General features: G+C 37.3%; 3 protein-coding genes across 3 annotated transcripts; 1 reads left to right on the plus strand and 2 right to left on the minus strand.

The window, feature by feature from the left end:
* Positions 1 to 10,259: 10,259 nt before the first annotated feature.
* On the minus strand, positions 10,260 to 10,832 carry LOC128736464 (cuticle protein 12.5-like). The gene has a single exon (XM_053830948.1). It carries the CDS (start codon positions 10,830 to 10,832, stop codon positions 10,260 to 10,262), a length of 573 nt encoding a protein of 190 aa, XP_053686923.1.
* A 12,506-nt stretch (positions 10,833 to 23,338) lies between these two features.
* LOC128737538 (cuticle protein-like) lies at positions 23,339 to 24,039 on the plus strand. The gene is made up of 2 exons (XM_053832206.1): positions 23,339 to 23,350; positions 23,467 to 24,039. Exons 1-2 carry the CDS (start codon positions 23,339 to 23,341, stop codon positions 24,037 to 24,039), a joined length of 585 nt encoding a protein of 194 aa, XP_053688181.1.
* Positions 24,040 to 48,725: 24,686 nt separating this feature from the next.
* Positions 48,726 to 49,514, minus strand: LOC128737251 (retinin-like). The gene is made up of 2 exons (XM_053831856.1): positions 49,453 to 49,514; positions 48,726 to 49,389 (listed from the first exon to the last, which is right to left on the minus strand). Exons 1-2 carry the CDS (start codon positions 49,462 to 49,464, stop codon positions 49,039 to 49,041), a joined length of 363 nt encoding a protein of 120 aa, XP_053687831.1. The 5' UTR covers positions 49,465 to 49,514; the 3' UTR covers positions 48,726 to 49,038.
* Positions 49,515 to 72,089: the final 22,575 nt, after the last annotated feature.

Below are 72,089 nucleotides of genomic sequence, written 5' to 3' on the forward strand. Positions count from 1 at the left end.
ACTTGTTGCGACCGCAGCAGCAGCAGCAGCAGCAGCAGCAGCAGCAGCAGCAGCAGAGATGCGGGTGGATAAGCGACGAACCCAATTTGTGACAGGGAGCGGAAGAGCGCTTGCGGTGATCCAGGTTAGGTGATGGCAGCGTAGCAGTAATTGTAATCGTGCTCACTGCCCGTGACCGCACAGCAGCGGTCGGACGAGAAATCCGCAATTGATGCAGGGCAGGGTATTAAGCTATGTATGAATGAATTAAGCAAGGAGTAATGAGTTAGCGGATTTTGCGGAATTCGATTGAGTGGCGAGTGGCGTATTAACGTACGTGTTATTGTGAAATATGACGGAACTGATCGATGTTTCTGTTGTGGGTAGGATATTTGCAGACAATTTTAAGTGTGGCAAAAATGTTGCTAAATCGAAATTGAGGCAAGAAACTGTTTGGCGGAAGTAATTCAAAATGTTCTTTCAGTTCTTTTTCTGCATTGAAAGAGATTGCAAAACAATCTTCGTATTTTAAGAGAAGCAAAATTTAATATAAAAAATATTAGTGATACTCTATAATCAATCAATCATATTGATTGTGATTCATTGTATAATTATAGTAATTAACATACAGCGACCAGTGCCCTGAAGGGATTTTTAAAGCCTGCTTCACAGTGCTTACATAACTCACTGAACGTATGTGATCAGAAACAAATCAAGGGTCCACCCATCGTTGGTAAAATTGGGTTATTTATAATTACAGTAGAACGCGGAAGAAACTTGCCTTCTGGCGGTTGTGGTGTGAATATTCCTTTTACCGCATTCCTATTTGCTATTTGTTGTGTAATAGAAAACCTGTTCTCACAAATTTTTTACACCAGATTGACAGGTGACAGGTATCATACGAAAGAGGCAGGAAAACTAACGATGAGTTTTTTTTTGCATGGTTCTACTATTAAAATTCTGTTTCTTCTATAAGTGTATGTCTAAAGTGAAGGTCATTTAAATGGTGTACTGGGCAGGTTGCAAAAATCAAACTAGATCAGACTGAATTTGAGAGTCTAGTTTGATCAAATGGACATAAGAAGAAGGTGTGACTCTAATTTTGCACATCATGTTCATGGTTGGATAAATATCGCTGCATGTAACTACGCAGTGAAAAATATTATTATTTTTTGAAAACCTCTGCAGGGGGCGTAGTTCTGCCAATATGAATGTGTATAAACATAGTCGATGGTTGCTAACCATTTTCTCCGCGCTTTTCTGCCCTGAAAACTTCCAAAACTAATATCACCTGGTTTTCACTCATCTTGGTCGTAATGACGCAGCACCATCATGATTGGAAGAGCATCGCTGAAAATGACAGTATAGGCACCGCCTTCATGGCGAAGTGTCAAATGTGTTGACCGGATTACCAATAATAGTTTGCGGGGGCAACAATAGGTGATGCTATTGACGCACGCTAAGTTTTCATGCAGTAAGCAATCCTTAAAATCCCTTCTTTTCTTCTAGCAGTATAGAATTCTGGTTGTTCTTGTTGTATCATGACTTTCTCTACGTTGTACTAGGTCCACAGGATTTCTTAAACTCCCGCGATAGACAGTGCTTTTAAAACTTCATCCATACTACCAAATGTCATGCATCCATGTAAACAACCACACGCACGAATAATGATTTAATGATTCAGCAACTTTACAATTGGATGATTGGAATTTTTATGGCATTTATGGTTTTGTACGCGATTTTACTGAATTATTTATCTCATTATTTATTAATGTTGTTTTACGACTTAATTTTATATGTAGGTTTCAAGCCGTAGTTGGCATGAAATATTAAAGCAATGGTGTGAACAAAGTAATATGAAACATTGCTTCCTGGTCCATATTGCATACCCGAAAAAAGTATTACGATATAGGGTACATGGGTATAACGTGCGCCCGTCAACCAATGTTTCCGCCATATAAAAGTTTTATTGTTGGGGTTTGTCACCGTGAAATTCTATATGTTACTTTTGTTGACTTTTTCGGTGAGAAATAAGAACTAAAATGTTTTCAGCGGACGTTTCGACTTACTATGTCGAGCTTCAGTCATTTACTACGCCTAAAACATGATCACATTTATTCAAATATTTACACAATTTACTATTGTCAAGACTTACGTTGAACATCTATTCTCACTGCCTCATCCTTTATAACTATTACTAACTGAGCTATCGTTTCTTCTTCTCTACTAGTTGTCGTAGTTTGGTCATTAGTCCGTTGTATGTGTCGTTGAAATTCCCGCATTTTCGTTGTAAATTAACCGTCCGTTCTTGTCCTCTCAATTTAATATGGAACATCTCTGCTGTAAGTCTAGTATCTTTATTTTTAATTTTCTCAAGAATGCGCGTTTTTTCGAAGTCAAAAATATGTCCTTCTTGAATTGTATGTAGTGCTAAACCTGTTCTAGCTTCTGATTTTTTAGCGTCATTTTTGTGTTCCGCTACTCGTGTATCTAACCTGCCTGCCTGCCCTATGTATTCCCTGTTATCTCCTGCTCCACACGGTATAGAGTATATAACTTTTTTTGTTTTGTAGCTGGAATCGGATCTTTTAGCTTACTGAAGATTTCGTTTTTTATTTTGTCCCTAGTTTTTGTAGCAACTAGGGTAGATGTTCTATTAGTTGCGCCACTAAGCACAATATAACTTCATTTTGCTTGTTTATTGAGGTATATGCTTCAATTAATGCTTGAGGGATATAAATTTATCAAATACAAGGTATTTCTCACAAGGCAAGACAATTGCTTTCGTTGTACGAGAAGTTTTATAAAGAAAAAATGAATTTTCCAATTCAATTATATTGTACCAACAGTTGCGCTAATGTTTCCTTAATTAAGTTTGGTGTTCCTTTAATTGTGTTATTCCATATACATTGCTAGGTTGCTAAGTGAAAAAACATCGTAGCAAAACTATAGAAATGAGCGCCTATAGTTGTGCCCTCCAACTGCGCGTATAGTTGCGTTAGATTTTGGAAAATTGGCATTTTAGCAAATAATGCTTTAACCCTTTATAAGGCCGTGGCAATAAAATTTCCACCAACGAAAAATATTTGTTTTGCGTCTATAATGACATCAATATAATTATAGAAGCAAAATAAAAAATTTTTGTTGGTGGCAATATAGTTGCCACTGCCTTATAAAGGGTTAATGTTAAATGGTGTGGTCTAACTACCAATACTTCTAAGAACCTGTTTTATATAATGAACGTAATTGTTTTATCTAAAATGCTACGGTGACGACAATATGCACTAATAATGAACAGTAGCGCAACTATTGGTACTACCACAACTATTGGATCAACTACCCTATTAAATTATTCTTTCTTAACGTTTTTGATGTTTTTGCTATGATTTCTACTAAATATAACTCTAACGTTATGTAACTTGATGAGAAAATTTGTCACTATCAACTGTGGCGCTTTAAACCAGGGCACTAACATCTGTACTTGGTTGTAAGACGAATATGGCTATGTTTGTAATTACAATTTCTTTTTCGGGACCACAGCAGATCATGCCCTAATATAACGGGCGGTAGTAGTTTAGTGAGTAAAACATTCGGGCACCAACCGAGATAGCGTGGGTACGAGCCCTACTTTTCAAACTTTCAGACAATAAAATATAACCCATTAGTAAGCTTTTGGCATATTTATTTCATTCAACTTCAATACTATAACCGTATGCTCGCACCTTACGCTTAACTCCACTCAAAAAGTTTTGTACTACATCTGACTGCAGCACCTTCTGTACGGAAACGCACTTCTTCTGTATGTCTTCCTCAGATTTGACTTTCTTGGGATGCTTCCGTAGTGCCTGCTTCATAATAGCTCAGTATTTTTCAACGGGCCCTAGATCCGGTGCATTGGAGGGGTTTATGTCCTTGGGTACGAAAGTAACACCCCGTTGGCTCCGTACCACTCCAAAGATCGTAGGGCCCTCGTGTTGCTTCAACAGAGGAAGCAGACGCTTCTTTACGTACTCCGGTAGATCTGCCTGTTTACAGTCCCGGTAGTCACGAAAGGAGCACTCTATTTGCCACATGAGCAGATCGCTTGCAGAATCATGTATTTCTTGGCAAATTTTGAAAGTTTCTGTATTCTTACTTTCTCCGTCAAACTTATGTTGGGCGGTGAAGTACAGTAGCCCCGGAAGCTGTCGAAAGTCAGCATTGACGTCCCGAGCAGGAGCGTAGAGCAAAATGATATCAAAATGTGTTATTGGAAATCGAATAACTCGTATCAAAATTTGGTCTTGTTTTGGCTGACATAGTTGGTAAAATAACAAAAAATAATATCAAAATTTTGCTCCTTGAAGGCCAAAAGAATAACTACTTGTGTTATTTGAATAACAAAGCAATAACATGATTGTATTCAGAGTTTACCGTCATATTTTAGTATTATTAAGGTATTGAATAACAAATGCAGTGGCATACGAGATATTAAAAAATCATTTTATAAAATATTTATAATCTAAAATCTCTTTAATCAATAAAAACATTTTTATGAAATATATCGAATGTCATTTTAAGGTCAAAATAAGATACGATAACAAAATCAGTTATTAAACTCATCTTACAACCACTGTTTCAAATATCTACTCAATAACAAAATGTAAATGTATCTCTATATATATTCAATAACAAAATATAGCATTATAACACAGTTTGATATTGTTTTTATATTATTTTACCCTTCGCTCCTGCTCGGGGTAAGTCTCATCATCCTTGATGAGAGTTTGAGCATTTTTCAGGTGTTTGCGCAAAATAAATTCGCGACGTTGCTTTTCGGGTGACGCCATTTTCTCCAATTTTTGAACTGAACTGACCGCGATAAAAATACAGTGTAAACAATACACTCTAAACTACTTCTACCCAAATGTTCAAGAGAAAATACTCAATGGGTAATTTTCTACAGTGTTTCTCCGTGGTGCAATTTGATGTGGGACACCCTTTATCATACATACAACAGAGTCGAGTGCGAACAACCATGGTAGAAAGGTACGCTAGAGCGAGTGATAAGTGTACGTTTCGGGGACACTCTAGAGTCCTTTCGAATCGCGCAGAGGGTTGTGGCAAAGGACTGCAAAGGAATGCATAGATTTTGGGTTAATAGGTGATTTGCATAGGGTGTCCAAATTCCCCTACGAAGTGCCAGTCGGAAGTTGCGTCGTTCATCAAGAAATACTATAAGGGCGAAAACGCGGTGTTGTGGCCGGATCTGGCGTCGGTCCACTACTCGAAGCGAACGTTGGAGGAGATGGAGCTGCTGAATATCGAACCCATCCAACGTCCCCCAGCTTCCTTCGAGTTCAAGTTCTGTGCAGTTCTGTGCGAAATAAAAACAATTTTTTATTCGAGCAAAAAAAAAATGGATTTTAGGCATTTTTAGTTAAAGTTTAAACGTGAAAACCAAATCTATTCTTGCTTTTAATAAATATGTTGTTATTTTTCATGCAAAAATCTACGAACAAAACCCGAATTAATCCACCTAGCGGCGTGACCTAGCCTTTCTACTGCCACAATAATCATTATTTAATTTCTCAGAAACATCTGAACAGAAAAATAATGTTAACACAAAAGATAATTTTTGCAGACTTGAATGAATATATATAGAAAATTATAAATTAATCCTCTAACGGGTCTACAGACGGCCTTAACTTTCGGGCTTCAGAGCCACATACGAAACTTGTTTTGAATTGATAAAAAAGAAGAAAAACAAAAAGTTATTTATATCCTTTAATTCTACTACTGTGTTTTATTGATAAATACGTATTTCGGTCTTGACGTGTGACCTTCATCAGTATCTAACTAACTTACACTGGTTTGTTTTGAATTGACAATATGAAATATGTGTTCACAGCAGATGTTTTGATATTTTGATATTAATACCATGCGTTCAAAAGTTAGCATCTTTGAAAAACAAGAATTCAGAAAAATTATTATTATACTTCACTTTTGAAGAAATAGGATATGTACAACAAAATGATTAATCTGAAAATTTTACTATTAGTTTGTTTGGCTTCAATTTTGCAACATATCTGAATTAGAAAAAATAACTTATTAGAGCATTAGATATGAAAAAGAGAAATTTCTTAGCTGGTGCTCATTCAGATAATTATTTTTGCATACAAATCAAAACTTGAGCCTCTTTTGAATGTACTTTCATGAAAAGATAGTCATTAGCCTGATCGCATCGTTTTTACAATGTTAGAGGGTTAGGAAAACAAGAAGAAGTCGACAAATAGTGCAAAAGCTGCGCCATAAACATGCTTGAGAATGAAAAATATGATCGACATGATTTCCAGCGCTTTTGGATTTATTTATTAAAACACGATACCTGACATAAGACATCTGTCCTTTAAAATGTCACTAACGAAAACAAATCTTACAAAATTACTACCGTGCACCGTTTACTTCCTATTTTTCAAATAACATTTCTAAGCTCTAATATCTAATGATTGAAAAGAACATCTATTGAAGCGCAAAATTTGTTTGAAATTTGTATAAATTTATTTGGAAAAATCAACTCACTAGTATTTTTAATCCTATACACCACTTTACCGACATGCTTAAATTAACTGCTTTTTTCGCTTTTTGCTTTTCTTGTACAATTGTGAGTAACAGCAAGTGAAGAAAATGACAATTGAAATCTGAAATCAAAGAAAGAAAAATCTTTTCGATTGAATCCCACTATTTAATATTTATTTGCAACAGATACGTAGTTCGCCTACGACGTGCAGGCTTCATCAGTGTCTTATTTCAAAGCGTATACGTATCTGTCGCGAATGAATATTAAATAGTGGAATTTAGTCGGTAAAAGTTTTTTTCTTTTCTTTAATTTCAGAGATCGTATTCCACTAAGAGGCTTCAAAAACTTCTGACAATTGAAATGTTTCTCACTTTTCTTGAATTTCAATGCAAATTAGAAAATTGCAAATTGTCATCACATACACACGTACATACATACATACATACATACATACATACATACATACATACATACATACATACATACATACATACATACATACATACATACATACATACATACATACATACATACATACATACATACATACATACATACATACATACATACATACATACATACATACATACATACATACATACATACATACATACATACATACATACATACATACATACATACATACATACATACATACATACATACATACATACATACATACATACATACATACATACATACATACATACATACATACATACATACATTCATTCATACATACATACATACATACATACATTGAATACAATCAACATTTGGTTGATATGTTTTGATTTCACACGTTTTAACGGTTTAATATACGGTGCTCAAGTGTTAAAGTTTGAATAAATTTTGAATGAACCGTCCGATTTTAAATAACTCGGTTTCGTTTGATAGATCTCAGCAGTAATTTTCAAATAATAATAAAATGTGTGATGTTTTTCATTGAATTAATGTTTATATGTTTCAAAAATATGTTTTAAATACTATTTTTTCACATTTCTTTATGTAACTTTCAAACTACAAGGCCAATCGTCATGAAATTTGGAAGTTAAGGGTTTGCAAGACTCCTCTTTCATATGCAATCAATTTTGTTCAAATCGGTTAAGGGACCTGTGAGATAATGAAGTCCCATATTTTTCGTATTTTTATACATAACTTTTGAACTAAAAGTCCGATCAAAATGAAATTCAATAGCAACCTATGGGACGCCTAGACCTTTCATTTGACACTAAGAACATTAAAATCGGTCCAGCCATCTCCGAGAAAAGTGAGTGAGATTGAAAGCGTTACATACCCACACACACACATACACACGCACACACACACACACACATACATACACACACACAGAAAATGCTCAGTTTTCGAAACTGAGTCGAATGGTATATGACATTCGGTCCGCAGGACCTTCTTTCCATTTCCGGTTTTCCAAGTGATTTCTATACCTTTATACTATATATTTATATAGTAGAAAGGCAAAAAGACAAAAACGAAAGAAAATTTTTTTGGCCTAATTTCGGAAATTCCACTGTTTGAACTTCCATTTTTATTTTGTGCTACAAGCGCTAACTCAACTCGTACACTCATTTTTCGAGTTTTTCAGGCTATAGGTAGAGCCCACAGACAATTGATTTTATAAAAAAAATTAACTCGAGCCCTACAAATTATTTTTTTACCCCTCGATTTTTCAAGCCAATTTCCCAGGGCGGGGGGGGGGTGTTGACAAAAACTTTGAAAATGATTTGCAATGGCCTTAGCTGTGTTAAGTTTTTTAATCACTATCCGAAAAAAGTTCATTTTTGTAATGCATACTCACTTAAAATAAAGCACCGAGGTCGGCAAAATTTTGCCGAGATTTGGACAGCCGAGCGTCGCACAGTGGCGCTCCTCCATACAAAGCTTGGCCAAAGGTCAAAAGTTACTTCAAATCGGCTGAAAACAATTTTGGGTCAGTGATTTAAAATTTGGGATCGAAAAGAAAAAAAGCGCTCATTAGTGTGGTTCACAAAATTTAAAAAAAATGTTTCTCTTTTAACTAGTTTTTTTTGTTTGTTGATTTTTGGGATGGCAAATTTTGTATTTGTCTTTGAAAACATAAAAAACTTGTATCGTGAAGCATTAGGGTGGTTCACAAACCATAAAAAAAACTTTATTCCAAAAAAAGTGAAAACTTTAGTAAATTATAAGCCGCTAATGGAAATAAATGAAAACTTTTCAATTGAATTTGTTTGTCAAATTGTTTTAGTTGATTCTGCTAAAAAGAATTTATTGAGGCTGAACGAAATTTAAAAATGTTTATTTTTAATCTCAATAAAGGCTTTTCTGGCAAATTTAGCAAGCGCCTAAGGAAATTGGCATGAAAAAGACTTTTATAAATACCTTTTTACTTTTATTATAATGTGCATATTGATTTCAAATCACTTTAAATGCCTCTGTGATAATATCTTTACGTTTTAATTTGTTCTTGAAGTACCTCCAGAACCTGTGCAAGGGTAGGCCTACTAGGCAGATTCTGCTTTTAATGACGTTCCTGTGACGATATTTACGATAATTTTCGTACATAAAAAGACGAGTTAGTGCAGTTATGAACTTTTAAAGAAAGAAAATTTGACAAAAATTATGATTTTTGGAACCACCACCTTTACGTGCCCGACATCAAAAATGATGGTACTTGCAGTTACACTTTTGGCTCTATCTCCACTTATTTTCATTTGATTTTTATGCAATTAGTCTTAAAAGAACCACAATAGACTAGCCTCTAATGCAAAAATAAAGTAATAAATTTTGGTTCTCTTTTCCCGGAGATATTCCAGATCGCAGTGGGATTTTTTTGACGTTATAAGTAGCATGTGAAATAATACTATAATCTGCTTAACAGAGGGCGCAAAAGTTATCCATTTCATTTGTGGTCATTAAGAATGAATCTTACATTATCCTGTAGAGCGCAAGTTCATGTCCCACACTCTGGAACATCCGGTATGGGTTCTACCGGAACTGAAAATTGACCGTTTTGAATTCTCTTCAGTAATATGGCAAATGGGATATCAAATCAAAGGATTTTTCAACGCGAGTTCTTGGGTGGACCTTAGGGTGCATTTTGAGCTGATCTGGAGATTCCGGAATATCCGTTGTTGGTTCTACCGGAACTCTGCTTGACTTAGACGGTACTGTCAAATTAATGTTAATTAAGTCAAGGTGATTGTGCCATCTCTGGCAAGAGGTCCCGTTTTACGATACATTTGGTTAGTGAGAAACATTTAGTAGTATTTATCAGATTTGTTGATTATTTTCGGTGAACTAAACATATCTGATAAATAGTTAATTTACGGTGACTAAACCCCCAAAAGATGACACTACTTTCTTGCTGGCATGAAGTTGTCGGCTCTTACACCTTAAGTGACGAAAACCTTCACTCACAAGTAGGATACAAGTCTTTCGCTGGCCCATTTTTCTCGAATGGCAATTAGTACCTATCTATTTTGTTTATTTCGTAAAAGGAAAAATTTACGGATTTCGTTATTTTGAAAGAACACTTCTGCACTGAGATGGACTTATTTCTTTCGCAGTTATCAATAAATATTCATACAAAATCGTTACATGTACAATACTATCCAGTCGTTTTGTATTTTTCTCATCTTTCACAGAAACAATCGAAAAAGCGAACAAAAGAAAAATAACTATACTCAGGTGATGATTCGGAATTTCGTTTGACAGTCAACTACTGCTCAGTGCTTGGCGTACACGGGTATCCGCTGTAGATGGATGGATAACTGGCCGCGTAAGTGTAGGGAGCAGCGGCATAGCCGTAGGCCGGACCGGCAGCGTATGCGGTGTATGCTGGAGCGGCAGCGTAGGTCAGAGCTGGAGCGGCTTCAACGTAGGCAGCCTTCGCGATGGGAGCAGCGGCGTAGGCCACAGCCGGGGCTGGCTGGACATAAGTGGTGTGGAGGGCCGGGGTGTTTACGGTGTGGTAGGTGGTCTTCTCCACTGGAGTTTCGACGATGGTTTTCTTGACGGCTGGGGCGAAAACTTCCTCGGCGACCTGCTTGTTGTGGTACTGGGTGAAGCTCTGGTGCGAGAATCCGGTCGGGATTTTCTTCTCAATGTTACCGACGTGAGCAATAGCTGGCTCCTCAATGATGCTCTTCTGATAGGCGATTTCCTTCTGCGCGACAACAGCTGGAACAGCGGCATACGAGGTGTAGGCCAGTGGTGCCGAAGCAATCACGGTAGCGGAAGGAGCAGCAGCGGCAACGGCCAGGACAACGGACAACACCACCAATCTGAACATTTTGACTGATTGTTTTTTGAGAGGTCTGTGTTGTAGACGTTGGATAATAAGCTCGTTGAAACTAGTTGTTTGCTGGACGATTAAACGTTGACTGTACCTTCCCGCTCGCATGATCAATCTTTTATAGTACTTCCCAAATCGTCCATCGGGTCCACCGGCGAGACGGATCTAGCTCTCGAAATCGGTGGCGCGCGACAGTAGCCGGCAGCGGTGGGTTGTGTATGCGTCGAAAAAATTGCCCTCTCGGGCGCGTGTGTGTGTATGTAAGTCAACTCTCCTCCTAAGCTAATCTCACAGCCGAAGTTCGGTGACTCAGTGACGCATATTGCTCTAGCAGGCAGTTGGTCCTGGTTGGCATTTTCAGTCGCTTTTATGATGGGCATTATTTAACATGATTTTTATTGTCTGTCATTTAAAGGGTTGTTTCTCTGACAGATCCTGATTCTAGTTCGGGATATTGATGGGGGAATATAAGAATACGATCACTGAATGTCGCAAGGAAGAACTATAGAACTTCTGAAGCATTTTGATCTTTATTCACGGATTATACGTGATTAAAATCGTGTATATGAAACGTTTTCCAATTGATAATTAGTATTAAAACGATCTACCTAAGAATATTGGGCTGCTAGACATTGGCGGAACTAGGGGGGGGGGGGGCTAGGGGGGGCTAAGCCCTCCCTAGAAAAGATTTAGCCCCCCCTAGAAAAGTTGACTAAGTTTTTTAATTTTTGAAAAACCAATAGTTAGATAACTATAGGTACGAAAAACTTCAGAGTAACGTTTATTTGCATGACTGTTATAAGATTCCAGGCATTAATGTGCATTAAATTTTAATATGCCGACGAAATAAAACGGTTGAAAAGAATTCCGGGGCTATAGCCCCCCCTAGAAATGAGCCCTAGTTCCGCCAATGCTGCTAGATATTAAAAATTTCTAGTTTAATTTATCATTTACTGCGATGCACATATGAACCGCCACGAAAAAGTGATCTAGAATCAAAAGTGTTTTTTGCACGTGTGTAAGTCTTGAATATCTTGAGATATTTTTTCAAACTTTATAATTGTAATTTAAAAAAGAAATATGTTCGAAACATAAAATTTACAGAAGCAACCAGCTTTACTTTCTAATATTGCTCTTATTATTAGAAATTGTGTCTTTATTTAAATAATAAAAACTTTTCCGATCTCTTTCGGTTTTGTCCAGAACATTAAATTTTCTTTCATTTTGAAATATTTGTTCATAAACCAGCAAAAGTATAAAAGTATGCCTTTTCCCTAATTAGTTTTCGCGATAGGGCAATTTCATACCATGCTATGATCTACTGCATTTCATAAAACTAATTGTCACCAAATATTCAAACATTATGATGCCCAAACCTTGCAAAGCAAAACTTAGATTATTGACTTGCGACACTGAAGAAAATACTTGCAAGAATTTAAAAGGTTCAATTGCAACATATCATAGGGTCTCCTGCATCATCGCTCATGCCGTCACGGCTTAATGGAAGTAAAAAAATCATCGAATTCCATCTGACCACAGAGACAGCGTGTATTGAAGCGAAACAAGAAGTGACAGCATTGTGATGGCCTTGCACTTCTAAAAGTTCAGATTCGGTGTGTACACAGCCAAGTTAATCACCGTTGGTTAATAAACTGGAAACCTTACCCGAGACACATAAAAACCAGCCCAACAACGGTCGTTGGGTCGGTCCGGCGCGGTCGGTCGAGATTCAGGAAATGAACTACTTTTTTTTTCGCTGATGGGTGTAACGAACGATCCTGTTCGTTGTTAACCGAACAAGCCCGCTGCCGATCGAGAAACTGCAACGCGCTACTGGAATCATGTAGGTAAGGTAACCCATTCAAGTCGAATCTTGACGGCTCTCAACTGTACCTATGATGCCCAATCCCCGGTTGCATATCAGTTGCAAGCATATTTTCGGCATTCCTTTCAATGTCAAGAGCTGATGACGAATTTTTTTGACCAGCAGTTTGGTACACGTCACGACTTTAATTGTAATTTGGTGATAGTTTTACGACATTGGCTTATTGAGAACAGTAAAAAATGACGGTATTGGGCATTCATTTCAGTTGTACATGGACGAACACATAAAGCGTAAATTACTATATTCGATTAATCATTTACGTCTGAACAAGACTGTCATGTGAAGTTTTATGACAGTGGAGGTTAATTATTTTTTGGCATTGACTAAAAATAAACTAAACCTATATGATCATTCTATGACACTCCAAAACTGTACATATCAGCTAACCTAACTAACGTCCCAATTTATTATTTTGTAAATTAGAATCATACTAACGGTAGTTTAATTCTATACAGACTTTAACGATGGTTTTAGAAAATATGTCACACACAAATATGTGTGCTCCTATTTTGTTCAAATCTTGTGCATTTGTTTCTTTCTGGAAAATTTTAAGCACCCCTTTCTGAGTTGGTGCTCAACAAAATCATCATTTTTGCCAACCTTTATTTCTTTAAACATTCATTACCTTTGAACCACTGAACCGATTTTAAAATTTCCTAAATTTGACTGACGTTCAAATTTTTATAATCGCAAAAGTATTATAAGTTATGAATTAACTTGTGTTTTTTGTGTTTTCATCATGTACAAACTACAGAGACTCCTATTTTCATATGTTATTGAAAAGCTGATTTTTTTACGCAGCTTACCAAAGATTCAGCAACGTATAGTTTTTAGTTTTTGTGAATCCAATCTTCCAAACAAAGTTGCTAGAATGTAATGGAAACGCATGATGCTTTGTATTTACTTGCAATGAAACGGATATTTGTGGCAAAAACGAACTCAAAATACCCATTTATATGCCAAAAATATCCATCTCAAAGTAAAACAAAGCAGAGACTAGGTCCGACATTCCGTTTTCAAAACTGAACTTCCGGTTTTTTTGTTCATCAGATTTCACAGCCACTCTGTTAGAGCAAAGGACCATTGCGGGGCTAGTGCTACGATCTTTAACCGCCCAGTTAGCTTCGAGGTATGATGCTGGTCTAACAAGTGAGTCGTCGTATGTCCGAATCTCGATTAGGCGGTGCTGCTAGATAGAGTCAGTAGGACTGTTACACTAGCCCCGTAAGGGTCCTGTACTCAAACAGCCGGCTGGGAAGTATGTCGATAAAGAAGGATCAAGTCTTACGAAGCCGTTTAAGCCCAAGGCTTTGCTTTTATAATACGATCTTATTGTCTCTAGCAGCCTCTCCCACCCGAGATTTGAACATACGACGACTGGCATGTTAGACCAGCCAGCGTCGTACCTCGAGGCCAACTGAAAGGCCATACCCAGCTAGCAATTTCATTTGTATGTAAAAAATAATCTATACCTATAAAGAAGGATTTCTGTCTGTCTGTCTGTCTGTCTGTCTGTCTGTCTGTCTGTCTGTCTGTCTGTCCGTATGTTCCTTATAGAATCGAAAACTACTGAACCAATCGGCATGAAAATATGCATGTAGAGGTTTTTTGGGGCCAGGAAAGGTTTTAGTGATGGTTAGAAACCCCTCCCCCCACTAAGAGGGGGGGCTCCCATACAAATGAAACACAAATTTCTGCATAACTCGACAACTAATCAAGCAAATAGAACAAAATTTGGCATGTGGGTGTTTTCGGTGACCAGAATTTATTCTATGGTAAATTGAGACCCCTCCCCTCTTTATAAGGGGAATTATAACTCCGCTCCTCTTTAAAAGGGGGGGCTTCCATACAAATTTCCTCACAACTCGAGAACTAATCAAGCAAATGGAACCAAATTGGCATGTGAAGGTTTTCGAGGGCAAGAATATTTTCTATAGTAAATTAGGACTCCTCCCCACTTTAAGAGCGGGGGCTCCTGTACCAAAGAAACACAATTTTCCTCATAACTCGAGAAGTGATTAAGCAAATGGAACCAAATTTGGCATGTGGGTGTTTTTGTAGACAAAAATTTTTTCTATGATGAATTGGGCCCCTACCCGTTTTAGGAGGGGGGGATCCTATACACATGAAATACAAATTTCCTCATAACTGAAGAACTAATCAAGCAAATGGAACAAAATTTGGTATGTGAAAGTTTTCGAGGGCAAGAATATTTTCTATGGTAAATAAAGACCCCTTCCCACTTTGAGAGGGGGGGCTCCTATACAAACGAAATACAAATTTCCTCTTAACTCGAGAACTAATCAAGCAAATGGAACAAAATTTGGCACGTGGGTGTTTTTGGAGACAAAATTTTTTTCTATGATGAATTGGGACCCTTTCCCACTTTAGGAAGGGGGGCTCCTATACAAATGAAATGCAAATTTCCTCATAACTCGAGAATTAATCAAGCAAATGGAACCAAATTTGGCATGTGAAAGTTTCCTAGGGCATGAATATTTTCTATGGTGAATAAGAACCCCTACCCACTTTAAGAGGGGGGGCTCCTATACAAACGAAATACAAATTTCCTCATAACTCGAGAACTAATCAAGCAAATGGAACCAAATTTGACATGTAAGTGGTTTTGGACGCAAGATTTTTTTTATGGTGAATTGAGACCCCTCTCTTCTTTAGAAAGCGAGTTATGGCCCATCTCCCCTTTAAGAGGGTGGGCTTCCATACAAATGAAATGCAAATTTCTTCTTATCACGAGAACTAACCAAGCAAATGGAACCAAATTTGGCATGTGGGAGATTTTGGAGTCTTGAATTTATTTTACGATAGTTAGAAATCTCCCACCCCTGTGGTAGGGGGATATGGACTCTCATACAAATAAAACAGAAATTTTTGCGAAACTCAAAAACTAATCGAACTCGAGAAATTCGAGACTCTTCCATAAAACATTAGTCAATACAAGACCACAAAAACTATCTATAGTAACACTAGATCATTCAGGACGAGACGATCGCGAGTGTTGCCGGTGACCCGCCGTCGGAAGCGCCGCCCACTGGGGGGCTTGCAAAACTCGAGATTGTGATAAAGATCATCCGAGATTCATGATTTATTTACAACACAGGTTAATTTGTGGCAATACGAAGTTTGTCGGGTCAGCTAGTAATAAATAAATAAGGCCATTACAAATATTTTATAAAGTTTTTGTCCTTCCGGTGTTCGGCCACTGAAGGGGGGGGGGGGGGCGAAAAAAAACAAAGTGAATTTTTTAATCGAGCAAAAAAAACTTGGGTTTAAGCATTTTTATTTAAAGTTTAAACGTGAAAACCGAATCTATTCTTGCTTATAATATATACGTTATTATTTTCTATGCAAAAATCTACGAAAACGAGACAAAAACGAAGGAAAATTATTTGGACGATTTTCGTAAATTCCATTGTTAGAATTTCCATTTTTGTTTCGTGCTAGAAGCGTTTTTCAAGCCAATTTCCAAGGGGGGGGGGGTGACAACAACTTTAAAAATGATTTGCAATGGCCTAAATAAAAATGTAAAAAATAAAAAATAAAAATAAATAAAAAATAAAAAAACATATTATTTATACATTTGATTGAACAATTTGTTGATAGAAAAAAATAAGCGCCGCCATCTTTGGAACACTGAAAAAAATGCTCTTGAAAACTTTTTCGATTTTTTTACTGTGATATTCGAATCGGAAAATTCCGAAAAACAATGGAAATGTGTCCTGTAGTGAGAATAACTTCTGCGATTTTTTTCAGATTTTTGTGATGATTGGTTTCGGAGTAAACTGCGAAATATGAAATTCACTCTAGCCGCCATTACTGATTCAAGATGGCGTCTAATGATCTGAAAATTTGCCAAAATGTGATTTTAGACTTTGACTTTTGAATTTTGACTTTTGTCTTTCGACTTTTGACTTTTGACTTTTGAGACTTTTGACTTTTGACTTTGAGTTTTGACTTTTGATTTATGACTTTTGACTTTTGACTTTTGACTTTTGACTTTTGACTTTTGACTTTTGACTTTTGACTTTTGACTTTTGACTTTTGACTTTTGACTTTTGACTTTTGACTTTTGACTTTTGACTTTTGACTTTTGACTTTTGACTTTTGACTTTTGACTTTTGACTTTTGACTTTTGACTTTTGACTTTTGACTTTTGACTTTTAAGTTTGGACCTTTGGCTTCTGATTTTTAACTCTTGTTTTCCGATTTTTGATTTTTGGTTTCTGACTTTTGATATTCACATTTCACTTTTGATTTTTAAGTTTTGACTTGCGATGGGATTTGGAATTTGGGATTTGGGACTAAGGGTTTGGGACTTGTGATTTAGAACTTGTGACTTAGGATTTGGGACAAAGGACGTGGAACTTGAGACTTGGGACTTAGGACTTGGGATTTGGGACTTGGGACTTGGAACTTGGAACTTCGGACTCGGGACGTGGGGTTTGAAACTTGGGACTTGGGACTTAGGGTTTGGGACTTGGGACTTGTGACTTGCAACTTGGGATTTGGGACTTAGGACTTGGGACTTTGAACTTGGGACTTGGGGCTTAGGAATTGTGACTAGGGACTTGAAACTTGGCACTTGGGACATGGAACTTGGGACTTGGGAATTGGGACTTTGAACTTGGGATTTAGGACTTAGGACTTGGGACTTGAGAATTGGAATTTGGGACTTGGGACTTATGACTTAGGCCATGTGACTTGTGACTTGGGAATTGGGACTTACGACTTGGGGCTTGGGACTTAGGACTTGTGATTTAGGACTTAGAACTTGTGACTTAGGGCCTAGGACTTGGGACTTGAGATTTGGATCTTGGGTCTCGGGACTTAGGACTTTGGACTTGCGACTTAGAACTTGGGACTTGGAACTTCGGACTTGGGACTTTTGACTTTTGACTTTCGAATTTTGACTTTGAACTTAGTTTTTGCATCTCTGTTTTCCAGTCATGACTTTTGACTCTTGAATGTCAAAATTTGCAAAATAAAAGAAAATTCGAAACTATTTTCACAATTAAATTTCACTATAAACTTCATTCCTAAAATCAAAGCAAAGCAAAGCCTAGGTGCTACATTCCGTTATCGAAACTTGCCCTTCTGTTTGTATTCGACAGACTTCGCAGCCAGCTGTGTACAAAGTACAGGACAATTGCAGGGCCAGTTGCTACGATCCTATTGACTCTAATAACCTTCCTGGCGACTGGCTTATTAGACCAGCATCATAGCTCGAGGCCAACTGGGAGGCTAAAGCCTGTTGTTGTTGTCTGTTTTTGAACTAATGAAGCCTGCAAGTCGTAGGCGAAATACGTATCTGTTGGAGTAAAATTTATAATGCAATTTAAAATAGTTTCGAATTTTCCTTCATTCAACTTTCGTATTCTATTAGGTCGCTCAAAAGCAAATGTGAGTTTTGAATCTTATTTTATGATATTTGACTTTTGCTTTTTGACTTTTACCGTTTGTTTTTCGGGGTTTGAGTTATATCTTTTATTTTTGAATTTTACAGTTTGATTTTTGACTTCCGATTTTTAACTTTTACCTTTTGCCTTTCGGGGTTCGGCCTTTGAATTTTGATTAGTATTTTAACTGTCGAGTTTTGATTTTTAACTTTTGGCTTTTGATTTTTAGTATTCAATTTTTGACTTGCACCTTTTGATGTTTGAGATTTGAATAAAATTTTGACTTGAATTTTCACTTTTTACTTTATTCTTGGGTTGACCTTCAACTTCAACAATTTCAAAATAACGGCAAGTTCAATATTATGTCGAGTTGTTTAATTTCAAATCTACTTATAAGCCCCAGATAGGAATTATACCCCATTCATCTCACCCATTTAATGTAAAAATTTTCGTGGCATAAATTGCAAGTCCGGAAGACTGTATAAAAATGGATCGTTGAATTTTCCAGACCAAAATGCAACGGTGGTTGTATTTATGATGAGATAAAAATATATGAAAAGCTAAAAAAAGACAAAACTTGGGTCAAGTGGGAACAAAAGCAGGACGAAAATTTAAAAAAAATTGTCATCCTAACATGAAAATAAAAAATATTCCAAAAACAGCTAGACGGAATGTAGAAAAATTTAAATCAAATTTAACGAAATTTGCGCAAACTCTACTAGATGAGAGACTTAGATCAATTTTAACGGTTGGACAAATCAGAGTCGAAGTGAAACTAGATTATAACAAAATTTACATATAAGACCATTGTGAATTATTCTTGAAATTTTTCTCAACCAGAGCCTCCCCCTTTGAAATTGATTTTATAAATTGGTAAGTAAAAAAAATTAAAATGAGTCAAATTTTTTTGGGTAAAATCAGTTTTTTATTTTTGAAACGATGATTCTACAATTGATGAAGGGACGGTAAGGGAAAGTAATGAAGAAGGATTTTTTCCGGGAATGAAGGGGAAGGGTGGAAAGGAAGGGGGGGGGGGGGGTAATAGGTAGCTATGGTTAACAAGTTGTCGCTGTGACTCCTATCTTTTGTCCAATGCTGGAAGGTGCATGGGTCGAACCAAGCTGTAATCAGAGATTATAACCGGATTTGAACCCACCACACCTGCCAGGGCGTGTCGCTCACTGGTACCCGTGTACCTTTGAACCACAGAGGCGCTGGACAAAAGAAGTCTGCACAACCCCCCTTATTAATCATAGCGCGACATGGGTTGTTCTATTTTTAGACACACAATGTGCCTCTTCCTACACCTACTGTAGAAACCACCGACCGAGAAGTTTTTAGTCTAACGTCTTTTTACTTTCAGGACGACGACACTATGCAGGCCCTTACGACTTGCAAGGTACTGCGTGTGACGCTGTTCGTCCGAAAGCGTGTTAGTCCGTTCAAAGGTACACGGGTACCAGTGAGCGACACGCCCTGGCAGGTGTGCACTATGGGCCAGAAATAAAAATTTCGGAACAAAAATATTTGCGGTTAAACAGCATGTCTCAGCTCAATGTGGTCTTCGGCAACTTTTTGAAAAAAAATGGATGCATATTTTGAAGGGGTCGTCCAATATTTAAGCGTTACTTAAACAACAATTTAAGTAATAACTTTTTGAGTAAACTTTTTTTTACCTTTTTGGTTTCAAAATATTAAAGATAAACCAATTTCAAGTAATTTTTCTGAAGATATCAAACTTCTACCTTTTACCCATTTTCAGCAATAGACCTTTGTTTATAAACGACCCCTCAAATCACATTTCTTCTTGCAACATGTTTATTTCAACAGACAGCTCAATGTGATGTTCTAGAAAATATTTTGCACATAAAAGAGGAATATTTTTGCTGAAGACTATTTTGCTTTATATGCATTAATTAATAAGATATAACTGGTTTTAGGTTAAAAATCGTTTGATGAAAAATCTGAATATCTTAGCCATCTGCAAGTATCTGCAATTAGTTTGCATACCAATTTGTAGGGGATTATTAAAGCTATCTGCCCAAATGTATATTTCAGAGAATACCTGGGAATACCATGACTGGGAATACCTGGAAATAGTGCGGATTTTTTTTTTTCATACATTTTATAACTTAATAAATATGCGTCCTAGCGTCAAACAGTCTTTACAGAAAAAGTGTATTTCAACATACTAAATAACTTTGTAGAACATTTGTAAGCAATAAAATAATCGTGTGCAAAGTTATTGAGTGTAATTGATTTGTAAATGCTCTTTTTTAACACATCATTATATTTCATAACCGGTAAGAGATAGATAGTTACTTCATTCAGCAAAGTTCCTTTTTTTAGTATTTTCTGCAACCTTTGGAGAAAAAAACTTTTTTTTTAATTATTTAAGAAAACAAAAGTTTGTATCACCCTAGTAGGTGAATTCATGGTCACCCTAATAGTTCAGGAAGATGCGCTATATTTTATTATTTTACTTCTCCGAAGACACCACCCTTGAAATAATACACATTTTTCATCAAACGGTTTTTAGCCTAAAAACAGTAATATCTTATTAATTAATGCAGAAAAAGCGAAACAGTCTCCAGCAAAAATATTCCTCTTTAATGTGCAAAATGTTGTCTAGAACATCACATTGAGCTGGCTGTTGAAATAAACATGTTACAAGAAGAAATGTGATTTGAGGGGTCGTTTATAAACAAAGGTCTATTGCTGAAAATGGGTAAGGGTAGAAGTTTCATTTCTTCATAAAAAATACTTGAAATTAGTTTATCTTTAATATTTTGAAACCAAAAAGGTGAAAAAAAATTTACTCAAAAAGTTATTACTTAAATTGTTGTTAAAGTAACACGTAAATATTGGCCGACCCCTTTAAAAGATGCATAATTTTTTCATTCAAAAAGTTGCCGAAGACTACATTGAGCTGAGACACGCCGTGTAACCGCAAATATATTTGTCCCGAAATTTCAATTTCTGGCCCATAGTGGTGTGGTGGGTTCAAATCCGGTTATAATCTCTGATTACAGCTTGGTTCGACCCATGCACCTTCCAGCATTGGACAAAAGATAGGAGTCACAGCGACAACTTGTTAACCATAGCTACCTATTACCCCCCCCCCCCCCTTCCTTTCCACCCTTCCCCTTCATTCCCGGAAAAAATCCTTCTTCATTACTTTCCCTTACCGTCCCTTCATCAATTGTAGAATCATCGTTTCAAAAATAAATATTTATATATGCCTGACCTCATTTCAAGGTCATGACTAAAGTCACGAGTTTGGTCAATTTTTAAAATCAGTTGTCTGTGGGCTCTATAGCCTTAATAACTCGATAAATGAATGTTATCAAAAATAATACATTTTTCTTTCAATTTTGTCTTTCGTTTGGTGGGTTTTCGCATGAAAAATAATAATGTATATATGAAAAGCAAGAATAGATTTGGTTTCTACGATAAAAATTTAAGCAAAAACGCATAAATCGCTTAATTTTTGTGTTTAAAAAAAATCTCATTTCACACCATATTTTGCAAACATGCAAACTTAAAAATGCGTTGCTCTTAATATTAACAACTCAACAAAAACCGGGGTCAAAAACAAATTTCACTACGTTGGTTGGTGTATGGAAAGCACAATAAAATAGATTTTATGCGTCGCTTGACAGCTAAGGATAACGCTTGTATCTACTAGCTTAATCCTAAACTGAAACAAGACCGTTTACAGTGGGCTGATACTGGTGGTTATTAAATAGGTGAAGTCAGAGCAGTCGGCAACAGAGATGCCAGAAGTGAAGACATGTCTTCATTTTGAAGACATTCTGGTTACAAAAAAGTGAAATGTCTTCGCTTGAAGACATGTGAAGACATGTCTTCACCATGCAATTTAAATGAGCGGAAAGCCGAAAGAAGACAAATGAAGACATTTTTCCTTGATTCGTGAAGACTTTTCAAAAAATCACCTGGCATCCCTGGTCGGCAATAAAGATTATGGCATCAGTTTATTGGGACGTAAACGGAATTTCGTTGGTTGGTTATATTGAGAAAGGTGAAAGAATAAATTCTGAATATCATTACAATCTTTTGAAATAGCTGAACAAAAAAAACTCAAGAAAAGACGCAGAAAATTTGTTTTCATCAAGATAATCTTTGCCTCTGCATTATAAAAGCGTAGGAATGAACGATATTTGCTAAATTGTTCCGGCTCTCAAAATATGATGCTAATCAGTCTTATCCTTTGTAGTCACGAATGACCCAAAACTGGTTAAAATAACTATAATCTAAGCAAAAAAAAAATCTTATCCAAATTGTTGCTACTGTTTAGTATATTTAAAATTACTTTTTATTCGAATTAAATGGACGACTTTTCCGTATTCCATTGAACATGTTTCAAATAATTTTTGAAACGAATATTTGCTAATTTGCTAATAATGGATAAGGAGACAATAACTTAAGAATAACTGCAAATGATGATGATTTCTATTCAGTGACGTGCTCTACATTTTGCTGTTGGTTCGAATGTTGTTTTTCCACAAAAGCTTACACGCAAGCCCCCAAACGAAAACTATTATCGGGGCTTACAAATATCAAATCACCTGTAGGTATTTTATGTTCGGTTGACATTTTAATTTTATCTGCAGTCCTATTCCACACAACCGATTACTCCGCAAACAGTGTTTCCCGGTTCTTATACAGTTAAATTCGCCTTCATCCGGTTCCCAAGGCATCGGTCATAAAATAATATGCCCCCAACACAAGAGGAACGTTCCTCAAAATCAAACAAACGGGATTTGCTAGCCTTTAAGTCCGCTGGACTACGGCTTACTACGTCACGTTCTTTATGTGATCTAGTTATACTAAGTAACCAGTATGGGCGGATACATTTTTTTTCGATTCGAAAAAAGAGTTGTTGCGATCAAATTCTGTTGAGGTAGGAAAAACGAGAGAAGGTGTACCGAAGCGCAAGCCGCAAAAACTTCGGCCGCTCACCCGCGTGTGCCGTCGTCGTTGTTCATACGATGCGAAGGGTCCTCCTCCCGAGAAGCACTGACGCGGACACGCGCTTACGAAGTCCGGAATCGGCGAGTGCTCTCGGGCTGTTCTATTTGAGTGATATAAAAGGTGTAGTCCGGTCGTCGAATCAGTACAGTCAAACAATAAAGCTTCAATCAATCAGCTCAACACAGACCTCTGTGAAACAATCATCCAAAATGTTTAAATTGGTAAATAGCCTTGAATGTGATTTTTCCTATATGCTGGTTAATCCTATTTGTGACAATGAAAAATTATGTTAGTTCAGTGAATTTACTAATTTTGTTGTTGTGCTTTGCTTGTTTAGGTGGTGTTGTCTGCTCTGCTTGCCGTCGCCGTCGCCGCTCCAAGTGCGACTCTCGTTGCACCAGCCCCGCTGGCGTACACATCTTTGGTTCATCAACCCACCGTCTATGCTCAGAAGGAAATCTCCTACCAGAAGAACATCATTGAAGAGCCAACCATTGCCCATGTGGGAACCGTCTTGAAGCATGTTCCAACTGGAGTTACCCACACCAGCTCGGCGGTGGTGCACCACGATGCCAAGATTTCCGAACCAATCTTCGCTCCAACTGTGAAGAAGACTGTCGTTGAGACTCCGATTGAGAAGACCACTTACCATCAGACTTACGCTGCCGCTCCAGCCATCACCTATGCTGCCCCAGCCGTGACCTACGCTCATGCTGCTCCAGCCGTAACCTATGCTGCCGCTCCAATTGCCAAAGCTGCCTATGTCGAAGCTGCCCCAGCTCTGACTTACGCTGCCGGTCCAGCTTACGGTTACGCTGCTGCCCCTGCTCTGACCTACGCCGCGGCACCAGTTGCCTACGGCAGCGGTAGCTACTACCACGGAGTCCCCGCTGTGTACGCCAAGCACTAGAATATGAATGTGACCTGATGAAGACGACTGACGGAATCCTTTTCCTTTTGTTCACGCTTTGATTGTTTCTTGTGAAAGATGAGGAAGATGATGCTAATATTCGAATAAATTATTTGAACGGAATTAATTTGTTTTGGATTTTTCAATTAAACCAACTTTTTGCCTTATCCCTATATGTTGTTGGCCTGTACTAAATCTGTAAGGAATTGAACAGGAAATGACCTCATTTGAGGCAAAAATAAATGCAGAGGATATTGAATAATAATATAATATTACTACCCATAATAAACAAATAGAATGTCATCTTTTTGTTTTTGCTCGATCATCATGTTTTATAACTTTTTTGAAACCTTGTGTGAATGAAGCTTTGGCACAGTATTCCAGATTTTTTCAAAGAATATAGTGTGCCTCATTACAGCTTCATAGCTGCTAAACTTATTTATTGAGTTGTATATGAAAAGAAACCGGTAGTTATACAGTATAACTTATACTCATTACAAAGCTTCGTAAAGGGCCAGTTGTAGTTATACTTGGAGGTAGACTTGTTTTGTCATCATTTTCTATAAATACCGTGCAATTTTATGCATTATGTTTCTACCATCATTCCAAGTTACATTTATTTAAACCTACATTGCATCATGTGTTGTATCCAATCGAGCTAAGTTATTAGAAGTATTGGTATAGTTTAAAAATAAATAATTTCTTCGGCTATGATGCAATTTATTGAAAGTAGTGGACGATGATAATTTAACCCTCAATTGATCAACCGGGTACACCTGTACACCTGACGAGATTTTCGAGTTCCAGTTTCGAACTGTTCCTTTTGAAATATGGTCAGAAGGCTCCAGTTACTTGTTGTGTACATAGTTTTACGTACATTGAAACGTTTAAATAACATTTTTTATATTTATAACCGGGTGCTCCGACCACTCGAATTTTGTCGGATTTTCGGTCAGTCAATTTAGGGTTAAGTTAGGGTTAATCACTAAAACTTTTGAAAATTTCATTTTTTTTTAAATTTCAGATTTTGGTTTTGCGGTCTTTTCTGCTACTAATTTTGTAATGATCCGATCACGGGAAGTGGCCGAAAAACGATCATACACATAAGCATTCCAGTGCGGCGTGGAACAACCTCGCCGGAATAAAATGCCGCTCCTGAGAAACCACGGTTTTCAAACTTTATGTACCTTCTTCTCAAAAACTACACAACGTATTGGAACAAACTTTTTATTATTTTGTTGGTAAGAGTTCGGCAAAGACTTTCATAACTTTTGAGTTTTGTAAACGAAATACAGCTTGAGGAAAAAGAAAAGTTATAAAAGTCTTTGCCGAGCTCTTACCAACAAAACAAAAAAAGTTTGTTCCAATACGTTGTTTATTTTCTGAGAAAAAGGTACATAAAGTTTGTAAATTGTGGTTTTTCAGGAGCGACGTTTTATTCCGATGAGATTGTTCCACGCCGCACTGGAACGCTTATGTGTATGATCGTTTCTCGGCCACTTCCCGTGGTCGGATCATTACAAAATTAGTATCAAAATAAGCGGAAAAGACTGCAGAATCAAAATATGAAATAAAAAATAATGAGTTTTTCAAAATTTTGAGTCGTTTATGTCCCCTCAAGTTGATTTTGTATATAAAGCACGCGTATTTCATGAATATTTCTTGTAGCATTTTTTCTCAGCTTTCAGCTGAGACCATGGTGGTTCTTGAATGCCTTTGGACACTTTACTTTTTGTTCTTACAAAGTATAAAAATTACCTTTTTGCCGACCGGTTTCGGGTAAGTAGTTACCCATCTACGGGGCCGAGTCCAACTAATTATGTTGATGAGAGCAGCTACAGACTTAACTTTGTTAAGCCGAAGAGCGGCGATACTATTGTAGCATCATCCTCGTTCATCAGTGGCCGCTCAGCTGTGAGGATGTGTAATGACTCCCACGCAGTCAAATGTGATGATTTTCGTACATTTTTAAAAGTTTAACATTATTCCAGTTTATCACATGTTCACTGTTAATGGCATGCATTGCCACACTGGAGTCATTAGTACGTTTATTTCCGGTTGCTGCTTTATGTTCTTTCACGCGGACTTTAATTTTTCGACGAGTTTGGCCAAAATATATCGCCGGGCAATCTTGACACTCGATTTGATAAATTCCCGATTTTCCTTCGACGGGGACTTTATCTTTCGTGTTACAAAGTAAATCCCGTAGTGTATTATTGCTTTTGTACACTACGTGATACCCATGTCGTTTAAGGCGTTGCCTAATCGGATTGGTGGCTTTCGGGTTTTAAAAAAAGAAGTATTTCATAACAACAACAATGACAACCAAAACAGTAGTTGAATAATTGATAGCCACAAAATAACCCCAAACTGATAAAAATAATGACAGAAAAACGACTCAAAACCTCCTAAAAATGATGCAATACGATATAAAAATAATACAAAAATAAAATAAACGTAATAATAAAAGAAATACTGAAAGAATTCCAATTCGAATTTCAATATTGACGCACAAGAGATTCGAAATCGACAGCAAAATAACAAATAACGGCAAAAGAGAAACAAAAAAATGATTCAAAATTTATATAAAATGATGCAAAAAATGTCATGAAACATAATGACAAATTACCAAAATGTACCGAGGAGGGATATATGAAGAAAAGCGTTGTTTTTCTTCCGTTTTACGGATTTTTAGAAAGCGAACAGATGTATAATTGGCTACATGTTAGAAGGGGAAGCTGACTGGGAGGAAACTAAGAGGAGGGAGATGCGAGGAGCGTGTGAATGAATGTATGTACCGCCATAACTTTGGAACTCGGCACACATGTTCTTTGACGTAAAGGAATCAGCGCAGGGGGTTTGACAAAAGGGATGACGGGGCGGTCTCTTATATGAGGGAAGAAGGTTCAAATGGGTGCGTTTCTCTTGCATTCAGATAAGCAGTTGATAGCAGTTGTACAAGTGGCTGGATGTCAAGAGGGGCTTTCTAAAAGGTAGCGATAGGCCGGGCGTTGACAAGGGGAAGTTCAAATGCGTAAAAAAAGCATTGTCTCGTTTTATAGGGATTTCCGTAAAGAAGAAAGATTTGCAAGTCGCTGGGGGACATCAGAGGGGGGAGTAGGTACATTCCAATGAAGAAAAAGAGTTTTGTTTCTTCTACGAGAATTTTCATTACAATAACAGATGTACAAGTGGCTGAAAGACAAAGGGGATCCAAGTAGAATCAGGTGATCAGCTAGTATAAGATACAAACGTGATACAAAAATGATACAAAAATCATACAAATGCATACAAATGACATATAAAGACTTCGCCATAAAAAATAAATTATGAAAATGACACCAAATTAATGCAAAACTGACACTACTAAAATAGAACAAAAGAGATATAAATAAAGCGAAAATAAAAAAACGCAAAACAATATAAAAATCGTATAGGAACTAAACAAAAATAACACAGAAGGCTAAAATTGCACCCAGTCAATACAAAAATGACATAAATGATGCAAATGATTCAATAACGTTACAAAAATAATAGAAAAATGACACAAACAATGACTTAAACGATATCAGAAAAATGACTCAAATATGGCATAAATATGAATTGAATGTGATTCAAAAACTACCTAAAAATAACTCAAAAATTACACAAAAAATGCTTAAAAATGATACGAAAAGTTATTCAAAGAATAAACAAATAAGCAAAGAGCAAAGAATATACAAAACTGAAGTAAAAAATCACAGAAAAATGAAACCTTCGGCATACTAACATAAAACAAATCAAGTGATACAAAATGCTGCAAAAATAATACTAAAATTGTTTGTCTTTTATTGTCTAGTAGCGTAAGGTTTATCCTTTTAAAAAATGCTACTTCGGATTTGTCGATAAGTATAATAAAGTCTTACATTTCTACACAATTATTTAAATACATTTGTACTAAATGTTTCTCTGTATGTATGTAAATCAACATAAAAATAACGCAAAGATGGCATTTAATCCAGACAAAACATTTTTCGTTTTTCAATGCCCTTTTACTCTTTCATGACTTTTACTCAGAAAAGTTAATATTTCCTATAAAAGTAAGGTTGATCGACCCATATCCCAGTTAACTTTTTAGAGATTCCACTGACGACATGAAAATAATCTGAAATTAAATAATAGAAAATTTTTTCCAAATTAAATTCTTCTATTTATATTTATTTGCGACAGATACGTAATTCGCTTACGACTTGTAGGCTTCATCACTGTCTGTTTTCGAACTAAAACTAAACTAAAACTAAAAGTTCGAAAAGAGACTGAAGACTTAATGATGACTTAAAGACTTAGATTGATTATAACTTAAAAATCAAATAAAATATTACAAGAAAAGAGACCCTAAATTAACATAAAAATCCAAATACAATGGTATAAAAATCATTAATCCAAATAATATCATAAAAATAAAACAAAAATATCTAAAAACGATTGGAAAATAAAACGAAAGTTATACTAAATATTCCAAAAATGACAAAAAAGATACAAAAATAAATATAAAAATGATATAAAAATATTACTCTCATTTGTAAGTATTATTGTTGCCTTAATTTGTCACTGGATTTTGTTTGTTTTATTAAACACTTGCAATCGATTCATTCGTTAGCATTCACGCCTCTCACGCCGAGGACCCGGGTTCGAATCCCAACCCCGCAGAAGTCACGAATGACCTAAGCTGTTAAAGTGACTATAATCAAACAAAACAAAAGTTTTACTTAGTTGATCAGTTGGTGTATTTCTTATTAATTTAAAATATATCTTTACTAAACACAACTTTAAATATTATTTTTTCAACAGTAGTGCTGCTAAATACTTTTTAATCAGATTTCAAAACAAATTTCTCTCTGAATGAGCACAATTTGATCTCAAAAATTCCAACCCCATGATGTTTCCCAGTTTCCATCGATAGCTCTTCGCCAGAATTTAGACCATGTTTTTTTATTCTTTTTTTATTTATTTATTTGAAGCAGGGAAAAACCCATTTGAGTGAACCGAGCCATTATTTGCCTTAAAATCAAAGACATCTGAATAATGATTAATAAAACGATACATGCTAGTTACTGGCTCATTATATGCATAATTTGTTCTTGCTGCTGGGAGGCGAAAAAATGGATGAAAACGGATATTGTGACATATACGTCGTTGAGACAATGTAACAAAACGGTACAATCAATATGGGATTGAAGAATATCTGAAATAAACGTTAATCTGACGACATCACGACGAAGAGATAAAGATTATAATTCTAGCAGCTTACAACGATCCGAGTAACTTGGGAGGTTCAGAGGATCTCTCCACGGTGAGTGGCGTAGGGTAGGGTTGTGCTATGTTTAAAAAGAAATAAGGCAAATCTGCGGGGACATATGCGAAAATTTACATGTTCTGATATACCATTATTTGGCAAAAATTCTTTCAGTGCAATTTTTTTCTGAAATTACACTAAATTTTCTACACCTTTACCTTTGACGTCCTTTTGATCAAGTAAGTAGTGTAGGAGATAAGATTCTTTGAAAAAAATAAACTTATTTCCAAGTACGTCCTTTTCTAAAGTTCTAAAAAAATATGTTTTATATGAAAGTGCAGCGTTGCGTGGTATATGAAATATCAATAAATTTCATTTCATTCAGTCAATTGGCTTTTTCTTCAGCGTTTTGAGCTAGAATTGCGCTATAGGTGGTTTCGATCATGTCCCAAGATGACCACAAAACAGATGTTACTGGCATTAATTTCATGGTATGTCCATATTGCTGTTGTTTCGGAACGAATAAATTTTCATACAATAGAAAAATGAAAAAAGTCAGCTTTTGACATATCCGATAATCCGAAAGATCTCGGGTTTTCTTTAGTCGCCGCAAATCTCCAAATATTGAAAAAAGCCAAAAAAATCTTCGTCGAATGTAACTAGCTGAATTTAAATATATCTATTTTTAGGGAAGTTATGGTTAACTGAATTCTGTCAAAATTTTGCCTGTTTCGATTTTTCACGCCCGAGTAGAGATGGGCGAAAGGCTGACCATATTGTTGGCGTTAGTCAGCGTGCGATCTTAAATTTTCTATTTTTGTCGATGCTTGAATTGTAGATTTGTTGGAAAATCAACAAAAATAGAATATATAGAATGAAAGGCTGATGAGCCTTTCATATGATCCGGTTCACAGGAGAGAGGATTCAGAGGAATGGGTCTTGAAAAGAACCACGACTCTTCGAACGTACCTGAAGGTAATGCGAAGTTTGGTTTGGTGCATCGTAATTTACCTAACTGTCAACTTAACCAACAAACGAAGCATGAAAGTCACTCATTTGAATCGGTTCGCAGCAGAAAAAGAGCAGGGCAAGATACCGCCTGTCTTTAGAGGCTTTTTGCTACACTCAAGTCCCAAAGTGTAGGTTGTTCTATGCGTACAGATTTACTTTTAACTGGGCTTTAATAGTGAACGTGAGTACGTATGTATGCATGCTTGAATGTTCCGCCATAACTCTAGAATGCCTTGACTGTTCTTCGCCAAATTTGACAAACATATTCCTTGACATACGACAATTAGCACTGAGGGGTGTGACAAAAAGGGAGTGGGCCCCAACAAGGGGGAGGAGGTCTAAATAAGTAAAACGGGTTGTGTTTCTTTTGCTTTTGGACCAATATGAAATATGAAACGCCTGGATGCTCCTAATCGAACTTGATACACATGTTTTTTGACATAAAATAATCAGCGCAGCAGGGTTGTCAAAAGGAGGGCGGTCTCATACAAAGAGGAAGGTCCAAATAAGCGAAGGAGTGCGTTTCTCTTGCATGTGGACCTATAGGAATTATATAAGCGGTTAGACGACAAGAGGGGGCAGGGTGACCGCTAATAAAAGGTTGGTATAAAAACGAAGTAGAGGATTTGTCTCCTTTTATACAGATTACCGAAAACAACAAATTTACAAGGGGTTGGTAAACAACAAGGGGGGAGGTGAGCTGACAAAGGCAACAAAGACGTTCAAATGAAGAAAAAGGATTTTGATTCGTGCATTATGAGAATTTTCGTTGCATTGTAACGATATACAAGTGGCGATATACAAGATATACAAGTGGCTGGGAGACAAAGGGTCATCGATTAAGATCGAGCACTCAGCTAGTCTCTATATATAAAACCCGACTTAATCCACCTAGTGGTGAAAGGAACCTTTGTTATACGGTCTTACTTGCTATTTGAGATAGAAATCGACACGTTTTCGGAACATAATTCATCTATTGGTTAACGTTGCGTAATGCGTTGGTTTACATAAAATTTTTGAAAATTGAATACGTTTACAAAATTTGAACAAAATAGGAACACTTTTAAATTTTGATAGATCCTTTTTTCATGAAATTGCTGAGTAAGGATAAGTAAGTTGTTATTAATCTGAGAAGTGAAAATAAAAGTAACATTGCCTTGTAAAGGTCTAGTGTATAGCTTTTTGAACTATAAATAATTTCCTGTAATGCCATTCTATTTGATTCACATCAATAGAGTTTTCTTGAATAATTTTCGTCAATTTTTATTAACCTTCGGTTACTCACGCTGTTGTATTTTGTACAACACGTGTAGGTTTTCCAACGCCATATTGCTATAAGATTACAAATCGTTGTTTAACTAACGTATATTGTTCAATAAACTTATTCTGAGCAAAATATCATAATTATTCAATGCATTATTAATTTAAATTGTTGGGAAAATAGATCAGCATAAACCGACATCACAGAATCGAAGCAGAATCAGCATGCGAGGTGTACCGCAATTGACCCCAACTGGAATTTTCTCTCGTTTCTTCATACGGAAAAATGGTGTCTGTATGCAGCAAAACTAGCCAATGTAAAATGTTTAAAATGTATCCGTCTGCTGGTAGTCGAGTAATTCGTAGTCAAAATTAAGGTATTTTTTATAATCAAAGTTCTACAGTTCCTAAACAAGAAAACATAGAGGTATACTATATTCAGCAAAGTTGTTTATTTTTATCATTTGTACAACTTTGTAATACATGAAAAAGTCATACAACAATTACAAAAAGAGCAAAAATATAAAAACTGATTTTACATATTCATATACAATAAATAAGATTTTTCTATCTTCACTGCAGAGATAGAAGGTTACAGTCTTTAGTAAAATTTCTTGTAATAATATGCTCTATAACTTTGCAGAACACTTCAATGTGTTATATTGACAGTGAAGAAAAATAAATTTATTTATTTCACTTTTAGGGGGATTAATCAAGATTTAGATTCCACCAGACGATAGAGCTTTTAATTTCAAGAAACTCTTCTAAAGGTTGGATAAACCTAAAACCAAGTTTTCCCAGTCAAAACTCTAGTGCGCACGTTTTCTTTGGTTTTAGGTTATTGTGCGCGCGAGTAACTGTGTTACAAAAGTTGGCGCGAGTGTTCGAGGGTTAATATCTTTTGACCGGTACCACCAATTCTTATGAAATTTTGCATATATATTCGTAGTGTCAAAACCTCTCGTTTGATATTAAAATAATTGAAATTAGGTAAATTATCTTGGTTAAAATCATTATAAATTATTGTTAATTTTGGTGTGGTGTATACGGTTGCTCATAACTTTCAAATTAAACGTCCAATCAAAAAATCATTCAATAGTGATCTATTAGGATATATTATCTTTCAAATGAGACTAATAGCGCATAAATCGGTTTAGCCATCTCTGAGAAACAGGCGATAATTATTACCTTGTCAAAACAGATTTTTTAAGCATAACTTTTAAACTACTTGTTTGTTTTCAATTAAAAAATCCTGAATAATTTAGCTTTAATAAGGGCTTTCATTTGATGCTAAGATCGTTGTAATCGGTCGTGTAATTCTGGAGAAACCCGTGTCACGTATTTTTCACATTTTTGTCTATAACTTTTAAACGAAACGTCGTGTCACGAAACAACTCAATAGTGATCTACTAGACAATAATACCTTTCAAACAAAAGTAATAGCGAACGATTCGGTTCAGCCATCTCTGAGAAACAGGCGATAGAAAAAATCATTACATACATACACACACACACACACACACACACACACACACACACACACACACACACACACACACAGACATTGCTCAAATCGTCGAACCCTATCGATTGGTATATGTGACTTGGCCCTCCGGGCCTCGGATCCATTTCGTGTTTTTCGACCAATTTTTAAACCTTTGTTATAGTATAACAAAGGTAAAAATGTATTTCTGGCTGTTTGTCTGTCGAATTTCCTTATTCTAAAACTACCTTGGGAGCGGGGAACGTCTTATGATGTTTCAAGATCGCTCCCCCTCTGGAAGGGGGGCTCCCATGCCAATGAAACACAAATTGCTACATAACTCGAGAACTAATCAAGCAAATATAAAACGGTGGGGGTTTTTGAAGGCAGAATTATTTCTAAAGCGGTTCTAAAAGGCACAAATAATGGTACTATTTTTTACCATATTGTGAGGTAATTTTTATGTAATTTTTATCCAACTTTTGTGTCATTTTTGCATTTTATTCGTAAGATGCTTTTTCGTATCATTTTTGTATCATTCTTCTGTTCTACTTGTGTTTTGGGTCATTTGCTCTATTTTTGTGTCGTCATTTCTATGTCATTCTGAGTAATTTTATATTATTTTAAAATAATGTTTGTTATACTGTTGTTGTTGTTTTGTTTTTTTTGGTTTTACCTTTGTTATACTATAACAAAGCTTTAGGAATTGGTCGAAAAACACGAAATTGATCCGAGCCACATATACCAATCGACAGGGTTCGACGAACTGAGCAATGTCTGTGTGTGTGTATGTGTGTATGTATGTGCGGGGCGCCACTTTTCTATCGCCTGTTTCTCGGATATGGCTGAACCGATTTGTTCGCTATTACTTTTGTTTGAAAGGTATTATTGCTTAGTATATCACTATTGAATTAGTTCGAGGTCCGACATTTCGTTTAAAAGTTATAAGTAAAAACGTGAAAATTACGTGACACGATTTTCTCCGGAACCAAGTGGCCGATCTCAACGATCTTGGTATCGAATGAAAGCTCTTGTTAACGATAAATTTTTCGGGTAAATTTTATTGAAAACAAACAAGTAGTTTAAAAGTTATCCTAAAAAAACCTGTTTTGACAAGGTAATAATTATCGCCTGTTTCTTAGAGATGGCTAAACCGACTTAGGCGCTATTAGTCTCATTTGAAAGGTAACATAGCTTAATAGATCACTATTGATTTGTTTTTTGATTGGACGTTCAATTTGAAAGTTACGAGCAATTGAATACAACACATTAAAATTTATAATAATTTATAACCATTTCATCTAAGATGATTTATCTAGTTTGAATTATTTTGACATCAGATTAGAGATTTTAATGCTGCAAATATATCTGCAAAATTTCAGTAGAATTGGTTTTGCCAATCAAAAGATATTAACCCTCGAACACTCGCGCCAACTTTTGTAATACAGGTTATTCGAGCGCACAATGGCCCAATGCCAAAAAGACATGCGCACTAGAGTTTTGACTGGGAAAACTTGATTTTAGGTTTATGGAACCTTTGGAAGAATTTCTTGAAATTGAAAGTTCTATCGTCTGGTGCAATTTAAATTTTGATTAATCCCCCTAAAAGTGGAATAAAAAAATTATTTTTCTTCAGTTTCAATATAACACATTGATGTATTCTGCAAAGTTTTAGAGTATATTATTACAAGAAATTTTGCTGAAGACAGTAACCCCCTATCTCTTCAGCGAAGCTAGAAAAATATTATTTATTGTATATGAATTAGTGAAATCAGTTTTTTATTTTAGCTCTTTTCATAACTGTTGTATGACTTTTTCATGTATTACAAAGTTGCACAAATAGTAAAAATACACAACTTTGCTGAATATAGTATACCTCTATGTTTGATCTTGTTTAGGAACTGTAGAACTTTGATTATAAAAACTACCCTAATTTTGACCCCGAATTACTCGACTACCAACAGACGGATACATTTTAAACATTTTACATTATTGCTGATTGTTTTGATGCATACAGACACCATTTTTCCATATGAAGAAACGAGAGAAAATTCCAGGCCAATTCCGGTACACCTCATATGCTGATTGCTTCATTTCTGTGATGTCAGTTTATGCTGATCAATTTTCCCAACAATTTAAAGTATTAATGCATTGAATAATTATGACATTTTCCTCATTTCAAGTTTATTGAAGAATATACGTTAGTTACACAACGATTTGTAACTTTATAACAATATGGCGTTCAAAAACCTACACGTGTTATACAAAATACAACAGCGTGAGTAACCGAAGGTTAATAAAAATTGATGAAATATATTTTACAAAACTTTATTGGTGTGAATCAAATAGGCATCACAGGAAATTATGCATAGTTCAAAAATCTATAAACTAGACCTTTACTACGCAATGTATATGTTAAAGAATAATATTTGCTCTTACAACCTACTTTTACTTGCACTTAATCAAATTATTAACAACTTACTTATCCTTATTCAGCAATTTCATGAAAAAAGGATCTATCAAAATTTATAAGTGGTCATATTTTTTCAAAATTTTTGGTCGTTTATGTACCCTTCAAAACCCATTAGGCATCCTGAAAATATTTGGGAACATCTTGTTCCTTACCAGAAATATTAGTATCCTTGCAGGTAAAACATTATACGTCTACATTGCACTATTACAACTGTATTTCTGCAAAAATTGAGTTTTAAAAATAAAAAAAATATCCCACTCTGTTTGAATACCATAAACAGCTTTGATTTCAATAAGCTTATACAAATTTGAAAAAAAGTTTATGTCCTGCTGTCAAAATATTGTTGAAGGGGGGGCAAGAAACAAAAATAATATAACACCTTCAATAACTAAACAAAAGAGTAAAAACCAGTGTTTAGTTTTGCGTATTATTGAAAATTTAAAACAAGAATTTTGTACAGTACTTAAATTTTAGTTCAACCGAACCAACCTCCATAATTTTTCGACCCAAGCACATAAGGTAAGCATCCAGCTTAAGATAAACCAGTTTGATAATAGTGGAGTGCCTCAGGATCACCTTAGATAGCCACAAATGTATAACTTGACCTTCATTTGAATAATCTAATCATAATCATAGTCTGAAAATAGCAGTTTAGGTCACTACAACTTTTTTACTTGGAACGCATATGCTGTGCTACCGACATATTTCAAGAAAACAAATCTCTAAAACTATTCACGTTTAAAAACGGTTGTTTCTTGATTAACCTTTCAATCTTGAATATCAGGCCGTTCTTAAGCTTATGTTTGTCTCTAACAATAACGTGTTTACCTTTGTATAAGGATGCAAACCGTTTCGGTAACAACTATTTGACGACCGCGAAAAAGTTCCCAACTCTTTGGCATCTTTGATTCCTTCTGGCAGGGATGGTTCGATCACCTTGACTTATTTTTTTGACTAAATTCGCAACACTCTCAAATCGTTCAGCCAGATTGATAACTAAACTATGAACGTACCAGAAAAATTCGGAAGAGTATTCACTGCGCATAGGAAATTCTTAAAAGCAAAGCAAAGCCCAGGTGATGCCTTCACAAACGACATACTTCACAGCCAGCTGTTAGAGTACAGGACAATTTCAGGGCTAGTTGCTACGATCCTAACTTGATTCTAACAGCCTCTCCCAGCCGAGATTCGGGAGTCCTTATCTAGCTCCGGGAGATAGGAAATCCTTATCTAGCTCAAAAAAGCAAAATAACTTTGATTTGATTTGATGTTATAGAAGGGCCACCATTCCTCCCAATAATAATCAGAACAATCATAGTTAGAAAATTTCAAGTTTCGAACAGTTCAGTGACATCCTTTCTGCATGGCTCCAACGCATGGTAAAAAACTGCATCTTTGAGTTTTACGCCCCTAACATCCAAAATTAGGATGAGTACTGGAATACTACGGAATAAAATGACCAATTTGGAGCCACGAAAGCACCGATAGTTAATATTCCGGATTGTTTAATGTGTCGTATTTCTATTTTTATATATGGCGGGAAAAATAATCTCACTGCAATTCGGAATATCTCCGTCAAAAACGGTACCGAGATTCAGTAATATATTGTTTGATTGGTTTGTGTCTCAATCTAATTCGGTTCTTTTAAAATAAGATGAATTTAAAATGAGATGAAACATAATGATATAACACTTTATTTTTTTGCCCCTTCACATTGCGAAAATTTTTAAAGGTGGGGCGGCATAAACTTTATTTCAAATTTGTATAAGCCTTACTGTCTTCTGCCGTTCCATGCGTCTATTGGGAAGACTACCGTTACCAAAAAACTTTGAATTATGTTATTTTGTAAAATGTTTTGGCAAGGACTTTCTTTCCCAATATGTACCAACAGAAAGTTATTTGTACATTTAGATTTAGTTGCCTACTCGCATGAAAAATAATATTAATAATGTTTCGAAGATCATTATCCGTTATGTGTGCAACAGGGTACCCGGGTACCTTTTCAGTTTTAAAATAGTTATAACTCATTCAATTTAAAACATACGTCATTGAAATTTTGCGACATCGTAAAACTCGTTGATCTTAAGTAATTGAGGTTTTTTTGGTGCATATCCATAAAGGGAATTACCAATGAGAGGCACTTGAATTTTTTTATTACGTAGGAGGGCGACAAGGGTACCCGGGTACCCATGATTTGCTATGTTTATAACTTTGGCTATCTTGAACCGATTTGGATGAAACCAGTGGCATTTGATTCGTACATTTATCCAGTTTTGATTAGGCAAAGCATTTGGCCATCAAATGACATGTAGTTCCCGGGAATCAATAATTCCGGAGCAACGTCCGGTAAAGCGTGGGAAGCCGCTTGTTTTGAAAGAATATCAGCTTTCAGCAAAGCTATTAGCTTTGAACTTGACATTGTGGACCCTTTTTTCATCTTATTATATAAATTGGTGACTTTAGATCGCATTGGCCATTCCAGAATTGGGTTCCTGTAGGGTTACAGATGGCCAGTTGGGTGCCTAATCCATTATTAGGATTGGTTTAGCGGATCTTTTAGATGTTTTGAACTGATATGGCCAGTTTAGTACTGATAAATAATTTGGGAACTGGTTCCAAATGTATCGGATTGTTCTACGTTTTGAACTGTTGTGATAATGCTAAGCATTATCTTGAATCCTGCGGTATGATCTGTGACCCCGTAGAAACCGTTTTCGAAATAACCAATCAAAATACATCAAAATGTAAAAAATATTACCTCCCGAACTAATTCCAAGAACTTTGATACCCATATTGCTAGGTTTTACCTCCAATTCTAGACTGGCCACCCATGACCCCACAGGAACCTACTCTGGAATGGCCAACCTGATTCATCTCATTATATGAAATAGTTCATTGTATGAATTTTTAGAGTTTTTATACCCGCATGACTGATTTTCCTGCAATACAAACGGGTCCCTACCTCACAGCGGACACTCTGTCGGAATTCCGGATTTTTGGGCCCCGTAAATCTTTTAAAGGCCAAATGGCCACATAATTCAAAACTAGATAAATTAACGAATCAAATGACACCTATTTCATCAAAATCGGTTTAAAATTGTTGATGTTATAACAATATCAATTTTGGGTACCCGGGTACCCTTGTCGCCCTGCTAAAGGTGTTTTTTTTGTCGCACACATAACGGTTATTTATATATGAATAAATAATAAAATAAAATAGAAATACCGGTGCTAATAGAAGAACCGAAGCACATATCCTGTTTTGCATTCAAATGAAAAACAGTTGCATTAATTTGAATATCTTTCACTTTTATTGCAAAAACATCTATTTATATACAGCATTCGAACTATATGCCTCGGAAAATAACCTTGAAAGTGCTAGAATTGGCTCGTCTCCTGCGAGCTCTGAAGCTACGAGCTCAATATCGATCGAAAGTGCTCTAATTAAGATTTCTTTACGGGATATTTGCTGACCGTAGATGATTGGAACAGTTGCAAACCACCTCTAAAAGACAAGATGTGTTTGAAATGTTGCATTTTTTTTTATTAAATTAGTTACTTAGTCATTACCTACATCTGACGTCACACATAAACAAATATTAAAACATCAATCAATATCAATGAATGACACACTGTGGGACTAGTTTAATCAGTAGTAACTATAAAAAACTGGTGCATCAACTGCAGGTGGGACGAAATGAACCGGTTGTCCAAAATAAGCCGGATTGCCATAAAATTCCGAAACACGATGACTTTGTCGCTGCTGATCGATCGGATATGGGTTTTGTTTTGGGAAACCAAAATATTGGTCCACTGGTGCCGGCGATGGCGGTGGAGGCGATGGGATCGGTTTCTGCGGTTGATTATGTTGAAAGAATAAATCACTATGATGAGAGTTGCCCGGGAAGGGAGGCGGCGCGGCTGGTGTGGATGTCGACGGTGTTTGGCCAGCATCCTGGAACCGGTGGATTGTAGCCGACGTTTGGAACGAAAAAGCACCAGGCTGATGGTTCATCAGCTGGGCAAATGGAATGCAATTCGAAGCAGTTTCTCCATACTGGGAGTACTCGGGTGGGGTATTAAAGCCGGTTGCTAGTTGATTAGTGAATTGCTGGGTTTGCTGCATAAACATTTTCAGCCAAGTTTGGTCGGCTGGTGGCTCGTACACATATCCTGGCTTATTGTCTGTCGTGGATTCAGTCGTCGTTGAAATTCTTAGTCTATTTGGGGTGTCAGTGACCGCTAGATCTGGCAGTGACGTGGTTTGTTCATCGATACTATTCAGTTGTTCTTCGGTGGTTGTGCTCGGAGGGGCAGTCGTGGTAGTGGTACTGGTGGTGCTGGTGGTGCTGGTGGTGCTGGTGGTGCTAGTGGTGCTGGTAGTTGGTTTATCTCCATCTGTCCAAGCCTTAGGAGTTCTTCCAGAGAGCCAGATTTGAAAGTCTTCTTCATCCAGATCGAATATATCTTGAGGACTAACTGTGTTGGCTTCGTCATCAATTGTTGGCGCTTGACCTATGATACAGGGTAGCGCGGCCACAATCGCAACAATGGTAATCTAAAAGGATTAAAACAGCGGTAATAGTATTTCTAGTAACTCGAAACCAAAATACCAACTAGTTGACACATTTTGCCCTACCGGTGCGGTGTCTATTAATCCTCTGTCGTTACTCCGGTTATCGATTGCGCCAGACTCATAGTCAGAATGCGTCACTTCTTCGTATATATACCTACCTCAAGGTCATTGCGTTATCTTTATCTGTATACGAGTGGTTTTGACATTAAAATACAAAACACGCCATGTGGGATTCTTCCGTCGCAAGTAGGAGAATTAAGGTAAATTTAAAGAAACCCTACTAAATAAGCGAATATTATTGGTCGAAAAGATACGTATTCTATATGTCAACATGGCCCTTCGGCACATAAAGTGCTGCCTAGCTACTTCCCAGAAACCTCTTTGCCCCAGTTTCACTTACGCATACAGATGTGTGCGTATTGTTAGATCTGAACCCGATTCTCCTGCACTACTGGCGTAATTCTGTGATGACCAGACAGTCGACATTTTCGCCTGCACAGTTCGGTTTCCAGGTAGCCGCATTACAGCAAAGGCCGGTTGTCTTCCTTGCTCATAGGCAACAAGACGACTGTGCTAAGTTGGTGCAGCCAGCATCCTTGAGGCAGTGCATCGCAGTCCAATTCCGAAAAGTGAAAGTACGAGCACGGTGCATCGGTATCATCACCCGGTTGGTGTTGGTAAATAAAAGGTCGATAGTCGGAACTGAAGGAAATAACGATTTAATTCTCCTTATAGAGCACCGAAACATTGCTAATAAATTGAAGCAATTGTAAGTGTTAAATACCAAAAAGGGTTCTTAAAATGATAATTAAAATTTGCTTATTCTAAATAATGTTTATACACTTAATCAAAATTTATTTACAATTATATTTGAATTTAAAACTATATTGGATTATATAAATTGTATTGAACCTATTTCTACGAACTTACCCTAACAAAAATAGTATGACGCTATTAAATACAGTTAACGCACGTGGATCGGGTCACTAGTGCTGGATACATCGGAAATCCAATCGCATTCGTCTATCTATACAGTCCACTTATAAGTCGTAGGCCGGTTCGCGAAAGTAAAGTGAACTTCGAGATCGGTAAAAAAATATTGGATTTTACAGTAAGTTTGATACAAATTTAATTAATTATTAGTAAACTAATCACTACCGGTTTAGATAAATTAATATTAATATGCCTTTGATGATCGAAAAATGAATAGCACGATTTGATGAACTTCTCAAATATTCCTTTGTCACTTGAAGTCACCTGGCTTTAGTTTACCATACCTAAAAAGGATTACAAAAGCAATAAATTTGTCATATCATATACAAACTCTAGGTAATTTATCATATTTAATAAAAACTGCAATTTCTATTTCACTTCCAATTCAGATAGTTTCCCAAAACACGTGGTTTCGAATAAGCACCCCTCCCCCCCTTTTTCCAGAATAAAAGCTACAAGAGTTAGAGAAAATTATCGGAACTGGCAAAATTTTGACAAAATTTAAACACTGAAATGGCCATTTCTTGGTTGTTTGTTGGCGGATTTCCGTTTTCTTTTCACTGGTTTTGGAAAAAATATGAATATTATTAAATTATTAATTTTTCTGTTATGAAAAAGATACGATCGGTGGAAAACACTAGTTTTTGACATACACCGAGATAACTCGAGATATCTCCGGTGTCCACTGGCTATAGCCAGTATACTGCGAATGTTCCGAAGCCCCCGAGAGAAAGGATCAAATGGGTAAAGGGGTGCGTTTCTCTTGCATTTGGAACGATCGCAGTTATACAAGTTGTTGTATTTCTGAAAGGGGGAATACGGTGGCCATTAAGAAGGGGGAGATTCAAAAACGTAAAAAAGGTTTTCTGTCGATTTATAGGGATTATCGAGAAGAAGACAGATTTACAACCCCTCACCCCTTGGGGGACAACGTAAGAGGAACTGACAAAGGGAGTAGATATATTCAAATGAAAACAGGATTTTGCTTCTTGCATTATGAGAGTTTTCGTTACAAAAACAGATGTACAAGTGACTGAGTGACAAGGAGGCTCCGAGTGAGATTGGGCAATCAGCTAGTAACTCTATAAAACTAACATTTTTATTTGCGGTTTGATAAGCAACCGCAATAAGATCAATTTTGATCGGTGCGCCATTTTGTATTGCAACACCACACTTTGTATTGCTACACCACAGTTTATAAAAGACGTGGTACAGCCAACAAGTTTGACGTAATATAAGCAACCACAATAAAGCCATTGCAAATCATTTTTAAAATTTTTGTCACCACCTCTCTCCCTTGAAAATTTGCTGGAAAAATCGGGGAGCAAAAAAATAATTTGTAGGATATATGCCATTTTTTTACGAAATCAATTGCCTGTGGGCTGCGTTATTGCGCGAATATTGAAATCCAGCTCTCTCTCTCTCTCTCTCTCTCTCTCTCTCTCTCTCTCTCTCTCTCTCTCTCTCTCTCTCTCTCTCTCTCTCTCTCTCTCTCTCTCTCTCTCTATCTCTCTCTCTCTCTCTCTCTCTCTCTATCTCTCTCTCTCTCTCCCTCTCTCTCCCTCTCTCTCTCTCTCGTCTATTTTTAGTCTCTCCTGTCTATCATCTTTGTCATCTCTCTATCTCTCTTATCCCTTTCTCTCTCTTCTCCTTGTATCTCTCCCTGTCACTTTCTTCTCTCTAAATTTCTTTTCTCTCTATCTTTATCTCTCTTTTCTCTCTATCGCTCTTTTCTCTGCATCTCTCGCTTCTCTTTATCTCTTTCTGCTACCGCCCTGTTCTATTCATCTATATTTCTTTCTCCCTCTCTCGTTCTCGTTCGCTAACTCGTTCACCACTTTTCTCACTCTCTCGTTCTCTATTTTTCTCACTTTTCATTCTTTCGCTCTTCACTTCTCTCACTTTCTCGCTCTCCACTAAAGATAACATAAATGAACAACAGATTCTGTCAAAAGTCAATTCCGGGATTTTCATTTGTATGTTCAATCCACGGAATAAAACTGTAGAAAAACATACAAGATAGTTTACTATATTTCTCACTAGCTGACCCGACAAACTTCGTATTGCCACAAATTAAACTGTGTTGTACATAAATCGTGAATCTCGGATGACCTTTGTCACAATCTCGAGTTTTGCAAGTTTCTGGGGAGTTCATGGGAGTTTTAATATACAAATTTTCCTCACAGTAAAGTAGAAAACAACTCCCCCCATTGCTTAGCCTGATAAAATAAAGCGGATAGCATTTAAATATTCGCCATCATTACAAACCATTTCGCCGAATATCATTTTGCAGAACACCAATCGGTAGACCATAACGCGGAATGTAGAATTTCGCAGAATACCATTTCGCGAAAAACCTTACACGGGATGTACCATTTCACGGAAAATCTTTTCGTAGAAAGTACCATTTCGCAGGGGTGACCCAACTAAGGAAAGTAACAGAGGTCAGTAGATCTAGGAAAATGAATAAACCTAGATAGAGGTGATCTCTTCGGGGGGCTGCCCCCCGCAGTGACCGGCGCTTCCGACGGCAGGTCGCCGGCAACACTCGCGGCCTGTGGCGCGGTCTCGCACTGAAATATTAAATATTACTATTTCTAGTTTTTGATGGTCTTGTTATTGATTAATGTTTTATGAAAGAGTCTAAAATTTCTCGCGTTCGATTAATTTTTGAGTTACGCAAAAAACTTTTGTTTTATTTGTATGAGAGTCATTATCCCCCTACCACAGGGATGAGGGGTCTCAAACCATCATTAAAAAATTCCTGCCTCCAAAACCCCCCACATACCAAATTTTGTTCCATTTGCTTGATTACTTCTCAAGTTATCAAGTATGGGAACCCCCTCCTAAAAAGTTAAGGGGTCCTAATTCATCATAGACAAAATTCATGCCTCCAAAAACACCCACATGCCAAATATGGTTCCATTTGATTAATTAATTTTCGAGTTATGACGAAATTTATATTTCATTTGTATAGGAGCCCCCCTTTCTAAAATAGGGAAAGGTTTCAATTCACCATAAAAAAATTCTTGTCTCCAAAAACACCCACATGTCAAATTTGGTTCCATTTGCTTGATTAGTTCTCGAGTTATGAGGAAATTTGTATTTCATTTGTATGGAAGCCCCCCCTCTTATAAGGGAGAGGGGGCATTATTCCCTCTTAAAGAGGGGAGGGGTCTCAATTCACCATAGAAAAAAAAAATTGCCTGCAAAAACACCCACGTGCAAAATTTGGTTTCATTTGTTTGATTAATTCTGGAGTTATGAGGAAATTTGTATTTCATTTGTATGGGAGCCCCCCCCCTCCTAAAAAGGTAAGGGGTCCTAATTCATCATAGAAAATAATCATGCCTCCAAAAACACCCACATGCCAAATATGGTTCCATTTGATTAATTAGTTTTTGAGTTATGAGGAAATTTGTATTTCATTTGTATAGGAGCCCCCCCCTTCTAAAGTGGGGAGGGATCTTAATTCACCATAGAAAAAATTCTTGTCTCTAAAAACAACCACATGTAAAGTCTAAAAGAATGTGTAAAAAATTGAAAATTTTTCGATTAATTTTCTTTTTTCATTCATCCATTTATAATCCTTTGGCGATAAAAAAAAGAAGATTTTTTGAAGATGATCTACTTCGAAATTTCCCATCATAAGCACCGAAAAGTAAACATGTTTTATAGAAACTTGAAGTACCTAGTTTAGTTCAGTAGAAACATTATCAGGTTCAAGGTTTCCTAAAACGAATTTCTGGTAGTAGAAAACTTCAATAGAAAGTTACAGTAACAGCAAAAGGCAGTAGTTTGTCTACATCATGGAACATTTTTCAGATAGGTTTTCTTATTTTTTCTGTCATTTAAGTCGTTGCAAAAACTACAGAAAATGAGGAAATTTTATTTTTATTTAGAAAAAAATCTTGTCTCTAAAAACACCCACATGTAAAATTTTGTTGCATTTGCTTGATTAATTCTCGAGTTATGTGCATAAATTTGTGTTTCATTTGTATGGGAGCCCATCCCCTCTTATTGGGAGGAGGGGTCTTTAACCCCAAAAACCCGTATATGCAAATTTTCACGCCGATCGGTTTACTAATTTTCGATTCTATAAGGATCATTCGGGCAGACAGACAGAAATCCATTTTATAGGTATAGATTTGTATGGGAGCCCCCTCCCTTAGTGGGGGGAGGGATCTCTAACCATCATAAGAACCTTCCCTGGCACCAAAAACCTCTACATGCAAATTTTCACTCCGATCGGTTCAGTAGTTTTCGATTCTATAAGGAACATAGAGCAGTCAGAAATCCATTTTTATAGGCATAGATTTGTATAGTAGCTCCCCTCCCTCTTAGTGGGGGGAGGGGTCTTTTGCCATCGAGAGATTCTTCCCTAGCCCCAAAAACCCCTACATACAAATTTTCACGCTGATCGGTTCAGTAGTTTTCGATTCTAAAAGGAACATAGGGACAGACAGACAGACAGACAGAAATCCTTTTTTATAGGTATAGATTTCTATAATCCACTGGACAAGTTTGTCAACATGAACACCTAAGTACTAAAAATTAGATCCAAGCATGGGCTCGCGATACAATTGAGGCAATTCGTTGAAGAAAAATAAATCAGTATATCGATTAAATGGCTGCATTATTCACAACATGGCGGAGTTGGTGATCCATTGCGTTGAATGAAATTCCTTCTGTGGAATTGGGACTGCCAATATGTAAGTATGAACGAAGAATGGTCTAAAGTCTCGCTGTTTTTGCACTGTTTGATAAATTCCTATCCTTGCTTCATTCATAGACTACACTTATCCAGGTGGCAGCACCTTACCTTCGTAGACGTGAATGGTGCGTGCAGTCCAATCTGTGACAGTAGATCTGGCGCATTTAGCAACTTCCAAACCAAAGTTGCTTGTAACATTTGTCGTCTTTTGACTAGTGCGTCAATCTCCAGCAACTTACAGCGACCTTCATATGGAGGCAAGTTCTGAGGGTTGCTCCGCGGTAGCTGACCCGGAGCATACCGAATATACTTGCACTGTACGCTTTCTAGATTGTTAATTCAAAGTTTTCTTGATGGCACTATACAATATTGGCGCATTCCAGCGTAGATTGAACGGTGGAACAGTAGAGGGGTTTGAAGCAGAGTGGACCATCAAATTCTCTAGCAGTTTTGAACATAAAGTCAAAGTTTCGATTAACTTTCTCGATGATTTCAGAGATATAAGGCTTTAGAGTCAGCTGGGTTCGTCAAGAGCGATTCTCAGGTCTTTCACTTCTTCTTCTCTACTGAGTTTCTTCCTTAGCACTTCGTAGTAAATCAATATTGCATGTCGACATTCAACGCTAACAAATTCCTTCCACACCAACGACTGAAAATATCTAAAAGAATTGAAGGTCTCTATTATCTGCAATACATCTGATTACTAGAAATATTTTTAAATCATCAGTAAAGAACAATCTATCTGCTCGACTTAAGAGCAAGGCCGCAAGGTCATTTATATACAAAGAGTAGAGAAGTGGTTCCACATTACTACCCTGTGGGGCGTAATCTTCCCAGAAAACACCAATCGTAACCAAGCTTTGAGAATAAATATTTTTTCATGATTCATAAAATTTGTCATTCTTTCACAAAAATTTCTACGCCCATGAAAACTTTAAAGAAAGGTTTGAAAGAATGTGTGAAAAATAGAAAATTTTTCGATTAATTTTCTTTTTCCATTCATCCATTTATAATCCTTTAGTGATAAAAAAAATATTTTTCGAAGATGATCTACTTCGAAAAATCACATCATATGAACCAAGCACCGAAAAGTTAACATGTTTTATAAAATCTTGAAGTAGTTCAGTTCAGTAGAAACATTATCAGGTTGAAGGTTTCCTAAAATGAATTCCCTGTGGTAGAATACTTCATTAGAAAGTTAAAGGGGACATAAACGACCAACAATTTTGAAAAAATCATCATTTTTTTATTTCAGATTTTGATTCTGCAATCTTTTCCGCTTATTTTGATACTAAATTTGTAATGATCCGACCACGGGAAGTGGCCGAAAAACGATCATACACATAAGCATTCCAGTGCGGCGTGGAACAACTTCGGCGAAATAAAACACCGTTCCTGAAAAACCATGATTTTTAAACTTTATGTACCTTTTTCTCAGAAACTACACAACGTATTGGAACAAAATTTTTTTTGTTTTGTAGGTAGTAGCTTGGCAAAGACTTTTATAACTTTTCAGTTTCGTAAACAAAACACACCTTAAGAAAAACGAAAAAGTAGAAAAATAGATGCCAGAAAAAACAAAATTTTGTCTTCTTTTTCTTTTTTCTCTTCATGTCGTTCATGTCCCCTTAACAGAAACAGCAAACGACAGTAGTCTGTCTAATTAATGGAAAATTTTCGGATAGGATTTCAGTTTCTTTGTCATTCAAATCGTTGAGAAAACTACGGAAAATAAGGAAATTCTATTTTTCAAAGTGTACTAAGCATGCAGGATAGGGTAGCTGATATTGGCAACAAGAAATTAAAAATTAATATTAATGAATATCTCGCTATGTTTAGTATTAATAGGCCATAAGAATAAAAGCGTTTGCTGTACTTCGCTCATAAGATTAATACGATAATAAGGGCATTACAAATATTTTAAAAAGTTTTTGTCCCTCCGGTGTTGGGCCACTGAAGGGGGGGGGGGGGGAGGTCGGAAAAAACAAAGAGAATTTTTGAATCGAGCAAAAAAATATGGATTTTAGGCATTTTTATTTTAAGTTTAAACTTGAAAACCAAAACTATTCTTGCTTTTAACATATACGTTGTTAATTTCCATGCAAAAATCTACGATAAAAGACAAAAACGAAAGAAAAAAGTTTTGGCCGTTTTTCGGAAATTCCGCTGTTTGAATTTCCATTTGTATTTCATGCTAGAAGCGTTAATTCAACTCGTACACTCATTTTTCAAGTTTTTCAGGTTGTAGAGCCCACAGAAAATTGATTTTGTAAAAAAAAATTTAACTCATATCCTACAAATTATTTTTTTGCCCCCCGATTTTTCAAGCCAATTTCCAAGGGGGGGGGGACAAAAACTTTTAAAATGATTTGCAATGGCCTAAAACTGTTTTATTTTTACGGACTACTACCTATCTTATGGTATCTTACCAAAGCTTTGTACTTATCCAAAGGATAAATGTTTCATGGATTAGTTGAAAGAACACGATTTTGTTTATCGAAGTATTGAAAGTGCATGTACAAATCAAAAACAAATGTATCCCAAACAATGAGAAAACTTTTCTGGAAGAGCAGATTATCAAAATTGCCTCAATTTTTGCAGTAACGAAACCAATCAGGAAATAAATTACTTATAGCACACTATTTTCACCATTATTTCTGAAGAAGCCATATTTTGTAACCTGCTACCTACACTCCCTGTTTTATTATAGAACAGGTTCGACCGCCAATCTATTACTGCAATCTGGAATAGGCGAACCCACAATGCATGGTGCAACAAGCGCGCACTACACATAGAGAGAAAAAATGCTGTTTGATTACTTTTCCATTCTCAACCGATCGATATATGGAGCACATGCGATCTGGATTTCTTTTTAAATAAAACTTTGCTTTTTGTAACTTTTTGGCTCACTTTTTATTCGCAGCTTTCCGATCCGAACTTCTTATCTTTCACCAACAATCAAAGTGAACAAAAGAAGCCAGAACATAGCGCCGTCGTCGGTCACCGGATCACTGCAAACGTTTTGAACATTCACACACACTGCCGGGCTTAATCACTTTCGTCGTTAATTACAGTAAGAACGGCACAAATTTTAGTTGGAGTATTAATATATCACGATTTTTTTCCTGGTTTTGAAGCATAATAAGACAGTCAGTATTTTAACGCAGAATGCTTCCCGTTTTTCGAGGTCCTTTCTGAGGTTTGTTGCATTTTTCTACCAGTGTCCATGTCCATAATGCAAAGCTGGAGCATACGCATAGGATGGCAGTGCGTGGTAAGCCGTCTTGATTATCGGCGTTGATACGACGGTATGCTTAACGGTTGGCGCATAGATGGGTTCAACGTATTTGGCCGCGCTGTGCACGACGGTCGAGCTTTGATGAGAAACGGCCGTCGGAATGTGTTTAACAACGGTTCCCACGTGGGCAACGGCAGGTTCTGCGATGACACTTTTTTCGTAGTAGATTTCCGGCTTAGCGATCAGCGCCGGTGCGTGATATGCGTAGGGCTCATAACTGTATCCTGGACGGGCTGCTGCGAGCGTCAAAAGAGTCGACAACACCACCTGGAAGATAGCCAAAGTTCAGAACTGCATTTTTATGGAAAGAATGTTATGGTTTGTTCTTACCAATTTGAACATTTTGAACAGAAGGTCGATTGTTGAATTTAAACCAAGAGGTCTGTGTTGAAGAACGTATGGATTAAACTATGATCTTAGCTGAGTCAGCTAGCTTCTTTTATACCCCGGACACACGGCTATTGTGCGGCTATTGGGCTCCACTTAGTTATTCATATAGAGCTACCAGCAGTGCTGGCAAGGGTAAAAGCACGCTACCAGAAGCTTTTCAGAAGGGGTTAACTTTTTACAATGGTGGTGATGCAGATGTAAGGCACATACCGCATGCAACACCGCACCGGCACCGTCATCCGCAGCAGCACAGAGGTCCAGGGTTGCAAGAAAGTGTAGGTTGCTGGTATGCTGTCGACACTCAGAACCGTCCAGGCGGTCACAAACGATCTCGGTCGGTTTGGGGGTGGTACGCCGTAAGGAATACGAGTGAGAGCCCCTAGAAGCTCTATGTATTATTAACCGATGGTCGGCGTTCGCACGTTCGTGAGCGAGAGGTGCTGAAGGGCTCGCGTGGCGCAATATCGGCTTAGATGTTTGGTCGATGGTAAATTATATTTTGTCTCTTCGATCTTAACGAATCGTATTTGTCAACAGCGTTTAATGGGAATGAGCGCCAATGGGAGCGAAACTTGAGCATACCAGTTATGTTTTGAAATTTTGTGATTTAATAGTGCTTTGATGTGCTTTATTTGAGGTGAATTGTAATCGTTTAACATAAGTACCTGGAACAAACTGTAGAAATTGGACAGAAGTTATTCGTTATTTGCATGAGCTGAACAAAAGTTTTGACAGAATAGAAAAAGACATTTCTATTGCGTTTTTATCAAAAACGTTATCTTGAGAGCCGTTGTCTATTAGGTACCGATGAAATTAAAATGTTTTCAGTATATTTTTTAACACGCTTACTCATAATCATTAGCTATATTACACTGAAGCAGCGTTTTATATGCGTTCTTTATGTGAATTTCGATATTTACATGGATTTTTTACGAAAATTTTGAAATTTTCGCGTATTTGTACTCAAGGTTCGAAATTTGTTCGGTTCATTAATGCGAAATTTACGCGGTTTTTATGCGGTTTTGATTTACACGGAATGGTGGGGTACCGACTCTTCAAAATTTTATGGCCTGGGGTTATGGCCTGAAAACTAGCAAGTTAACGTAAGATTGCAGATATTTCTTTCGCAATAATTTACTTATCAAAGAAATAACTACCAATTAGGATAAAAACTCCAGAATTCTGAGTTGTTCCATGAAGACTTTTTTACATTGATTTTTATAGAAAAGGCGGAAAATGTATACCATAGCCATACCCATACGTGAACTTCCAGTTGGATTAGAGAATAAACTTAAAAATGGACATGGCATTAGAATTCCAATTTGGAATTGAGTTTCGACCTTGAGCTTGGATTGGAAGATTTTTCAAAAATGGACTCAAAATTGTACTAAAAATTGCACTTCAAAATGCACTTTAAATTAGGCTTAAAGTTATACCTTTAAATAGGAATTAAAATAGACTTGAAATACAACTTTATGTCAGACAGAAAATAAATTAGAAATTGAACATTGAATGAGTCGGGATATCGATTCATATTGTACTTAAATTGGACCAGACATCGCAAACAGACTTGATATTAGGCTTAAAATTGGCCTTGTAATCAAAGTTGAAATTCAAATTGAATTCAACTTGAAATTAGACTTAATATCGGACATCAAATTGGACTTGAAAAAAAAAGCAAAACCTTGGGGCTTAAACGTATTTCCAAGGCTTGACCTTTCTTTATCGATAGGCTTCGCAGTCGGTTATTAGAGTACAGGACAATTACGGAGCTTGTGCAACAGTGCAACTGACTCTATCTAGCAAGAACGTCCAGGCGAGATTCGAACATACGACGACTGGCTTGTTAGACCACCATCGTACCTCGAAGCTAACTGGGCGGTAAATTGGGCTTGAAGTTAAATCTGAAAATCGAAATAAAATTTGACTTAAAATTGCACTTGTAATATGGCATGAAATTCTTATATTAGACATAAAATTGGACTTGAAATCAAAGATGAAATTGGAGATAAATAAGACTTGAAATTGTTCTTAAAAGGGGATATTAAACTGGGCTTAAAATTTTACTTTTTAGGTTTGAAATTGGAGTGACAAACTTCGTATTGCCACAAATTAAACTGTGTTGTACATAAATCATGAATTTCGGATGATCTTTGTCACAATCTTGAGTTTTGCAAGTTTCTGAGGAGTTCAACCTTAGATGATTCATTTTGGCAGTTACGTAACTATGAAAGCATCCCATGTAACCAATAAGCATCACCAATGCTATTCAAATGCTAGCCAACAAGCATTTAAGTCCCCTTAAATCCTATTTTGGCAAAATATATAGCTTCTTTACTGCTAACCTTCTTATAGTGCTGACAATGCTAATTTGCAACTATTTACCGACACGAAGAATTAGAAAAGAATTTTGGATGCCAATTTACAACACCTATGCAGTCAAAAAGCTAATATACAATAACGTGCAGTATAAAATGACAGATATGCTGATTTACTGCTTATGTTAATGCTTATTGGTTATCTGGGATGGGTAGTTTAAAATACAAATTTGCAATTTTTCCTCACAGTAAAGTAGAAAACAACTCCCCTCATTGCTTAGCCAGAAAACGGATAGCAATATTCGCCGTGATTGTTCAAAATTTCGCCGAAAAGCATTTCGCAAAAAACCTTAAGCGGAATGTACCATTTCACGGAAAACTTTTTCGTGGAAAGTACCCTCCTAAAATTCTTGCTTCCAGAAACCCCCACATACCAAATTTGGTTCCATTTGCTTGATTATTTCTCGAGACAAGCGGAAATTTGTATTTCATTTGTATAAAAGCGGGGAGAGGGGTCATGATTCCCTTTCTAAAGAGGAGAGGGGTCTCAATTCACCATAGAAAAAATTCTTGCCTCCAAAAACACCCACATGCCAAATTTGGTTCCAATTGCTTGATTAACGGGTGGCAACTAAAATTTTGGAATTTTTTCGCGGCACTTATGCTCAACAACAAACGAGCTCAGAGAGAAATGAGAGTATGTAAGTGTTAGCTCTTTCTCTCCTCTTTTTGTTAATATTTTTCGTTTTGGTGACGCTTGCCCAGTTTTGCTAAAAATGGCATCGAAACAAGAAACATTGCGGGAGCGCGTTGTCCACTTCTACGAACTGCAACAGACATTTCGGCAAAAAGTATACGGTACAACATTTAAAAAGCAAATTTGTTGTGGCTTCGACTGTTTACCATATCCTAAGATGCCCAACAACTATTCGCAAGCAAGGTAGTGGAAGACCAGCCAAAATTGTGGACGCAGAAGGACGTCGTTCTCTTTCTCGTTTCTTCAACAACAAGCCCTCTGGTTTGGCTATCAATTAAGATGCACCAGACGAATGTTAGAAGAAAATGCTGATCCAGTTTTTTCAAAAACAACATGCAGATGGACAATACGTGTTTTGGCCGGATAGAGCATCATCGCATTACGCCAAAAAACACAATCGTTCCTGAATCGTTCTGTCTCAGTGCGCCCAATCGAAGAAGATTTCTTAGAGATTTTGAGTTCCTTGGTGTACAAAAATAACTGGAGAGCCACGAATTGCAAACAGTTGATTGGTAGCATCAAGAGATGCATTCGCAAAGTTGACATGACGGCCGTACAACGCTCCTGTATCGACGCCAAACAAAAGCTTCCCTGAACAGTCGATTACGGACCGTTTTCAAATGTATACTAATTTTTTTTCAACAATGGATAATGTATCTTTAATTTCGGTAAATCAGATCTTCTTCATGTATGGTTGTCTTTTTTCGACAGCTTGAGAAAAAAAATCCAAAATTTTAGTTGCCACCCGTTAGTTCTCTAGTTAAGCAGAAATTTGTGTTTCATTTGTATGGGAGCCCCCTCTCTTAGGGAGGGGAAGGGCTCTAAATATCATAAGAACCTTCCCTGGCCCCAAAAACCGCTGCATGCAAATTTTCACGCCGATCGGTTTAACAGTTTTCGATTCTAAAGGGTGACAACTAACATTTTGGATTTTTTTCTCAAGCTGTCAAAAAAAGACAAAGATACATGAAGAAGATCTGATTTATCGAAATTAAAGATACATTATCCATTGTCGAGATGGATGAAAAATTGATGAAATGGGTATAAAATGGAGAGATTTACCTGGAAAGAGCGTCAAACATAGCTCTGGTTCTCCCAAGCTCCCACCTGGCGCCTCCACGCAGATCTAAGTCAAATGATGACGGTCGATGGCCTTACCCGGAAATGCTTCATGTGAAATTTTAGTTGTCACCCGTTATAAGGAACATACCGATAGACAGAAATCCATTTTTATAGGTAATGATTCCAGGTATTATAGAAGTTAAAGAAACTCAAACAACTAGTTACCTAAAAGATCACATCAAAGCAAAGCCATGGGTTTATACCGTCTTTAGACATTACCCTTCTTTATCGATAGACTTCGCAGCCGGCTGTTAGAGTACAGGAAAATTACGGGGCCAGTGCAACAATCCTACTGACTCTAACTAGCAAGCACCGTCTAGCCGAGATTCGAACATACGACGACTGGCTTGTTAGGCCAGCATCGTACCTCGAAGCTAGGCTGGGCGGTATTATAAGATCACATAATGGCTACAATATCTTTTTATGGGCTAACGACAGAACAGATTTTTTCGGTAACGTGCGATAATGGGGCTAATATGCTGGCTGCCGTTCGTCATCTGCAAAAAGATTACGAGCAACATTTTACACATGTGATGTGACAGCGCAGATGACGAAGTCCAAGACACAATCGACCAACCTAGTGCTGGAAGGTGCATGGGTTGAATGTGTTGTGGGTTCGAATCCGGTTATAATCTCAGATTATAGCTTGGTTCGGCCCATGCACCTTCGAGCATTGGACAAAAGTTAGGAGTCACAACAACTTGTTAAACGTACCTACCAATAACCCTCCATCCCCTCAACTTTCCACTCTTTTCCATCCATTTTCAAAACAAAACTTTTCATTACTTTTTCCTACCGTATCTTCATCAATTGTAGAACCACCGCTTCAAATAAAAAAATTAATGTATGTTTGACCGCATTTCAAGGTTTGGTCTAGGTTTCATAGGACCGGAGCCTTCCACCGAGCTGAGAATCGCGGCTAACATGCTGACAGACGAACAGCGTCACACGCAGTACCTTGTAAGTCGCAAGGGTCTGCATAGTGTCGTCGTCCCGCCAATAAACACAAAGTTAGACTAAACTTTTCAGTCGGTGGTTTCTACAGATGGTGGAGGAAGAGTTACAGTTTGTGTCTAAAAATAGTCCAACCCATGCCGCTGCACGGGTACCAATGAGCCACATGCCCTGGCGGGTGTTGTGGGTTCAAATCCGGTTATAATCTCAGATTATAGCTTGGTTCGACCCATGCACTTTCCAGCATTGGACAAAAGGTAGGAGTCACAACGACAACTTGTTAAGCGTAGCTACCTAATACCCCCCCCCCCTTCCTTTCCACTCTTTCTCCTCCATTTCCAAAAAATACTTCTTCATTCTTTTCCTTACCGTCCCTTCATCAATTGTAGAACCATCGTTTCAGAAAATATTGAGAAAAAGAGGAATAAATTAAAAAAACAGAAAGAAAGACAGAATGGGAGGAAAATCGAAACATAAAAAGAAAAACATCTGAAAAGGAAGAAAATGGCAAAGAATAGAGGAAAACATGGCAAAAAGATAGAATACTGGACATAAAAAGGGAAAACAGAAGAGCAAAACAGGTGAAAAGGAAAGAAAATGAAAAAAAAAGAAAAACTAGTTTGAAAAGAAGGAATAGGAAAAGAGAAAATGCGGAAGAAAAAAAATGGAGGAAAATTAACAAAAAACGAGAAAAAACGGTACAAATTTAGAAAAAATGTAAACGGTAGAGACCCGGGTTAAAACCAAAAAGAAAATCAAAACGTGACAAAAAATGAGGAAAAGTAGGACATAATAAGAGGAAAAATGGAACAGTAGGAAACGAAAAGCGGGTTAGAAAAGACATCAAAAAGGGAAATTATACTAAAACCAGGGTCGACAAATGGAAAAAAGACGAACGGATGAAAAAACTTAACAGAAAAGGGGTGAGGCACAGAGAGAAAACCACACAAAAAAAAGCAGACTGAACCGAAAACATGAGTAACCATAAGAAGGAGGAAGAATAGTGAGAAAGAAAACCGATAGAGGAAACAACCAAACGGAAGAAAGATGTCAAATGCGATAAACAAGGAGAAGTTGGGATACAAAATAACAGAAAATTGGGACAAAAAAGAAAAACAGGAAGAACGGACTAAAGAAAAAGGTAAAACGGAAGAGAGAACAGGAAACAAAGAAGGAACTCTACCAAAAATATATTGAGTGTTACAGTAAAGGAGTAAAAACGAGGTATCAAACAAAGGGAAAACTAAAAAGACAGACGAAAAACGAGAAGGAAAGCAGATTAATAGTTAGAAAAAGACGAAAACCTGGAAACGAAAAACGATAAAAGGGAAGAGAAAAACAGTAAAACCGCTAGAAAACAAAAAAACAAGTGATAAACAAGAGGTAGAACAGCAGGTAAAAAATGAGACCGGAAACGAAGTAAAACATATCAATGAAACACGAACAGAAAACAGGAGGACAAGAAAAAAAGGGAAAAACGGAAGAAAAAAGAACAAAAAAAAAGAACTCGGAAAGACAAAAGGTAGAATGTGTAAGAGAGTAAGACGAATAATGTCAATCCTAATTTCAAGTAAAATTTCGTGTCTATGTCCGGTTTGAAGTAAAACTTCTAGTTCAGAATAGTCCAAATTAAAGTCTAATTTATTGTTTTAGCTCAATTTCAAGTCTAATTTAATTCGGGATCTTTGTATGTAGCTGTTACGCGCCTTCAAAATGTACCATGCATGGAGCAGCTACATCAGATGTTGGACGCGCGCACGCGGTCGAGAAACTCATCGGACGAAGGGCAATCATCGTTCGAGGATACTTTACCGCATGGGCTGTGGAACGGGATACTTACGCCAGAGAATACATTTTGTTGCAAGCCTTAGCTAACAATGAAAGTCGCGTTGTTCAACGAAGGCATCGTTAAAACATTTCATAAGGACGGCCGCGAATCTATCATCGAGGTCACCTTTGGCAGTCCATCGCTGCTGCCGAACATGAATTGGAGGGTTTGTGATGGATATATCCACACAGATTAAACAAATTCACATTCATAAGTATTTATATGAGATCCGATTCAACATGATTAGTTACATAATACTATACAATTTTGTGATCGTAAGTAAATCAGTCGTCATCATTTTGTACGATTGAATATAAACTAGGGTGCGATTTAATAAGCTTTGTGTACGATTTCGATTTTATTTAGAGACATATAAGATGATTATATATTGATATACGATTTGTGGTTTGCTGGGAAGGAACGATTAATTGTTGGGCATCTTAGGATATGGTAAACAGTCGAAGCCGCAACATATTCGCTTTTTAAATGTTGTACCGTATACTTTTTGCCAAGATTTCTGTGGCAGTTCGTAGAAGTGTACAACGCACTCATGAAATGCTTCTTGTTTCGACAACATTTTAAGCAAAACAAGGTAAGCATCAACAAAACAAAAAATATTGACAAAAAGAGGAGAGAGAGAGAGCTAACACATACATACTCTCATTTCTCTCTGAGCTCGTTTGTTGTGGAGTATAGGGGTCCCAAGAATTCCAAAATTTTAGTTGTCACCCGCTATAGCATTGGTCAGCGGAATCCGCTGATAATGCAAAGAGCTAGGGCCTGCAAGTGGAAGTGGAAGACGACGGCCTTTGATAAGGACTTGTTCGTTGCAACGCTTCAGATGGGCAGCGGAAGATTGATCTTGAATGCGCGTGAGTTGATGGCCATGCTGTTGAGGGTATGTGATGCTGAGATAACTGGAGCCGAGAAATGCCTGGCGCCCAGCTTACTGGCGAAATGAAACACTTAGAAACCTTCGTGCTAGTTTTTTTCAGAGCCAGAAGACGCGTCAAGAGAGCCTGAACTGTAGTGGACCGTGAAGATCGGTGTATGGTTTTCAGATTGGCAAGGGCAGATCATGAAAATCTAGAAGGCCCCCGGTATGGATGGATTCGCTAACGTTGCCTTGAAGGCAGCAATACAAGTGTTCCCGGAAATGTTCAGGATAGTGCTGCAAAAATGCCTAGAAGCTGTTCCATTGAATGCTCCTGAAGCTAGTGCAAGTACCGAAGCCAGGAAAGCCAGCGCGGGATCCGAGGTCTTATAGGCCGCTGTGTCTGTTGGATGCATGTAGAAAACAGATTCTGAACAGATTGATGAAGGTCAACATGGTCGGTCGTCCTGTAGCTCAGGTTCCTGAAAGGAAAATCTACTGTGGATGCTATCCAAACAGCAGTCGAGCGAAATGAGAAGTCGTCCGAACGGAAACGAAGAGGAGATCGTTTATGCGCCGTTGTAACGATCGACGTAAAAAAACACCTCCAACAGTACTAGCTGGGAAGCCATTACCGAGTCGCTGCATAGAATGCAAGTCCCGGGATATCTTTGCAGAATTCTGAAGAGTTACTTCCGGAATCGGGAGATTGTTTATGAGATCTCCAAGGGTGTCAGGCAAAACTGAACAGTACGTACTGGATAAAGGCCGTGAGAGTCGCCCGTGCGTACAGAACAATATCGTCGGAGGCAGTATTGCTGGAATAATCCCTGTTGGCATCATGCTTGTGGAAGATAACGAATGTTACGGACGAAGAAGCACCAGAGGAGCTTGAAGGCTGCTGAGGGAGAAATCGTTGACCAAGTGGCACCAAGATTATGACACGGCCTAGAACCGAAAGCGGACACATCGACTCATACCGGTTCTGTCGACCTGGTTCAACAGGAAACATGGAGAAGTCGGCTTTCACCTGACCCAGTTTCTGTCGGGCCCCGGAAGCTTCAGCCAACCTGCACCGGTTTGGGCACGCCGCTGCGCCAGTCTGTCCGGAATACAGAGGAACGGTAGAAATACCTCGTCACGTGATCTTCGATTGTCCAATAGTTGTCGGGGTGTGGAGCGAGATACCACCCCCGAATGTGGACAATGTAGTGGATGAAATGTGTCTAGATGAGAGTACCTGGATTGCCGTCAATACCGTTGTAGCACAGATTATGTTGACCAGTGAACTACCAACGCCGCGCTGGTTAGCACATTTCGACAGATGCATCGGAGGCGGAGTGACAAGCGCAATGGAGCAGCACCAGGCTTGGACAGAAACCCTGCAAGGGTGCCCGTAAAAGGATCGGTTCAGGACCCGAAGGATAACTCTGAAGTGCAAAAGCACATCCTCCTCCCGAAGTAATACTTGCCGGTAGTTCCGGGCTAGTGGGGCTAGTGGACGGAGAAAGCCAGGAGTTTTTTTTAGTGGTTAGGACCGAAAAGCTGTATTTTTTTTAGATTTTGCCTCTCTTTTAGCATTTCATACAAAATCATAACGTATATATGAAAAGCCAGAACAGATTTCGTTTTCACGATTAAACTTTAAGTAAAAACACAATTTTTTGTGTTTTTTTTAAATCTCATTATTTTTACTCCCCTTCATTTGCCTAACAGTTGAAAGACAAAACGTTAATCAAATATCAAATAGAAATATCCCAAAATTTAATTCTCTAACTTCGGAGTATGACCAGCTTCATTTTTAATTTGTTTATGTCCACACATAAACACATTCACAGTAAAATTTTGTAAGGATATTTTCAAAAAATTTCCATTCTTTGCTTTATTTTTATTATTATTCAACTGTAAGAATGTTTAAATTTCAACGTCCCGGTTAGCTGACCAGATTCAGTACTACAGTGGACCCCCGTTCGTTTGAACGATTCCTCATGCAAACTAACGGGGTTAGCTTTTAATTTGAACAACTGGTAACCCTAAATATGCTGGAGCTTGTGTAAACTGGCTGCCCTGTTCTTTGTTATTGTTTGGTGGTTTCATTCAGTTGGCAGTTGCAAGCAGCGAATATTTCATTCTCCGATCAGATTTCTACCATAATCGTTGGGAAAACGCATTGTGAAACAGATTAAACACGTTAGATCAGTACAAACAAATCGTGTTTATGTGCATTGTCTGCATAAGCAAATGAAGTCATATTGAGAATGACATTTGAACCATTTTTAATTTGCACATCGTGCAAACCAACGGGGTTCAAATTAAAAAGTGTTCAGATTAAAAACGGTCAAACGAACGGGGGTCCACGGTATACCGCATCGCTTCCTAACAAGCCTATTATTAACTTTTAATAGTGCTTGCCCAGTAGATGGGTTAGTGTATTCGACACAATAATAGGAATGCTCTCGATTTCATTAAGTACACAAAAACGTATCTTACTTGCATTTATTATATTTGCATTCCCATCCGGTTGTGTGACTGTGAAATATCTATTAAAGTTACACAATACATAGTCGTAATGCTTAGCAAACTCAGGACAGTTACCCTACGCGGCGGTTCTTTCCGTACATGCGAACAGGTGAAGCAACACCGGACCTCAGCGATCACTACTGAAACTGTCAATTGCGGGTGTTTTGTGCTGAAACTAGTTTTGTTTTTCCACCTTCATCATTGATATACGGCTACACCACTCCTCCTACTGTAAAAAGGCTGGAACTCTGATGAACAACGGCGGTGCGGCAGTGATTCGGTAGCATTATCCATTAAACTAATTCAATCCATTACCTATCTATCGAATACGGGTTTCAACACGCTAGAAGTTAATATGAAAATAGGGTGACTACACTTCACCTGGATATATACAGTTTTATCTTGCTTTTCAGCTGAAAAGGTTAATTTTCTAATTGTGCTGGTTGCGTCCATGGCAGTTCATCTCAGAAATTTGGTTTCAGACCTTCTTCCCGTTTAATTTCCTTTTTACAAATATGGTTACCCTAGTATATGTATTAAGTGCGCTCATTCTAAGTATGGCACTTGCACTCACCACGGCATCTGAAATGGCGTCTCTAGGGCACCCGGTGGACATTATTTCGCACGGACGCAAGCACGTCAAGTATGTGTTCCACGATATATCTAGTTAAAATGTAGCTCGGTTGTTTACTGGAGCTGGATAGTGTAATTAGTGCAAGAATCTTACCTCACGCAGACAGCAACGCTGTTCTGATTATTGGCGATAAATTGTATTGAGGATATTGAATGGGACATAACTTAAATGTACTGCGTGTTGTTTGACCGTAGATTACAATTGGAGAAGAGAGCATAATTATGACATAAACTATTAAATCATTTCAAAAGAACAGCCTGTTTCCGGCTTTTTTATTCTGTAACAGCCTATTCGTAGTCGGGTAGCCCTTTGAAACGGTCATTGCTTTTTGGAAGCTCGGACTTTCAAAGATGGTTAATGGTTTGAACGATAATGATACACATACCGTCATCACGTTCTACCGAGTAATCAGATTTTCAACGCTTAATAGCATGCTACATCCGCATCGTATTGTTGCTAGACACACCCACAGTGGTGATGGAACAAAAAAAAACAACAACAAAAAATCCGCAACACCTGATGAGGCAATGGCCCTCATCATCTTGATGAAAATAATATTTTAGTCCAATAAAAGTAGCAGACACTTTTTACAACGCTTGCGGTACGAATAAATCTGAGTGGGATGCGGACATGTTCTACAGGCCGAAAGTGGAACGGAACGCTCTTAAGTGTTCCAACATCCGTGTACCTATATTGATTCGTGTATCAGGAATCAGTATTACCGTGTCGGCCGGTGGTCGCGTCACAACTTCACATAAACCCACAACACGAAAGGATTGCTACAGCCTAATGAAAGAAGATAATTAAATCAATCATCCCCAGCCATGTCCATCAAACGGCGGTAGTACTGAGAATTAAAAATAGCTTGAGAATTTGCGTAACGAATAGGACAAGCTTAAAAAAAATGCCGCTGCTGAATGAGCCCTGTGGCGCAGTATGAGGATAGGAGCAGTAGAATGTAAATGAAGTCAAACTCGTTACGGTCTGTATCAGGAACATTGATCGACACTTTACTGGAGTGCCTTAGCTACTTTAGAAAATGGCAATTAAATCGCTATTTTCACCAACCACGGTCAGTTTGCTCCAGTTGTGCGTCAATAACTTTTTTTCCTGATTTTAATTCTACACTCGAAATTGGTGCTCACAAAAAATGGCAATAAAAGGAAAAAGAAAATATTTTATTTTTGTTAAACTATGAGCACCTGAAAAAATTGTACGTTTTCACAAGCTACAAGGGTAGTGCGAAATTATTGTACATAAAATAAAAGAAACCGATGTGATGGATTGTAACGCTTGTTTTGAGTGTAAATATCTTACCACGCGGAATGACCTGCTAAGGAATATAACGATATATTGAATAATTAGGTGTGCATGCGTAAAAATTAGCCACCAGCTAATGAAAGTGCTTCTACAGGTGATTATTCAAAAGCAGAACACTATTCGGTAAAACTGCAACTTTTACGATTGTGAGGAATGTGCTACTCGAGTCATGGATGCTGATATGGAAAATGAATCTAATTAATGGAAACTATCGCGCAGTCAGAATTGCTCTTAGCTATTGACATGATAGCAAGCACGAGCTAGCTTAGTTTTTCTTAAAATTATTCTAGTTTATGTAACACTCGTGAGATTTCCGGATACCCAACCCAATTTTTGTAAGAAATATGCATTAATGCACAGCAATAGCAAAATTGTCATAAAAGCCCGATTTAATCCACCTAGTGGTGAAAGGAACCTTTGTTGATAAGATGGTATATATGTCATTTGGTATAGGCATTTCTACCTCAAATATTATTTTTGATTTGTATTTGAATTTGTATTTTTATAAAACTGACCACGTCAAATTCTATTCGCATCACTTTGAAATAAATTCTTATACACTCAAGTCGCTTTTTACGCGTAAATTCCGCTTACATTCCGAAAATCGTGTAAAAAACCGCGTAAATTCCGAAAATCGCGTAAAAAAACGCGTAAATTCCGAAAACCGCGTAAAAAAACTGCCTAAATTCCGAAAATTGCGTAAAAAACCGCGTAAATTCCAAAATTAGCGTAAAAACCAAAATTTCGCGCAAAAAACTTTGTGGATTTCAACACTACTCTAAAAAATCGACGTTTTTAGCACATCCGCGTGAATTCCGAAATTCGCGTAAAAAACGCGTGATTTCCGAAATTTGCGTAAAAAACCGCGTAAATTCCGAAAATCGCGTAAAAAACCGCGTAAATTTCGAAATTCGCGTGAATTCCGAAATTCGCGTAAAAAAACCGTGTAAATTCCGAAATTCGTGTAAAAATAGTCGCGTATAAAGCGACTTCAGAGTATAAACTATTTCTTAGGTCCAGCCGTTCTCAAGTTATTCAGATGTGAAATCTAAAAATTATCTATTACAGTCAACTCATGCAAAGTATCTGATAACCATGCAATCGACCTTCACGCATTTGAACCAAATTTTGTCACTATTTTGATTAAAGCAGAGGAGAGTTTGGTGCGAAAAATGTTAGACTGAATAGTGGAAAAGTTTCGATCGGCGGCTAAAAATATATTGGGTTAGTTTGTGGCAGTGGGACTCCAACCCACACGCCCTGGCAGGTGTTGTGGGTTCAAATCCAGTTATAATCTCTGATTATAGCTTGGTTCGACCCATGCACCTTCCAGCATTGGACAAAAGATAGTAGTCACAACGACAACTTGTTAAGCGTAGCTACCTATTACCCCCCCGCCACTCTTTCTCCTCTTTTCCCAAAATTTTCATTACTTTCCCCTACCGTCCTTCCATCAATTGTAAAAAACCATCGTTCCAAAAAAATATTAATTTGGTCAGTGATATACTAGGCAATAATACCTGTCAAATGAGACTAATAGCGCATAAATCGGTTTAGCCATATGGCGAGAAACAGACGATAGAAAATGAGCTGCACACACACACATAGACATTACTCAGTTCGTCAAGCTCTATCGATTGGTATATGTGACTCGGCCCTCCGGGCCTCGGATCAACTTCGTGTTTTTCGACTTATTTCTAAACCTTTGTTATATACTATAACAAAGGTAAAACCTGAATTAATCCACCTAGCGGTGTGACCTGGCCTTTCTACTGTAACAATATTTGTTTTTAGTTTCTCAGGAAAATTTATAATTGAATTGACGATATTTTTAATTATCAGTTATCAAAATCGTTATTTAACAGAAAAATTCACAAGAACGTACCTACTGCGTGCAATAATTATATTTTCTTTCCTAGGGTGAGTAATTATTTGTAAGCGCTATTTAATTTACCTTATTTATAGTTTTATAATATTTACGTTAATTTTTGTAGATCTGAATTAATATAAAAGCAAAGCAAGTCCATGGATATAAACGTTCTTAAGAACTTGACGCTTCTTTATCGACAGACTTCGCAGCCAGTAATTAGAATACAGGATAATTACGTGGCTAATGCAACAATCCTACTGACTCTATAGCAACACCGCTCAGTCGAGATTCGAACTTGGTTGGTTAGGCTAGCATCGTATCTCGGATTTAACTGTGTGGGCGAATGAATACATGTAGAAAATTAGAAATTAAAGAAACGATATAAAATCAAAGAAATAGAGGAAAAGCAGCGCTAGAAACGTGCTTGAGCATGGGAAAAATTATTGTTTTCCCAGCGCCAGTGTTTTTTGATCGCATGAGCGGTCTCATATGCACTAAATACATTTGAACGTTGTATAAATTCATATGGGAAAATCAACTTATTAGCATTTGCAAATCTAGACGCCACTATATATGCTTAACCTTTAGTTACTCGCACCAACCTAGATCCATAGACATGTTAAAACAGAACAGAATTCACTCGAATACTAGCGCAACGTGGCGAAAAACTTATGAAACTTTGTCCATCGATTAAAAGATCTTGGTCTGCGGATCAACCCTGCTGAAAACAGTACCGCCATCCGGGGTGAGATTGTGCCACGGGGGTGAGATTGTGCCAAAAACCAAAAATGTTTATTTGTGAAAATTTATTATATCTATAGAAACTGGTGACTTAAATTCAAAATGATCATGAACATAACATATTTATTCGTAACTTGGAATGGAACACAGATAATATTAGCAAACTATTTAGCCTAAACAGGGTTTCAAAGTTCGCGATCAAAACTACTCGGAAATAACGCTTGTAAACAATGTCCCGCATAAACCAACCCAAACAAGAAATCGCATTTTGAAGGCATATAAACTAATCATTTACAATGTATTGAAAGGTTATTATGCGTTGGATAAGTTTTGATTACGAAAATAATATTTTTCGAAACTTTGTACTTTTCGAGCTTCACGGGGGTGAGATTGTGCCAAGCCATAATGATCGATCCAATTTGTGGATTTCACATACACAACAAAAATACGTCAGTATACACCAGTACACTCACATTCTTTACTATTGAGCAAAATATTTTGACAGATTAGATTGCATCATCCATTTTGGAGCAAACAGCATCGTAGGTCTGCTAAATAATTTTAACTAATTTTTACTTTTTCTCTGGAAATTTCAGATGCTTTGCACTCTAATATAAGACGAATATATTATACCGTGTATAAACTGCCAGTTTTAAGGAGGGGGGAGGGAATGGGATAGGCCACATGTTCTGCGGCCACGGTTCTCGAACGAAGTAATGGTTACTTTTGTTAAATGATCAAATAGGTATGCCCCCTTAGTACACACGCCTTCATATATCTCCCCCTTGTTAACCCTAGGAACGCTACTGGCTATATAAAGGCTGTACATTGACTACGAACACATTTTTAGTTATTTCAGACCTCTCCGGGTTATTTTCGTTCATACTTTTTGTATGATGCGTTGTTTTTGGCCGACCCCCTGCCCCTAATAGTCCACTTAGCTCATGGCCGATGGCCCCATGTGAACTACTTTATACTGATATTTATGTGTATCGTTTATAAACATGCTAATGTTCACTGTTTAGGTTTTTAGCCTAACTTTATGTTTTTGGCACAATGTCACCGCCTAGAAGGGGTGAGTTAGAGGTAGTTAGAGACCTCTCCCCCCACTAAGAGGGGAGGCCCAGCTAGCACCAACTCGTATATCAATGTACGAAAACTATCGTAAATATCTCCTAACAAACTCGAAATCATAACTAAAGCTGGATAAAGTGGGATCAAGTTGATTTTCTGTCGTATATAATGATAATGACAGACATTCATACGATTTTCAGCACAAAATCGTACAGTAGTACGGAGCGACTCGCGCTTAATGGGATATTATCGTATATTAATACTTATATAGTCGTAACGCTCAAAATTATTTGTAATCACGTATATCGCCTCCAAAATAGTACGGATATGCCGATTTTGCGCATGAAATACGTTTTTTTAGCATGTATATCTGTACGTAATGCTGATTTTTACCATTTTTATACATATGAAAATGCTAGCTGGGGGGGGGGAGGGGTGGTCTCCCATACAAATACAGTTTTCCTTATAACTCAAGAACTAGTACTAGAACTAGAAAGCTAATCAACCAAATGGAATCAAATTTGGCATGTGGGAGGTTATGGAAGCAGGAATTTTTTTTATGATGGATTTAGTTCCCTCACCCCTGTGGTAGGGGGATAAGGGGGATAAGCATACAAATAAAACAAAAATTTTTGCGTAACTTAAAAACTAATCGAACTCGAGAAATTTTAGACTCTTCCATAAAACATTAGTCAATAACAAGACCACCAAAAACTATCAATTAAGTTTATTTATTTTCCTAGGTCAACTGACCTCCATTACTTTCTTTCAGTTGGGTCCGAACGAGCAACAGCGAGTAAGGAGAGGATAACTCCTGCGAAATGGTACTTTCCACGAAAACGTTTTCCGTGAAATCGTACATCTCGCGTAAGGTTTTTCGCGAAATGGTATTCCGCGAATCTTTATATTCCGCGTTATGGTCAACCGAGAAGTGGTGTTCCGCAAAATGGTATTCGGCGAAATGTTATATAATCATGGCGAATATTTGAATGCTATCCGCTTTATTTAGCTTTAGCCTGATAACTATGGGGAGAATGGTTTTCTACTTTACTGCGAGGAAAATTTGTATATTAAACCACCCATGAACTCCTCAGAAACTTGCAAAACTCGAGATTGTAACGAAAGTCATCCGGAGATTCACGATTTATGTACAACACAGTTTAATTTGTGGCAATACGAAGTTTGTCGGGTCAGCTAGTACAATATATTTTTATAGTACACTCTTAAATGATTCTACCTGTAAATTGGTCGGATTTAGTTAAAGCTAGGTTGAAACTACTCAAAATGCCCTTAAAGTGTACAAACTCAGATTTTGAGTAGTTTTTTAACCAAAAAATTGGTAGTAGGAACTTACAAGTGCGTTATTTGTCATAGAGAATAATTCAATTATCGGTAGCAAGTAGCCAAAATTGGTTGAAATTTTTACCCAAAGTTTGAGTTTGTACACTTTAAGGGCATTTTGAGTAGTTTCAACCTAGCTTTAACTAAATCTGACCTATTTACAGGTAGAATCATTTAAGAGTGTAGAAAGGTCAGTCAGTAGATATTTATATGTTTCATATTCTCGTTTTAATTAGCTGTCAATCTATTAAATGTAGAACAGATCTTGTAATCTTTCCAACGTTTCGACTATGTAATTCGGTCTTCTTCAAGGATTGCTACAATATGTTTCTACAATTCACTGATTCACAACAGAGCAGTAGATAGCTCTGGAATATTATAGCAATCCTTATCCAATTTCTGGCATTGGTACACTAAATGAAAGTAAAGTAAAATTAGTTAAATTTTGAAATCCGACAGAGCCTGGGCGTATATATTGCTACCCACTTTAAAATTTTTCCTGTTTTTCAGCATTGCGCCGACATTTGCATGAGCACTATTAGGGAAAGTACCAAAGGGCATGCATAAAGCAAGGCTAAGAATTTGTCCAACGGGCAGGCAAAGGCCCGTGCCACTACTGGCTTAAGTATATGCAACTTTTATTGCTTTCCCATCAACGCTACCCTACTGATTCTTTTTATGCGATACTCATGCATTCGCCACTCAAAATTGTCCGGACCGACTGCGTTGGTTAGCTGCGGGTTGCCGTATTTTCGTGTACAAGCTTATGTGCTGCAATAGCGGCACAGCACATGCAACATGATTCGTCCACTCGAACAGCTTCCAACTTAGTGCCAAGACACATGGGAATGTGACCGACCAGGTAGTGGTCGGTGTAAAAATGCGATCATGTTCGCTGTTCCACTCCTACCGGGTTTTCGCATCGGACCGGCCCGTGTGACAAGTACTTTTGCATGAATGATGGCCGGTACGGTTTAGTCGCTTCTGGTCGCTGAGGTTGTAAAGCAAAAAGCTGACGTGCCGACACGATGTGCTGCTTTGCTGGTCGCTGGTTGTGGTGGGTGATTGCGAATGCACGATGATGGAGAGGGATGAACGGAACCAGCCAGCAGCCAGCATATATCAATATAATTTCATCACAGCAGCTGCACACACGGGCACGAATGCCAAGACCGAGGGGGTCGCGTTCAAGACCATGAAACGCTACCACTGACTGGAACGGACATCTCCTTTGAACTGTGCACTGCAGTAGCAAAACTGAATGGAGAGGCTGGTGATTCGTGTGCTTTGTATCCTGTGGTTACACTTGTTCTTATGTTAATTGATGTTGTCAATTATGCCCCTTGCTATGGGGTTAACTCTTTTTTTTTAATATCGTTTGTGTAATCGATTCCGAGATTGGAATGCTAATTGTGAATGTACGATTCTGCATCTGTATAAAACCGCATTTCAAGTTCAAAAGCAAACCATTAACGTGCAGACTGCATGCAACCCTATAATAATTAGGATTTGAGAGAAACATATTTCAAAGCAAGGTCTGATAATCCAAGAGCTCACTCTTTGATTATGACCTCATTTATGGGGTAATTTTCATTCACTTTAGCACTCTGCATTCATGGGTTTTCATGCGACATGAATTCTTAATTATATTATTAGTTTGAAACTAACTTTTATGGACCAGATAATTTTAATTATATCATTCATTCGCTACTTCATTACATTTTTGTACAACATTAAATATAATCACCATCTATCACTGTCACTTAATCCGCTAATGTAGAACAAATCGAACAATTATTTGCACAACCAATCAATGTAACCATCATAAAACGGATGATTTGATCACAAAATTATACATCGTTCAATTAAAGCATTGTAAGTCAGTAAAATAAAAGGTAATAAAACGGAACCCATCATAAACCGAACGCCTCCGAGAGTAGATGTGGGCCGTAGGCGCTGTCTTGCAATATAGCAATCAAGGCGCTCTCAATAAGATTAATGTGCATTAATTCAGTGGTTTCTGCTCTTGAATTTTGTGACCTTGCTATGTCCTAAGAAAACTATGTGTATGTGAATGTTAGTAGAATCCGTAAATTGAAAAAAGGGATTTTTCTCGTTCCAATTCCACTTTTTATTCGTTATTAGCTGAACCCGGTGCCAGCGTTGCTACGCTTGCAACTAAATGAAATAAAATTTAATAGAACTAACGCGCGTACGGTTGTTTCTCGTAATGAGCTCTGTGAAAATAGTTTCGTTTGCTAAGGTGTGACTGCGATTATATTCGAGAGGGGCGAGGCTTAAAAGTATCCACAGTCAATCCTTTGGTGCTCCCTAGTTTAAGTCAGTGGCGACTCGTGGTGGTTTAGCTTACCTGTTCAACCAGCGAAAAATGCAAATTACTACGCAGCTTTTTATTATCGAAATTCTATATTTTATTCATAAAACAAACATTAGGGGTATTCACGTAGCGCTTGCTATGTTGCGTAAACGGTGTATTGCGTGTATATGCTGCCGCAATTCGCATAGCAGTTCCGATTTCTATGGAAGCGGCAGAGTAGCGGCAGTATAAATACGCAATACTCCATATACGCAACATAACAAGCGCTACGTGAATACCCCTATTATTTAAATAACAACAGAATACGGCGGTTTACTTTACCAGCAAACTCGTCTCTGAATTTTAACTACGAACCTAAGACTTTCCGTTCAATTTACCTATTGAACCAAATTCAAGAATAACCACCACACGCACCACAAGCAATATGCGTAAGTTGTTCAATGCTAAAGATGAACGAGTTAATGAGAAAATTTTGCGAATAATGCATGCCATCCCCTTCGTACCAATACATTGTTCCTGGTTCTAATCTCTAAAGCAACGTTCAAGCGTCGTATTGAACGTTTTGCTCATTAGCTTCGTGACTAGATAAAATGGAATCAAAGTGCAGGCCATAGGGATATGTGGTAGTAAGTTGTTCAATGCTGAAGATGAACGAGTAATGAGACAATAATGCGCCCGTGCTTTCGAGTAAAAGCTGTTTCACATTCTCTTTTTATCTCCTTCGTATCCAGAATCAACAACAGGAATAATGTGTTGGTATATGCTTGTGCATTGAGATCAAAGCAACGGTCAAACGTCATGTTGAACGGTTTGCTTCGCAAACTAAACTAATAATTTACCGAATTATTCGTATTGCATATGCGTCGGTTCAAACGAAATCATGAACTAGTGATGAAAAAAAATTTTGTCGGGTTGAATTTTGTTGCCTGTCCTATGAACAGGTTGAACATGTGGACGAGTCGCCACTGGTTTAAGTAGCATGTAACTCTGTGTATAGAAGTCGAGAGGATTCAAATCAGACGAAGAGGTAGGCCAATCTTTCGAAAAATTGAAATCCCAAAAAATTCTCCTCACTCCAAGTCTGTGTAGCTTTCACCTAGTGAGACGGTGCAGAAGCTTGTTGGAAACAGTATGGGGCGTTCACGTAATGTTTCTTGACAATGGAAAGCAAATGGTTCTAGAAAACCTTATCGATGTAATATTTAGTGTTGATTTTAACACCAGGTTCAATGGACAGTAAGGGAACCCTCAAATTTTTGGAGAAACATTCCCATACATTACCCTTGAAACATTTCTTTGAACCTTTGAACAGCCATTATATCCTATCATTTTGTTGGTTGTGGTGATCCTATAACAGGCACATTTTTACGACAGAAAACAGAATTTCCCAATTACTGTGCCGTGGCGAGCAGCTGCCGACTGCGAAATTCCCAGTTCTTTGGCCATCTGGCGACCAGACTGATCTGGTCTCCGTCGAATTCACTCTTATACTCATTTGAAAGCTTCGAGTGACCTTAGCGTGCGTTTACGGCCAGGTTTGGGGAGTATTTTCCATAAGCAGTTTTCTTGTACCGCTTGATGGTACGAAAAGCGAATCTAACGTTTGTTCCGAGTGGCTTTAGGTTCATTAAAATACCGCACGGTCGAAAAAATTTCAGAAACAGACTTATCACAAGTTCCCTTTTTGCGTCCATGATTACCACGACTCTTTAAAGAATGAAAATTCTAAACAAACTATAAACTGTGTTGACATTTGAATCATTCCAAACGAAAAATATGCAAACACTTCTGCGATTAATTCAATTTAAGTCAACACGTCCAAAAAACTCTGACAGTTAATATTTAAGTACTTAAGTAGTAGTTATTACTACCACTACTATAAACTTGGGAGCGAATTTATCTATGTAGACAAATTTGAACTAACCGGAGAATCCTCTTTACGTTGAGCATAGTAATATTTTTGACCCGGGACTTGTCCAAAGTTCATTTCTACATATATTTCATTAGACCAACCCCGTGTTTTTGTCTTGAAATGCGGTCAGGCATATAATTAATTTTTGTAACGGTAGTTTTTTTTACAATTAACAGAGAGAACAGCAGAAGCAAGTAATGAAACACAGAGTCGATAGGATCCAACAGGTTGGGATCAGGCGTGAAGGGGAAAGGGCGGAAGATGAGCAAAGGGAGAGTCATTGATGCAACGCCTAAGAAGTTGAGTACCGCTCAATAAGGGGGGTGTTGAGTCTCTTTTTTTACCAGTCCGATGTGGTTCAAGCAACAGAGGCCTTGAAGGACGAGTGGGTTCGAATTCGATTATCATTTGCTCCAGTTCAGGCTTCATTTTGCTCATCTTCAGCATACAGAGACAAAGCAATCTGCTTATCACAACGACCACGAGCGTTCACATCCGCATACACATTCACAGAACTGTCATATGTTCCATTTCTACGTTTGGTTTGCTTTACGCGATCCAACGTCACGGTTTCCCAATAACGTTTGAGCAAACTAGGCGATCGTTTATCCTGACCAGTTTGGGTTTTCAATGTGAGTGTGCTGAATTTTTCTAGGTCTCTCTGCACGCTGTAGTGACTAAAAAAAAGCGGCCAAATACTAACTGAAACAGACCAGACTTTATTGCAGTGTTGTGTACTGCTTGTCTTAGCAGTTTACAGCTGAGTGGAGGGGCTCGTGGTTTATTTGTTTATTTGTTTATTTGTTTATTTGTTTATTTGTTACCAATCAACAGACCCAGATGGTCCTAATGATGCTTAAGTATACTTAAAATATTTACTTTGATTCTAGAACGTGGAATGTGGAAGTCGAATCCGGAAGAAACCCTATTACAACATTTATCAAGAACTTGTCTCCATTCTACTTGGTCCATAC

This window comes from Sabethes cyaneus, chromosome 2, assembly GCF_943734655.1.
Source record: "Sabethes cyaneus chromosome 2, idSabCyanKW18_F2, whole genome shotgun sequence".
NCBI lineage: Eukaryota > Metazoa > Arthropoda > Insecta > Diptera > Culicidae > Sabethes > Sabethes cyaneus.

Excerpts from the sequence above, each read along its gene's own strand:
- LOC128736464 (XM_053830948.1), bottom strand. The coding sequence starts at position 10,832 with ATGTTCAGATTGGTGGTGTTGTCCGTTGTCCTGGCCGTTGCCGCTGCT.